General features: G+C 37.5%; 1 non-coding gene and 3 pseudogenes across 1 annotated transcript; all 4 read right to left on the bottom strand.

Moving 5' to 3' along the window:
* Positions 1–35,954: 35,954 nt before the first annotated feature.
* LOC132837718 (5S ribosomal RNA) lies at positions 35,955–36,073 on the bottom strand (annotated as a pseudogene).
* Positions 36,074–36,267: 194 nt separating this feature from the next.
* Positions 36,268–36,386, bottom strand: LOC132837700 (5S ribosomal RNA). The gene has a single exon (XR_009647560.1). It is a non-coding gene; the product is annotated as a 5S ribosomal RNA (ribosomal RNA).
* Positions 36,387–52,139: 15,753 nt separating this feature from the next.
* On the bottom strand, positions 52,140–52,257 carry LOC132837698 (5S ribosomal RNA; annotated as a pseudogene).
* Positions 52,258–52,416: 159 nt separating this feature from the next.
* LOC132837695 (5S ribosomal RNA) lies at positions 52,417–52,535 on the bottom strand (annotated as a pseudogene).
* Positions 52,536–72,089: the final 19,554 nt, after the last annotated feature.

Raw genomic sequence — 72,089 nt, 5'->3', positions numbered from 1 at the left:
ATCGGAACCATTTGCTTGGCTTCAAAAGCTTGGGCTGTGATGCGATAGAATTCTAGCTCCCTTTAAATAATGCCTTTTGCAGCATCATTGTTATTGTTTACTGTCATGTTGTTTAGCTTAAATTAGTGTTTTTTATCACTACAGAGTATTTAGTTTAGCATTTAGCTAAAACTAAAATGCCCCCTTGTTTTTCACTAAGCACAGCACACAATTTGACAGCTTTCATCTCTTACACTCTTCCACTTAGAATGCCATAGTTTTCAAAGAATTCTTTTTTTTTTTTTTTTTTTTTTTTTTTAAGTACTTTGTCACATTTCAGTCTTTTTATTTTTTTAATCAGTAGCTATAAAATACAACAGGGTGGGTGGTGGCCTGGCTCAAGTCACCTTATCCTCAGGTAGATTTGTAGGTTCAATTCACTATTAGGCTTAGTCATGATCGGAACCATTTGCTTGGCTTCAAAAGCTTGGGCTGTGATGCGATAGAATTCTAGCTCCCTTTAAATAATGCCTTTTGCAGCATCATTGTTATTGTTTACTGTCATGTTGTTTAGCTTAAATTAGTGTTTTTTATCACTACGGAGTATTTAGTTTAGCATTTAGTCAAGCAATTTAGTTTAGCATTTAGCTAAAACTAAAATGCCCCCTTGTTTTTCACTAAGCACAGCACACAATTTGACAGCTTTCATCTCTTACACTCTTCCACTTAGAATGCCATAGTTTTCAAAGAATTCTTTTTTTTTTTTTTTTTTTTTTTTTTTTAAGTACCGTATAGTACTTTGTCACATTTCAGTCTTTTTATTTTTTTAATCAGTAGCTATAAAATACAACAGGGTGGGTGGTGGCCTGGCTCAAGTCACCTTATCCTCAGGTAGATTTGTAGGTTCAATTCACTATTAGGCTTAGTCATGATCGGAACCATTTGCTTGGCTTCAAAAGCTTGGGCTGTGATGCGATAGAATTCTAGCTCCCTTTAAATAATGCCTTTTGCAGCATCATTGTTATTGTTTACTGTCATGTTGTTTAGCTTAAATTAGTGTTTTTTATCACTACGGAGTATTTAGTTTAGCATTTAGTCAAGCAATTTAGTTTAGCATTTAGCTAAAACTAAAATGCCCCCTTGTTTTTCACTAAGCACAGCACACAATTTGACAGCTTTCATCTCTTACACTCTTCCACTTAGAATGCCATAGTTTTCAAAGAATTTTTTTTTTTTTTTTTTTAAGTACCGTATAGTACTTTGTCACATTTCAGTCTTTTTATTTTTTTAATCAGTAGCTATAAAATACAACAGGGTGGGTGGTGGCCTGGCTCAAGTCACCTTATCCTCAGGTAGATTTGTAGGTTCAATTCACTATTAGGCTTAGTCATGATCGGAACCATTTGCTTGGCTTCAAAAGCTTGGGCTGTGATGCGATAGAATTCTAGCTCCCTTTAAATAATGCCTTTTGCAGCATCATTGTTATTGTTTACTGTCATGTTGTTTAGCTTAAATTAGTGTTTTTTATCACTACGGAGTATTTAGTTTAGCATTTAGTCAAGCAATTTAGTTTAGCATTTAGCTAAAACTAAAATGCCCCCTTGTTTTTCACTAAGCACAGCACACAATTTGACAGCTTTCATCTCTTACACTCTTCCACTTAGAATGCCATAGTTTTCAAAGAATTCTTTTTTTTTTTTTTTTTTTTTTTTTAAGTACTTTGTCACATTTCAGTCTTTTTATTTTTTTAATCAGTAGCTATAAAATACAACAGGGTGGGTGGTGGCCTGGCTCAAGTCACCTTATCCTCAGGTAGATTTGTAGGTTCAATTCACTATTAGGCTTAGTCATGATCGGAACCATTTGCTTGGCTTCAAAAGCTTGGGCTGTGATGCGATAGAATTCTAGCTCCCTTTAAATAATGCCTTTTGCAGCATCATTGTTATTGTTTACTGTCATGTTGTTTAGCTTAAATTAGTGTTTTTTATCACTACGGAGTATTTAGTTTAGCATTTAGTCAAGCAATTTAGTTTAGCATTTAGCTAAAACTAAAATGCCCCCTTGTTTTTCACTAAGCACAGCACACAATTTGACAGCTTTCATCTCTTACACTCTTCCACTTAGAATGCCATAGTTTTCAAAGAATTCTTTTTTTTTTTTTTTTTTTTTTTAAGTACCGTATAGTACTTTGTCACATTTCAGTCTTTTTATTTTTTTAATCAGTAGCTATAAAATACAACAGGGTGGGTGGTGGCCTGGCTCAAGTCACCTTATCCTCAGGTAGATTTGTAGGTTCAATTCACTATTAGGCTTAGTCATGATCGGAACCATTTGCTTGGCTTCAAAAGCTTGGGCTGTGATGCGATAGAATTCTAGCTCCCTTTAAATAATGCCTTTTGCAGCATCATTGTTATTGTTTACTGTCATGTTGTTTAGCTTAAATTAGTGTTTTTTATCACTACGGAGTATTTAGTTTAGCATTTAGTCAAGCAATTTAGTTTAGCATTTAGCTAAAACTAAAATGCCCCCTTGTTTTTCACTAAGCACAGCACACAATTTGACAGCTTTCATCTCTTACACTCTTCCACTTAGAATGCCATAGTTTTCAAAGAATTCTTTTTTTTTTTTTTTTTTTTTTTTTTAAGTACTTTGTCACATTTCAGTCTTTTTATTTTTTTAATCAGTAGCTATAAAATACAACAGGGTGGGTGGTGGCCTGGCTCAAGTCACCTTATCCTCAGGTAGATTTGTAGGTTCAATTCATTATTAGGCTTAGTCATGATCGGAACCATTTGCTTGGCTTCAAAAGCTTGGGCTGTGATGCGATAGAATTCTAGCTCCCTTTAAATAATGCCTTTTGCAGCATCATTGTTATTGTTTACTGTCATGTTGTTTAGCTTAAATTAGTGTTTTTTATCACTACGGAGTATTTAGTTTAGCATTAGTCAGCATTTAGCTAAAACTAAAATGCCCCCTTGTTTTTCACTAAGCACAGCACACAATTTGACAGCTTTCATCTCTTACACTCTTCCACTTAGAATGCCATAGTTTTCAAAGAATTCTTTTTTTTTTTTTTTTTTTTTTTTTTAAGTACTTTGTCACATTTCAGTCTTTTTATTTTTTTAATCAGTAGCTATAAAATACAACAGGGTGGGTGGTGGCCTGGCTCAAGTCACCTTATCCTCAGGTAGATTTGTAGGTTCAATTCACTATTAGGCTTAGTCATGATCGGAACCATTTGCTTGGCTTCAAAAGCTTGGGCTGTGATGCGATAGAATTCTAGCTCCCTTTAAATAATGCCTTTTGCAGCATCATTGTTATTGTTTACTGTCATGTTGTTTAGCTTAAATTAGTGTTTTTTATCACTACGGAGTATTTAGTTTAGCATTTAGTCAAGCAATTTAGTTTAGCATTTAGCTAAAACTAAAATGCCCCCTTGTTTTTCACTAAGCACAGCACACAATTTGACAGCTTTCATCTCTTACACTCTTCCACTTAGAATGCCATAGTTTTCAAAGAATTCTTTTTTTTTTTTTTTTTTTTTTTTAAGTACCGTATAGTACTTTGTCACATTTCAGTCTTTTTATTTTTTTAATCAGTAGCTATAAAATACAACAGGGTGGGTGGTGGCCTGGCTCAAGTCACCTTATCCTCAGGTAGATTTGTAGGTTCAATTCATTATTAGGCTTAGTCATGATCGGAACCATTTGCTTGGCTTCAAAAGCTTGGGCTGTGATGCGATAGAATTCTAGCTCCCTTTAAATAATGCCTTTTGCAGCATCATTGTTATTGTTTACTGTCATGTTGTTTAGCTTAAATTAGTGTTTTTTATCACTACGGAGTATTTAGTTTAGCATTTAGTCAAGCAATTTAGTTTAGCATTTAGCTAAAACTAAAATGCCCCCTTGTTTTTCACTAAGCACAGCACACAATTTGACAGCTTTCATCTCTTACACTCTTCCACTTAGAATGCCATAGTTTTCAAAGAATTCTTTTTTTTTTTTTTTTTTTTTTTTTTAAGTACTTTGTCACATTTCAGTCTTTTTATTTTTTTAATCAGTAGCTATAAAATACAACAGGGTGGGTGGTGGCCTGGCTCAAGTCACCTTATCCTCAGGTAGATTTGTAGGTTCAATTCATTATTAGGCTTAGTCATGATCGGAACCATTTGCTTGGCTTCAAAAGCTTGGGCTGTGATGCGATAGAATTCTAGCTCCCTTTAAATAATGCCTTTTGCAGCATCATTGTTATTGTTTACTGTCATGTTGTTTAGCTTAAATTAGTGTTTTTTATCACTACGGAGTATTTAGTTTAGCATTTAGTCAAGCATTTAGCTAAAACTAAAATGCCCCCTTGTTTTTCACTAAGCACAGCACACAATTTGACAGCTTTCATCTCTTACACTCTTCCACTTAGAATGCCATAGTTTTCAAAGAATTCTTTTTTTTTTTTTTTTTTTTTTTTAAGTACCGTATAGTACTTTGTCACATTTCAGTCTTTTTATTTTTTTAATCAGTAGCTATAAAATACAACAGGGTGGGTGGTGGCCTGGCTCAAGTCACCTTACCCTCAGGTAGATTTGTAGGTTCAATTCACTATTAGGCTTAGTCATGATCGGAACCATTTGCTTGGCTTCAAAAGCTTGGGCTGTGATGCGATAGAATTCTAGCTCCCTTTAAATAATGCCTTTTGCAGCATCATTGTTATTGTTTACTGTCATGTTGTTTAGCTTAAAGTAGTGTTTTTTATCACTACGGAGTATTTAGTTTAGCATTTAGTCAAGCAATTTAGCTAAAACTAAAATGCCCCCTTGTTTTTCACTAAGCACAGCACACAATTTGACAGCTTTCATCTCTTACACTCTTCCACTTAGAATGCCATAGTTTTCAAAGAATTTTTTTTTTTTTTTTGTTTTTTTTTTTAAGTACCGTATAGTACTTTGTCACATTTATGTTTTTTAATTTTTTTAATATTTAGATATAAAATAAAACAGGATGGTTGGTGGCCTGGCTCAAGTCACCTTATCCTCAGGTAGATTTGTAGGTTCAATTCACTATTAGGCTTAGATATGATCGGAACCATTTGCTTGGCTTCAAAAGCTTGGGCTGTGATGCGATAGAATTCTAGCTCCCTTTAAATAATGCCTTTTGCAGCATCATTGTTATTGTTTACTGTCATGTTGTTTAGCTTAAAGTAGTGTTTTTTATCACTACGGAGTATTTAGTTTAGCATTTAGTCAAGCAATTTAGCTAAAACTAAAATGCCCCCTTGTTTTTCACTAAGCACAGCACACAATTTGACAGCTTTCATCTCTTACACTCTTCCACTTAGAATGCCATAGTTTTCAAAGAATTTTTTTTTTTTTGTTTGTTTTTTAAGTACCGTATAGTACTTTGTCACATTTCTGTGTTTTCATTTTTTTAATCTGTAGCTATAAAATACAACAGGGTGGGTGGTGGCCTGGCTCAAGTCACCTTACCCTCAGGTAGATTTGTAGGTTCAATTCACTATTAGGCTTAGATATGATCGGAACCATTTGCTTGGCTTCAAAAGCTTGGGCTGTGATGCGATAGAATTCTAGCTCCCTTTAAATAATGCCTTTTGCAGCATCATTGTTATTGTTTACTGTCATGTTGTTTAGCTTAAAGTAGTGTTTTTTATCACTACGGAGTATTTAGTTTAGCATTTAGTCAAGCATTCAGCTAAAACTAAAATGCCCCCTTGTTTTTCACTAAGCACAGCACACAATTTGACAGCTTTCATCTCTTACACTCTTCCACTTAGAATGCCATAGTTTTCAAAGAATTCTTTTTTTTTTTTTTTTTTTTTTTTTAAGTACCGTATAGTACATTGTCACATTTCAGTCTTTTTATTTTTTTAATCAGTAGCTATAAAATACAACAGGGTGGGTGGTGGCCTGGCTCAAGTCACCTTACCCTCAGGTAGATTTGTAGGTTCAATTCACTATTAGGCTTAGTCATGATTGGAACCATTTGCTTGGCTTCAAAAGCTTTGGCTGTGATGCGATAGAATTCTAGCTCCCTTTAAATAATGCCTTTTGCAGCATCATTGTTATTGTTTACTGTCATGTTTTTTAGCTTAAATTAGTGTTTTTTATCACTACGGAGTATTTAGTTTAGCATTTAGTTTAGCATTCAGCTAAAACTAAAATGCCCCCTTGATTTTCACTAAGCACAGCACACAATTTGACAGCTTTCATCTCTTACACTCTTCCACTTAGAATGCCATAGTTTTCAAAGAATTTTTTTTTTTTTTTTTTTAAGTACCGTATAGTACTTTGTCACATTTCAGTCTTTTTATTTTTTTAATCAGTAGCTATAAAATACAACACGATGGGTGGTGGCCTGGCTCAAGTCACCTTACCCTCAGGTAGATTTGTAGGTTCAATTCACTATTAGGCTTAGATATGATCGGAACCATTTGCTTGGCTTCAAAAGCTTGGGCTGTGATGCGATAGAATTCTAGCTCCCTTTAAATAATGCCTTTTGCAGCATCATTGTTATTGTTTACTGTCATGTTGTTTAGCTTAAAGTAGTGTTTTTTATCACTACGGAGTATTTAGTTTAGCATTTAGTCAAGCAATTTAGCTAAAACTAAAATGCCCCCTTGTTTTTCACTAAGCACAGCACACAATTTGACAGCTTTCATCTCTTACACTCTTCCACTTAGAATGCCATAGTTTTCAAAGAATTCTTTTTTTTTTTTTTTTTTTTTTTTTTTAAGTACCGTATAGTACTTTGTCACATTTCAGTGTTTTTATTTTTTTAATCAGTAGCTATAAAATACAACAGGGTGGGTGGTGGCCTGGCTCAAGTCACCTTATCCTCAGGTAGATTTGTAGGTTCAATTCACTATTAGGCTTAGTCATGATCGGAACCATTTGCTTGGCTTCAAAAGCTTGGGCTGTGATGCGATAGAATTCTAGCTCCCTTTAAATAATGCCTTTTGCAGCATCATTGTTATTGTTTACTGTCATGTTGTTTAGCTTAAATTAGTGTTTTTTATCACTACGGAGTATTTAGTTTAGCATTTAGTCAAGCATTTAGCTAAAACTAAAATGCCCCCTTGTTTTTCACTAAGCACAGCACACAATTTGACAGCTTTCATCTCTTACACTCTTCCACTTAGAATGCCATAGTTTTCAAAGAATTTTTTTTTTTTTTTTTGTTTTTTTTTTTTAAGTACCGTATAGTACTTTGTCACATTTCTGTGTTTTCATTTTTTTAATCTGTAGCTATAAAATACAACAGGATGGGTGGTGGCCTGGCTCAAGTCACCTTACCCTCGGGTAGATTTGTAGGTTCAATTCACTATTAGGCTTAGATATGATCGGAACCATTTGCTTGGCTTCAAAAGCTTGGGCTGTGATGCGATAGAATTCTAGCTCCCTTTAAATAATGCCTTTTGCAGCATCATTGTTATTGTTTACTGTCATGTTGTTTAGCTTAAAGTAGTGTTTTTTATCACTACGGAGTATTTAGTTTAGCATTTAGTCAAGCAATTTAGCTAAAACTAAAATGCCCCCTTGTTTTTCACTAAGCACAGCACACAATTTGACAGCTTTCATCTCTTACACTCTTCCACTTAGAATGCCATAGTTTTCAAAGAATTTTTTTTTTTTTTTGTTTTTTTTTTTAAGTACCGTATAGTACTTTGTCACATTTCTGTGTTTTCATTTTTTTTAATCTGTAGCTATAAAATACAACAGGATGGGTGGTGGCCTGGCTCAAGTCACCTTACCCTCAGGTAGATTTGTAGGTTCAATTCACTATTAGGCTTAGTCATGATCGGAACCATTTGCTTGGCTTCAAAAGCTTGGGCTGTGATGCGATAGAATTCTAGCTCCCTTTAAATAATGCCTTTTGCAGCATCATTGTTATTGTTTACTGTCATGTTGTTTAGCTTAAAGTAGTGTTTTTTATCACTACGGAGTATTTAGTTTAGCATTTAGTCAAGCATTCAGCTAAAACTAAAATGCCCCCTTGTTTTTCACTAAGCACAGCACACAATTTGACAGCTTTCATCTCTTACACTCTTCCACTTAGAATGCCATAGTTTTCAAAGAATTTTTTTTTTTTTTTTTGTTTTTTTTTTTTAAGTACCGTATAGTACTTTGTCACATTTCTGTGTTTTCATTTTTTTAATCTGTAGCTATAAAATACAACAGGATGGGTGGTGGCCTGGCTCAAGTCACCTTACCCTCGGGTAGATTTGTAGGTTCAATTCACTATTAGGCTTAGATATGATCGGAACCATTTGCTTGGCTTCAAAAGCTTGGGCTGTGATGCGATAGAATTCTAGCTCCCTTTAAATAATGCCTTTTGCAGCATCATTGTTATTGTTTACTGTCATGTTGTTTAGCTTAAAGTAGTGTTTTTTATCACTACGGAGTATTTAGTTTAGCATTTAGTCAAGCAATTTAGCTAAAACTAAAATGCCCCCTTGTTTTTCACTAAGCACAGCACACAATTTGACAGCTTTCATCTCTTACACTCTTCCACTTAGAATGCCATAGTTTTCAAAGAATTTTTTTTTTTTTTTTTGTTTTTTTTTTTTAAGTACCGTATAGTACTTTGTCACATTTCTGTGTTTTCATTTTTTTTAATCTGTAGCTATAAAATACAACAGGATGGGTGGTGGCCTGGCTCAAGTCACCTTACCCTCGGGTAGATTTGTAGGTTCAATTCACTATTAGGCTTAGATATGATCGGAACCATTTGCTTGGCTTCAAAAGCTTGGGCTGTGATGCGATAGAATTCTAGCTCCCTTTAAATAATGCCTTTTGCAGCATCATTGTTATTGTTTACTGTCATGTTGTTTAGCTTAAAGTAGTGTTTTTTATCACTACGGAGTATTTAGTTTAGCATTTAGTCAAGCAATTTAGCTAAAACTAAAATGCCCCCTTGTTTTTCACTAAGCACAGCACACAATTTGACAGCTTTCATCTCTTACACTCTTCCACTTAGAATGCCATAGTTTTCAAAGAATTTTTTTTTTTTTTTTTGTTTTTTTTTTTTAAGTACCGTATAGTACTTTGTCACATTTCTGTGTTTTCATTTTTTTTAATCTGTAGCTATAAAATACAACAGGATGGGTGGTGGCCTGGCTCAAGTCACCTTACCCTCGGGTAGATTTGTAGGTTCAATTCACTATTAGGCTTAGATATGATCGGAACCATTTGCTTGGCTTCAAAAGCTTGGGCTGTGATGCGATAGAATTCTAGCTCCCTTTAAATAATGCCTTTTGCAGCATCATTGTTATTGTTTACTGTCATGTTGTTTAGCTTAAAGTAGTGTTTTTTATCACTACGGAGTATTTAGTTTAGCATTTAGTCAAGCAATTTAGCTAAAACTAAAATGCCCCCTTGTTTTTCACTAAGCACAGCACACAATTTGACAGCTTTCATCTCTTACACTCTTCCACTTAGAATGCCATAGTTTTCAAAGAATTTTTTTTTTTTTTTTTGTTTTTTTTTTTTAAGTACCGTATAGTACTTTGTCACATTTCTGTGTTTTCATTTTTTTTAATCTGTAGCTATAAAATACAACAGGATGGGTGGTGGCCTGGCTCAAGTCACCTTACCCTCGGGTAGATTTGTAGGTTCAATTCACTATTAGGCTTAGATATGATCGGAACCATTTGCTTGGCTTCAAAAGCTTGGGCTGTGATGCGATAGAATTCTAGCTCCCTTTAAATAATGCCTTTTGCAGCATCATTGTTATTGTTTACTGTCATGTTGTTTAGCTTAAAGTAGTGTTTTTTATCACTACGGAGTATTTAGTTTAGCATTTAGTCAAGCAATTTAGCTAAAACTAAAATGCCCCCTTGTTTTTCACTAAGCACAGCACACAATTTGACAGCTTTCATCTCTTACACTCTTCCACTTAGAATGCCATAGTTTTCAAAGAATTTTTTTTTTTTTTTGTTTTTTTTTTTAAGTACCGTATAGTACTTTGTCACATTTCTGTGTTTTCATTTTTTTTAATCTGTAGCTATAAAATACAACAGGATGGGTGGTGGCCTGGCTCAAGTCACCTTACCCTCGGGTAGATTTGTAGGTTCAATTCACTATTAGGCTTAGATATGATCGGAACCATTTGCTTGGCTTCAAAAGCTTGGGCTGTGATGCGATAGAATTCTAGCTCCCTTTAAATAATGCCTTTTGCAGCATCATTGTTATTGTTTACTGTCATGTTGTTTAGCTTAAAGTAGTGTTTTTTATCACTACGGAGTATTTAGTTTAGCATTTAGTCAAGCAATTTAGCTAAAACTAAAATGCCCCCTTGTTTTTCACTAAGCACAGCACACAATTTGACAGCTTTCATCTCTTACACTCTTCCACTTAGAATGCCATAGTTTTCAAAGAATTTTTTTTTTTTTTTTTTTTTTTTTTTAAGTACCGTATAGTACTTTGTCACATTTCTGTGTTTTCATTTTTTTTAATCTGTAGCTATAAAATACAACAGGATGGGTGGTGGCCTGGCTCAAGTCACCTTACCCTCGGTAGATTTGTAGGTTCAATTCACTATTAGGCTTAGATATGATCGGAACCATTTGCTTGGCTTCAAAAGCTTGGGCTGTGATGCGATAGAATTCTAGCTCCCTTTAAATAATGCCTTTTGCAGCATCATTGTTATTGTTTACTGTCATGTTGTTTAGCTTAAAGTAGTGTTTTTTATCACTACGGAGTATTTAGTTTAGCATTTAGTCAAGCAATTTAGCTAAAACTAAAATGCCCCCTTGTTTTTCACTAAGCACAGCACACAATTTGACAGCTTTCATCTCTTACACTCTTCCACTTAGAATGCCATAGTTTTCAAAGAATTTTTTTTTTTTTTTTGTTTTTTTTTTTAAGTACCGTATAGTACTTTGTCACATTTCTGTGTTTTCATTTTTTTTAATCTGTAGCTATAAAATACAACAGGATGGGTGGTGGCCTGGCTCAAGTCACCTTACCCTCGGGTAGATTTGTAGGTTCAATTCACTATTAGGCTTAGATATGATCGGAACCATTTGCTTGGCTTCAAAAGCTTGGGCTGTGATGCGATAGAATTCTAGCTCCCTTTAAATAATGCCTTTTGCAGCATCATTGTTATTGTTTACTGTCATGTTGTTTAGCTTAAAGTAGTGTTTTTTATCACTACGGAGTATTTAGTTTAGCATTTAGTCAAGCAATTTAGCTAAAACTAAAATGCCCCCTTGTTTTTCACTAAGCACAGCACACAATTTGACAGCTTTCATCTCTTACACTCTTCCACTTAGAATGCCATAGTTTTCAAAGAATTTTTTTTTTTTTTTTTGTTTTTTTTTTTTAAGTACCGTATAGTACTTTGTCACATTTCTGTGTTTTCATTTTTTTAATCTGTAGCTATAAAATACAACAGGATGGGTGGTGGCCTGGCTCAAGTCACCTTACCCTCGGGTAGATTTGTAGGTTCAATTCACTATTAGGCTTAGATATGATCGGAACCATTTGCTTGGCTTCAAAAGCTTGGGCTGTGATGCGATAGAATTCTAGCTCCCTTTAAATAATGCCTTTTGCAGCATCATTGTTATTGTTTACTGTCATGTTGTTTAGCTTAAAGTAGTGTTTTTTATCACTACGGAGTATTTAGTTTAGCATTTAGTCAAGCATTCATCTAAAACTAAAATGCCCCCTTGTTTTTCACTAAGCACAGCACACAATTTGACAGCTTTCATCTCTTACACTCTTCCACTTAGAATGCCATAGTTTTCAAAGAATTTTTTTTTTTTTTTTTTTTTTTTTAAGTACCGTATAGTACTTTGTCACATTTCTGTGTTTTCATTTTTTTTAATCTGTAGCTATAAAATACAACAGGATGGGTGGTGGCCTGGCTCAAGTCACCTTACCCTCGGGTAGATTTGTAGGTTCAATTCACTATTAGGCTTAGATATGATCGGAACCATTTGCTTGGCTTCAAAAGCTTGGGCTGTGATGCGATAGAATTCTAGCTCCCTTTAAATAATGCCTTTTGCAGCATCATTGTTATTGTTTACTGTCATGTTGTTTAGCTTAAAGTAGTGTTTTTTATCACTACGGAGTATTTAGTTTAGCATTTAGTCAAGCATTTAGCTAAAACTAAAATGCCCCCTTGTTTTTCACTAAGCACAGCACACAATTTGACAGCTTTCATCTCTTACACTCTTCCACTTAGAATGCCATAGTTTTCAAAGAATTTTTTTTTTTTTTTTTGTTTTTTTTTTTTAAGTACCGTATAGTACTTTGTCACATTTAAGTGTTTTTATTTTTTTAATAAGTAGATATAAAATAAAAAAGGGTGGGTGGTGGCCTGGCCCAAGTCACCTTACCCTCAGGTAGATTTGTAGGTTCAATTCACTATTAGGCTTAGATATGATCGGAACCATTTGCTTGGCTTCAAAAGCTTGGGCTGTGATGCGATAGAATTCTAGCTCCCTTTAAATAATGCCTTTTGCAGCATCATTGTTATTGTTTACTGTCATGTTGTTTAGCTTAAAGTAGTGTTTTTTATCACTACGGAGTATTTAGTTTAGCATTTAGTCAAGCAATTTAGCTAAAACTAAAATGCCCCCTTGTTTTTCACTAAGCACAGCACACAATTTGACAGCTTTCATCTCTTACACTCTTCCACTTAGAATGCCATAGTTTTCAAAGAATTTTTTTTTTTTTTTTTGTTTTTTTTTTTTAAGTACCGTATAGTACTTTGTCACATTTCTGTGTTTTCATTTTTTTTAATCTGTAGCTATAAAATACAACAGGATGGGTGGTGGCCTGGCTCAAGTCACCTTACCCTCGGGTAGATTTGTAGGTTCAATTCACTATTAGGCTTAGATATGATCGGAACCATTTGCTTGGCTTCAAAAGCTTGGGCTGTGATGCGATAGAATTCTAGCTCCCTTTAAATAATGCCTTTTGCAGCATCATTGTTATTGTTTACTGTCATGTTGTTTAGCTTAAAGTAGTGTTTTTTATCACTACGGAGTATTTAGTTTAGCATTTAGTCAAGCAATTTAGCTAAAACTAAAATGCCCCCTTGTTTTTCACTAAGCACAGCACACAATTTGACAGCTTTCATCTCTTACACTCTTCCACTTAGAATGCCATAGTTTTCAAAGAATTTTTTTTGTTTTTTTTTTTGTTTTTTTTTTTTAAGTACCGTATAGTACTTTGTCACATTTCTGTGTTTTCATTTTTTTTAATCTGTAGCTATAAAATACAACAGGATGGGTGGTGGCCTGGCTCAAGTCACCTTACCCTCGGGTAGATTTGTAGGTTCAATTCACTATTAGGCTTAGATATGATCGGAACCATTTGCTTGGCTTCAAAAGCTTGGGCTGTGATGCGATAGAATTCTAGCTCCCTTTAAATAATGCCTTTTGCAGCATCATTGTTATTGTTTACTGTCATGTTGTTTAGCTTAAAGTAGTGTTTTTTATCACTACGGAGTATTTAGTTTAGCATTTAGTCAAGCAATTTAGCTAAAACTAAAATGCCCCCTTGTTTTTCACTAAGCACAGCACACAATTTGACAGCTTTCATCTCTTACACTCTTCCACTTAGAATGCCATAGTTTTCAAAGAATTTTTTTTTTTTTTTTTTTTTTTTTTAAGTACCGTATAGTACTTTGTCACATTTCTGTGTTTTCATTTTTTTTAATCTGTAGCTATAAAATACAACAGGATGGGTGGTGGCCTGGCTCAAGTCACCTTACCCTCGGGTAGATTTGTAGGTTCAATTCACTATTAGGCTTAGATATGATCGGAACCATTTGCTTGGCTTCAAAAGCTTGGGCTGTGATGCGATAGAATTCTAGCTCCCTTTAAATAATGCCTTTTGCAGCATCATTGTTATTGTTTACTGTCATGTTGTTTAGCTTAAAGTAGTGTTTTTTATCACTACGGAGTATTTAGTTTAGCATTTAGTCAAGCAGTTAGCTAAAACTAAAATGCCCCCTTGTTTTTCACTAAGCACAGCACACAATTTGACAGCTTTCATCTCTTACACTCTTCCACTTAGAATGCCATAGTTTTCAAAGAATTTTTTTTTTTTTTTGTTTTTTTTTTTAAGTACCGTATAGTACTTTGTCACATTTCTGTGTTTTCATTTTTTTAATCTGTAGCTATAAAATACAACAGGATGGGTGGTGGCCTGGCTCAAGTCACCTTACCCTCGGGTAGATTTGTAGGTTCAATTCACTATTAGGCTTAGATATGATCGGAACCATTTGCTTGGCTTCAAAAGCTTGGGCTGTGATGCGATAGAATTCTAGCTCCCTTTAAATAATGCCTTTTGCAGCATCATTGTTATTGTTTACTGTCATGTTGTTTAGCTTAAAGTAGTGTTTTTTATCACTACGGAGTATTTAGTTTAGCATTTAGTCAAGCATTCAGCTAAAACTAAAATGCCCCCTTGTTTTTCACTAAGCACAGCACACAATTTGACAGCTTTCATCTCTTACACTCTTCCACTTAGAATGCCATAGTTTTCAAAGAATTTTTTTTTTTTTTTTTGTTTTTTTTTTTTAAGTACCGTATAGTACTTTGTCACATTTCTGTGTTTTCATTTTTTTTAATCTGTAGCTATAAAATACAACAGGATGGGTGGTGGCCTGGCTCAAGTCACCTTACCCTCGGGTAGATTTGTAGGTTCAATTCACTATTAGGCTTAGATATGATCGGAACCATTTGCTTGGCTTCAAAAGCTTGGGCTGTGATGCGATAGAATTCTAGCTCCCTTTAAATAATGCCTTTTGCAGCATCATTGTTATTGTTTACTGTCATGTTGTTTAGCTTAAAGTAGTGTTTTTTATCACTACGGAGTATTTAGTTTAGCATTTAGTCAAGCAATTTAGCTAAAACTAAAATGCCCCCTTGTTTTTCACTAAGCACAGCACACAATTTGACAGCTTTCATCTCTTACACTCTTCCACTTAGAATGCCATAGTTTTCAAAGAATTTTTTTTTTTTTTTTGTTTTTTTTTTTAAGTACCGTATAGTACTTTGTCACATTTCTGTGTTTTCATTTTTTTTAATCTGTAGCTATAAAATACAACAGGATGGGTGGTGGCCTGGCTCAAGTCACCTTACCCTCGGGTAGATTTGTAGGTTCAATTCACTATTAGGCTTAGATATGATCGGAACCATTTGCTTGGCTTCAAAAGCTTGGGCTGTGATGCGATAGAATTCTAGCTCCCTTTAAATAATGCCTTTTGCAGCATCATTGTTATTGTTTACTGTCATGTTGTTTAGCTTAAAGTAGTGTTTTTTATCACTACGGAGTATTTAGTTTAGCATTTAGTCAAGCATTTAGCTAAAACTAAAATGCCCCCTTGTTTTTCACTAAGCACAGCACACAATTTGACAGCTTTCATCTCTTACACTCTTCCACTTAGAATGCCATAGTTTTCAAAGAATTTTTTTTTTTTTTTTTGTTTTTTTTTTTTAAGTACCGTATAGTACTTTGTCACATTTCTGTGTTTTCATTTTTTTTAATCTGTAGCTATAAAATACAACAGGATGGGTGGTGGCCTGGCTCAAGTCACCTTACCCTCGGGTAGATTTGTAGGTTCAATTCACTATTAGGCTTAGATATGATCGGAACCATTTGCTTGGCTTCAAAAGCTTGGGCTGTGATGCGATAGAATTCTAGCTCCCTTTAAATAATGCCTTTTGCAGCATCATTGTTATTGTTTACTGTCATGTTGTTTAGCTTAAAGTAGTGTTTTTTATCACTACGGAGTATTTAGTTTAGCATTTAGTCAAGCATTCAGCTAAAACTAAAATGCCCCCTTGTTTTTCACTAAGCACAGCACACAATTTGACAGCTTTCATCTCTTACACTCTTCCACTTAGAATGCCATAGTTTTCAAAGAATTTTTTTTTTTTTTTTTGTTTTTTTTTTTTAAGTACCGTATAGTACTTTGTCACATTTCTGTGTTTTCATTTTTTTTAATCTGTAGCTATAAAATACAACAGGATGGGTGGTGGCCTGGCTCAAGTCACCTTACCCTCGGGTAGATTTGTAGGTTCAATTCACTATTAGGCTTAGATATGATCGGAACCATTTGCTTGGCTTCAAAAGCTTGGGCTGTGATGCGATAGAATTCTAGCTCCCTTTAAATAATGCCTTTTGCAGCATCATTGTTATTGTTTACTGTCATGTTGTTTAGCTTAAAGTAGTGTTTTTTATCACTACGGAGTATTTAGTTTAGCATTTAGTCAAGCAATTTAGCTAAAACTAAAATGCCCCCTTGTTTTTCACTAAGCACAGCACACAATTTGACAGCTTTCATCTCTTACACTCTTCCACTTAGAATGCCATAGTTTTCAAAGAATTTTTTTTTTTTTTTTTGTTTTTTTTTTTTAAGTACCGTATAGTACTTTGTCACATTTCTGTGTTTTCATTTTTTTTAATCTGTAGCTATAAAATACAACAGGATGGGTGGTGGCCTGGCTCAAGTCACCTTACCCTCGGGTAGATTTGTAGGTTCAATTCACTATTAGGCTTAGATATGATCGGAACCATTTGCTTGGCTTCAAAAGCTTGGGCTGTGATGCGATAGAATTCTAGCTCCCTTTAAATAATGCCTTTTGCAGCATCATTGTTATTGTTTACTGTCATGTTGTTTAGCTTAAAGTAGTGTTTTTTATCACTACGGAGTATTTAGTTTAGCATTTAGTCAAGCATTTAGCTAAAACTAAAATGCCCCCTTGTTTTTCACTAAGCACAGCACACAATTTGACAGCTTTCATCTCTTACACTCTTCCACTTAGAATGCCATAGTTTTCAAAGAATTTTTTTTTTTTTTTGTTTTTTTTTTTAAGTACCGTATAGTACTTTGTCACATTTCTGTGTTTTCATTTTTTTAATCTGTAGCTATAAAATACAACAGGATGGGTGGTGGCCTGGCTCAAGTCACCTTACCCTCGGGTAGATTTGTAGGTTCAATTCACTATTAGGCTTAGATATGATCGGAACCATTTGCTTGGCTTCAAAAGCTTGGGCTGTGATGCGATAGAATTCTAGCTCCCTTTAAATAATGCCTTTTGCAGCATCATTGTTATTGTTTACTGTCATGTTGTTTAGCTTAAAGTAGTGTTTTTTATCACTACGGAGTATTTAGTTTAGCATTTAGTCAAGCATTCAGCTAAAACTAAAATGCCCCCTTGTTTTTCACTAAGCACAGCACACAATTTGACAGCTTTCATCTCTTACACTCTTCCACTTAGAATGCCATAGTTTTCAAAGAATTTTTTTTTTTTTTTTTTTTTTTTTAAGTACCGTATAGTACTTTGTCACATTTCTGTGTTTTCATTTTTTTAATCTGTAGCTATAAAATACAACAGGATGGGTGGTGGCCTGGCTCAAGTCACCTTACCCTCGGGTAGATTTGTAGGTTCAATTCACTATTAGGCTTAGATATGATCGGAACCATTTGCTTGGCTTCAAAAGCTTGGGCTGTGATGCGATAGAATTCTAGCTCCCTTTAAATAATGCCTTTTGCAGCATCATTGTTATTGTTTACTGTCATGTTGTTTAGCTTAAAGTAGTGTTTTTTATCACTACGGAGTATTTAGTTTAGCATTTAGTCAAGCAATTTAGCTAAAACTAAAATGCCCCCTTGTTTTTCACTAAGCACAGCACACAATTTGACAGCTTTCATCTCTTACACTCTTCCACTTAGAATGCCATAGTTTTCAAAGAATTTTTTTTTTTTTTTTTGTTTTTTTTTTTTAAGTACCGTATAGTACTTTGTCACATTTCTGTGTTTTCATTTTTTTTAATCTGTAGCTATAAAATACAACAGGATGGGTGGTGGCCTGGCTCAAGTCACCTTACCCTCGGGTAGATTTGTAGGTTCAATTCACTATTAGGCTTAGATATGATCGGAACCATTTGCTTGGCTTCAAAAGCTTGGGCTGTGATGCGATAGAATTCTAGCTCCCTTTAAATAATGCCTTTTGCAGCATCATTGTTATTGTTTACTGTCATGTTGTTTAGCTTAAAGTAGTGTTTTTTATCACTACGGAGTATTTAGTTTAGCATTTAGTCAAGCAGTTTAGCTAAAACTAAAATGCCCCCTTGTTTTTCACTAAGCACAGCACACAATTTGACAGCTTTCATCTCTTACACTCTTCCACTTAGAATGCCATAGTTTTCAAAGAATTTTTTTTTTTTTTTTTGTTTTTTTTTTTTAAGTACCGTATAGTACTTTGTCACATTTCTGTGTTTTCATTTTTTTTAATCTGTAGCTATAAAATACAACAGGATGGGTGGTGGCCTGGCTCAAGTCACCTTACCCTCGGGTAGATTTGTAGGTTCAATTCACTATTAGGCTTAGATATGATCGGAACCATTTGCTTGGCTTCAAAAGCTTGGGCTGTGATGCGATAGAATTCTAGCTCCCTTTAAATAATGCCTTTTGCAGCATCATTGTTATTGTTTACTGTCATGTTGTTTAGCTTAAAGTAGTGTTTTTTATCACTACGGAGTATTTAGTTTAGCATTTAGTCAAGCAGTTTAGCTAAAACTAAAATGCCCCCTTGTTTTTCACTAAGCACAGCACACAATTTGACAGCTTTCATCTCTTACACTCTTCCACTTAGAATGCCATAGTTTTCAAAGAATTTTTTTTTTTTTGTTTTTTTTTTTTAAGTACCGTATAGTACTTTGTCACATTTCTGTGTTTTCATTTTTTTTAATCTGTAGCTATAAAATACAACAGGATGGGTGGTGGCCTGGCTCAAGTCACCTTACCCTCGGGTAGATTTGTAGGTTCAATTCACTATTAGGCTTAGATATGATCGGAACCATTTGCTTGGCTTCAAAAGCTTGGGCTGTGATGCGATAGAATTCTAGCTCCCTTTAAATAATGCCTTTTGCAGCATCATTGTTATTGTTTACTGTCATGTTGTTTAGCTTAAAGTAGTGTTTTTTATCACTACGGAGTATTTAGTTTAGCATTTAGTCAAGCAGTTTAGCTAAAACTAAAATGCCCCCTTGTTTTTCACTAAGCACAGCACACAATTTGACAGCTTTCATCTCTTACACTCTTCCACTTAGAATGCCATAGTTTTCAAAGAATTTTTTTTTTTTTTTTTTTTTTTTTTTAAGTACCGTATAGTACTTTGTCACATTTCTGTGTTTTCATTTTTTTTAATCTGTAGCTATAAAATACAACAGGATGGGTGGTGGCCTGGCTCAAGTCACCTTACCCTCGGGTAGATTTGTAGGTTCAATTCACTATTAGGCTTAGATATGATCGGAACCATTTGCTTGGCTTCAAAAGCTTGGGCTGTGATGCGATAGAATTCTAGCTCCCTTTAAATAATGCCTTTTGCAGCATCATTGTTATTGTTTACTGTCATGTTGTTTAGCTTAAAGTAGTGTTTTTTATCACTACGGAGTATTTAGTTTAGCATTTAGTCAAGCATTCAGCTAAAACTAAAATGCCCCCTTGTTTTTCACTAAGCACAGCACACAATTTGACAGCTTTCATCTCTTACACTCTTCCACTTAGAATGCCATAGTTTTCAAAGAATTTTTTTTTTTTTTTTTGTTTTTTTTTTTTAAGTACCGTATAGTACTTTGTCACATTTCTGTGTTTTCATTTTTTTTAATCTGTAGCTATAAAATACAACAGGATGGGTGGTGGCCTGGCTCAAGTCACCTTACCCTCGGGTAGATTTGTAGGTTCAATTCACTATTAGGCTTAGATATGATCGGAACCATTTGCTTGGCTTCAAAAGCTTGGGCTGTGATGCGATAGAATTCTAGCTCCCTTTAAATAATGCCTTTTGCAGCATCATTGTTATTGTTTACTGTCATGTTGTTTAGCTTAAAGTAGTGTTTTTTATCACTACGGAGTATTTAGTTTAGCATTTAGTCAAGCAGTTTAGCTAAAACTAAAATGCCCCCTTGTTTTTCACTAAGCACAGCACACAATTTGACAGCTTTCATCTCTTACACTCTTCCACTTAGAATGCCATAGTTTTCAAAGAATATTTTTTTTTTTTTTTTTTTTTTTTTTTAAGTACCGTATAGTACTTTGTCACATTTCTGTGTTTTCATTTTTTTTAATCTGTAGCTATAAAATACAACAGGATGGGTGGTGGCCTGGCTCAAGTCACCTTACCCTCGGGTAGATTTGTAGGTTCAATTCACTATTAGGCTTAGATATGATCGGAACCATTTGCTTGGCTTCAAAAGCTTGGGCTGTGATGCGATAGAATTCTAGCTCCCTTTAAATAATGCCTTTTGCAGCATCATTGTTATTGTTTACTGTCATGTTGTTTAGCTTAAAGTAGTGTTTTTTATCACTACGGAGTATTTAGTTTAGCATTTAGTCAAGCAGTTTAGCTAAAACTAAAATGCCCCCTTGTTTTTCACTAAGCACAGCACACAATTTGACAGCTTTCATCTCTTACACTCTTCCACTTAGAATGCCATAGTTTTCAAAGAATTTTTTTTTTTTTTTTTGTTTTTTTTTTTTAAGTACCGTATAGTACTTTGTCACATTTCTGTGTTTTCATTTTTTTTAATCTGTAGCTATAAAATACAACAGGATGGGTGGTGGCCTGGCTCAAGTCACCTTACCCTCGGGTAGATTTGTAGGTTCAATTCACTATTAGGCTTAGATATGATCGGAACCATTTGCTTGGCTTCAAAAGCTTGGGCTGTGATGCGATAGAATTCTAGCTCCCTTTAAATAATGCCTTTTGCAGCATCATTGTTATTGTTTACTGTCATGTTGTTTAGCTTAAAGTAGTGTTTTTTATCACTACGGAGTATTTAGTTTAGCATTTAGTCAAGCAGTTTAGCTAAAACTAAAATGCCCCCTTGTTTTTCACTAAGCACAGCACACAATTTGACAGCTTTCATCTCTTACACTCTTCCACTTAGAATGCCATAGTTTTCAAAGAATTTTTTTTTTTTTTTTTTTTTTTTTTTAAGTACCGTATAGTACTTTGTCACATTTCTGTGTTTTCATTTTTTTTAATCTGTAGCTATAAAATACAACAGGATGGGTGGTGGCCTGGCTCAAGTCACCTTACCCTCGGGTAGATTTGTAGGTTCAATTCACTATTAGGCTTAGATATGATCGGAACCATTTGCTTGGCTTCAAAAGCTTGGGCTGTGATGCGATAGAATTCTAGCTCCCTTTAAATAATGCCTTTTGCAGCATCATTGTTATTGTTTACTGTCATGTTGTTTAGCTTAAAGTAGTGTTTTTTATCACTACGGAGTATTTAGTTTAGCATTTAGTCAAGCAGTTTAGCTAAAACTAAAATGCCCCCTTGTTTTTCACTAAGCACAGCACACAATTTGACAGCTTTCATCTCTTACACTCTTCCACTTAGAATGCCATAGTTTTCAAAGAATTTTTTTTTTTTTTTTTTTTTTTTTTTAAGTACCGTATAGTACTTTGTCACATTTCTGTGTTTTCATTTTTTTTAATCTGTAGCTATAAAATACAACAGGATGGGTGGTGGCCTGGCTCAAGTCACCTTACCCTCGGGTAGATTTGTAGGTTCAATTCACTATTAGGCTTAGATATGATCGGAACCATTTGCTTGGCTTCAAAAGCTTGGGCTGTGATGCGATAGAATTCTAGCTCCCTTTAAATAATGCCTTTTGCAGCATCATTGTTATTGTTTACTGTCATGTTGTTTAGCTTAAAGTAGTGTTTTTTATCACTACGGAGTATTTAGTTTAGCATTTAGTCAAGCAGTTTAGCTAAAACTAAAATGCCCCCTTGTTTTTCACTAAGCACAGCACACAATTTGACAGCTTTCATCTCTTACACTCTTCCACTTAGAATGCCATAGTTTTCAAAGAATTTTTTTTTTTTTGTTTTTTTTTTTTAAGTACCGTATAGTACTTTGTCACATTTCTGTGTTTTCATTTTTTTTAATCTGTAGCTATAAAATACAACAGGATGGGTGGTGGCCTGGCTCAAGTCACCTTACCCTCGGGTAGATTTGTAGGTTCAATTCACTATTAGGCTTAGATATGATCGGAACCATTTGCTTGGCTTCAAAAGCTTGGGCTGTGATGCGATAGAATTCTAGCTCCCTTTAAATAATGCCTTTTGCAGCATCATTGTTATTGTTTACTGTCATGTTGTTTAGCTTAAAGTAGTGTTTTTTATCACTACGGAGTATTTAGTTTAGCATTTAGTCAAGCAGTTTAGCTAAAACTAAAATGCCCCCTTGTTTTTCACTAAGCACAGCACACAATTTGACAGCTTTCATCTCTTACACTCTTCCACTTAGAATGCCATAGTTTTCAAAGAATTTTTTTTTTTTTGTTTTTTTTTTTTAAGTACCGTATAGTACTTTGTCACATTTCTGTGTTTTCATTTTTTTTAATCTGTAGCTATAAAATACAACAGGATGGGTGGTGGCCTGGCTCAAGTCACCTTACCCTCGGGTAGATTTGTAGGTTCAATTCACTATTAGGCTTAGATATGATCGGAACCATTTGCTTGGCTTCAAAAGCTTGGGCTGTGATGCGATAGAATTCTAGCTCCCTTTAAATAATGCCTTTTGCAGCATCATTGTTATTGTTTACTGTCATGTTGTTTAGCTTAAAGTAGTGTTTTTTATCACTACGGAGTATTTAGTTTAGCATTTAGTCAAGCAGTTTAGCTAAAACTAAAATGCCCCCTTGTTTTTCACTAAGCACAGCACACAATTTGACAGCTTTCATCTCTTACACTCTTCCACTTAGAATGCCATAGTTTTCAAAGAATTTTTTTTTTTTTTTTTTTTTTTTTAAGTACCGTATAGTACTTTGTCACATTTCTGTGTTTTCATTTTTTTTAATCTGTAGCTATAAAATACAACAGGATGGGTGGTGGCCTGGCTCAAGTCACCTTACCCTCGGGTAGATTTGTAGGTTCAATTCACTATTAGGCTTAGATATGATCGGAACCATTTGCTTGGCTTCAAAAGCTTGGGCTGTGATGCGATAGAATTCTAGCTCCCTTTAAATAATGCCTTTTGCAGCATCATTGTTATTGTTTACTGTCATGTTGTTTAGCTTAAAGTAGTGTTTTTTATCACTACGGAGTATTTAGTTTAGCATTTAGTCAAGCAGTTTAGCTAAAACTAAAATGCCCCCTTGTTTTTCACTAAGCACAGCACACAATTTGACAGCTTTCATCTCTTACACTCTTCCACTTAGAATGCCATAGTTTTCAAAGAATTTTTTTTTTTTTTTTTTTTTTTTTAAGTACCGTATAGTACTTTGTCACATTTCTGTGTTTTCATTTTTTTTAATCTGTAGCTATAAAATACAACAGGATGGGTGGTGGCCTGGCTCAAGTCACCTTACCCTCGGGTAGATTTGTAGGTTCAATTCACTATTAGGCTTAGATATGATCGGAACCATTTGCTTGGCTTCAAAAGCTTGGGCTGTGATGCGATAGAATTCTAGCTCCCTTTAAATAATGCCTTTTGCAGCATCATTGTTATTGTTTACTGTCATGTTGTTTAGCTTAAAGTAGTGTTTTTTATCACTACGGAGTATTTAGTTTAGCATTTAGTCAAGCAGTTTAGCTAAAACTAAAATGCCCCCTTGTTTTTCACTAAGCACAGCACACAATTTGACAGCTTTCATCTCTTACACTCTTCCACTTAGAATGCCATAGTTTTCAAAGAATTTTTTTTTTTTTTTTTTTTTTTTTAAGTACCGTATAGTACTTTGTCACATTTCTGTGTTTTCATTTTTTTTAATCTGTAGCTATAAAATACAACAGGATGGGTGGTGGCCTGGCTCAAGTCACCTTACCCTCGGGTAGATTTGTAGGTTCAATTCACTATTAGGCTTAGATATGATCGGAACCATTTGCTTGGCTTCAAAAGCTTGGGCTGTGATGCGATAGAATTCTAGCTCCCTTTAAATAATGCCTTTTGCAGCATCATTGTTATTGTTTACTGTCATGTTGTTTAGCTTAAAGTAGTGTTTTTTATCACTACGGAGTATTTAGTTTAGCATTTAGTCAAGCAGTTTAGCTAAAACTAAAATGCCCCCTTGTTTTTCACTAAGCACAGCACACAATTTGACAGCTTTCATCTCTTACACTCTTCCACTTAGAATGCCATAGTTTTCAAAGAATTTTTTTTTTTTTTTTTTTTTTTTTAAGTACCGTATAGTACTTTGTCACATTTCTGTGTTTTCATTTTTTTTAATCTGTAGCTATAAAATACAACAGGATGGGTGGTGGCCTGGCTCAAGTCACCTTACCCTCGGGTAGATTTGTAGGTTCAATTCACTATTAGGCTTAGATATGATCGGAACCATTTGCTTGGCTTCAAAAGCTTGGGCTGTGATGCGATAGAATTCTAGCTCCCTTTAAATAATGCCTTTTGCAGCATCATTGTTATTGTTTACTGTCATGTTGTTTAGCTTAAAGTAGTGTTTTTTATCACTACGGAGTATTTAGTTTAGCATTTAGTCAAGCAGTTTAGCTAAAACTAAAATGCCCCCTTGTTTTTCACTAAGCACAGCACACAATTTGACAGCTTTCATCTCTTACACTCTTCCACTTAGAATGCCATAGTTTTCAAAGAATTTTTTTTTTTTTGTTTTTTTTTTTTAAGTACCGTATAGTACTTTGTCACATTTCTGTGTTTTCATTTTTTTTAATCTGTAGCTATAAAATACAACAGGATGGGTGGTGGCCTGGCTCAAGTCACCTTACCCTCGGGTAGATTTGTAGGTTCAATTCACTATTAGGCTTAGATATGATCGGAACCATTTGCTTGGCTTCAAAAGCTTGGGCTGTGATGCGATAGAATTCTAGCTCCCTTTAAATAATGCCTTTTGCAGCATCATTGTTATTGTTTACTGTCATGTTGTTTAGCTTAAAGTAGTGTTTTTTATCACTACGGAGTATTTAGTTTAGCATTTAGTCAAGCAGTTTAGCTAAAACTAAAATGCCCCCTTGTTTTTCACTAAGCACAGCACACAATTTGACAGCTTTCATCTCTTACACTCTTCCACTTAGAATGCCATAGTTTTCAAAGAATTTTTTTTTTTTTGTTTTTTTTTTTTAAGTACCGTATAGTACTTTGTCACATTTCTGTGTTTTCATTTTTTTTAATCTGTAGCTATAAAATACAACAGGATGGGTGGTGGCCTGGCTCAAGTCACCTTACCCTCGGGTAGATTTGTAGGTTCAATTCACTATTAGGCTTAGATATGATCGGAACCATTTGCTTGGCTTCAAAAGCTTGGGCTGTGATGCGATAGAATTCTAGCTCCCTTTAAATAATGCCTTTTGCAGCATCATTGTTATTGTTTACTGTCATGTTGTTTAGCTTAAAGTAGTGTTTTTTATCACTACGGAGTATTTAGTTTAGCATTTAGTCAAGCAGTTTAGCTAAAACTAAAATGCCCCCTTGTTTTTCACTAAGCACAGCACACAATTTGACAGCTTTCATCTCTTACACTCTTCCACTTAGAATGCCATAGTTTTCAAAGAATTTTTTTTTTTTTTTTTTTTTTTTTTTAAGTACCGTATAGTACTTTGTCACATTTCTGTGTTTTCATTTTTTTTAATCTGTAGCTATAAAATACAACAGGATGGGTGGTGGCCTGGCTCAAGTCACCTTACCCTCGGGTAGATTTGTAGGTTCAATTCACTATTAGGCTTAGATATGATCGGAACCATTTGCTTGGCTTCAAAAGCTTGGGCTGTGATGCGATAGAATTCTAGCTCCCTTTAAATAATGCCTTTTGCAGCATCATTGTTATTGTTTACTGTCATGTTGTTTAGCTTAAAGTAGTGTTTTTTATCACTACGGAGTATTTAGTTTAGCATTTAGTCAAGCAGTTTAGCTAAAACTAAAATGCCCCCTTGTTTTTCACTAAGCACAGCACACAATTTGACAGCTTTCATCTCTTACACTCTTCCACTTAGAATGCCATAGTTTTCAAAGAATTTTTTTTTTTTTTTTTTTTTTTTTAAGTACCGTATAGTACTTTGTCACATTTCTGTGTTTTCATTTTTTTTAATCTGTAGCTATAAAATACAACAGGATGGGTGGTGGCCTGGCTCAAGTCACCTTACCCTCGGGTAGATTTGTAGGTTCAATTCACTATTAGGCTTAGATATGATCGGAACCATTTGCTTGGCTTCAAAAGCTTGGGCTGTGATGCGATAGAATTCTAGCTCCCTTTAAATAATGCCTTTTGCAGCATCATTGTTATTGTTTACTGTCATGTTGTTTAGCTTAAAGTAGTGTTTTTTATCACTACGGAGTATTTAGTTTAGCATTTAGTCAAGCAGTTTAGCTAAAACTAAAATGCCCCCTTGTTTTTCACTAAGCACAGCACACAATTTGACAGCTTTCATCTCTTACACTCTTCCACTTAGAATGCCATAGTTTTCAAAGAATTTTTTTTTTTTTGTTTTTTTTTTTTAAGTACCGTATAGTACTTTGTCACATTTCTGTGTTTTCATTTTTTTTAATCTGTAGCTATAAAATACAACAGGATGGGTGGTGGCCTGGCTCAAGTCACCTTACCCTCGGGTAGATTTGTAGGTTCAATTCACTATTAGGCTTAGATATGATCGGAACCATTTGCTTGGCTTCAAAAGCTTGGGCTGTGATGCGATAGAATTCTAGCTCCCTTTAAATAATGCCTTTTGCAGCATCATTGTTATTGTTTACTGTCATGTTGTTTAGCTTAAAGTAGTGTTTTTTATCACTACGGAGTATTTAGTTTAGCATTTAGTCAAGCAGTTTAGCTAAAACTAAAATGCCCCCTTGTTTTTCACTAAGCACAGCACACAATTTGACAGCTTTCATCTCTTACACTCTTCCACTTAGAATGCCATAGTTTTCAAAGAATTTTTTTTTTTTTTTTTGTTTTTTTTTTTTAAGTACCGTATAGTACTTTGTCACATTTCTGTGTTTTCATTTTTTTTAATCTGTAGCTATAAAATACAACAGGATGGGTGGTGGCCTGGCTCAAGTCACCTTACCCTCGGGTAGATTTGTAGGTTCAATTCACTATTAGGCTTAGATATGATCGGAACCATTTGCTTGGCTTCAAAAGCTTGGGCTGTGATGCGATAGAATTCTAGCTCCCTTTAAATAATGCCTTTTGCAGCATCATTGTTATTGTTTACTGTCATGTTGTTTAGCTTAAAGTAGTGTTTTTTATCACTACGGAGTATTTAGTTTAGCATTTAGTCAAGCAGTTTAGCTAAAACTAAAATGCCCCCTTGTTTTTCACTAAGCACAGCACACAATTTGACAGCTTTCATCTCTTACACTCTTCCACTTAGAATGCCATAGTTTTCAAAGAATTTTTTTTTTTTTGTTTTTTTTTTTTAAGTACCGTATAGTACTTTGTCACATTTCTGTGTTTTCATTTTTTTTAATCTGTAGCTATAAAATACAACAGGATGGGTGGTGGCCTGGCTCAAGTCACCTTACCCTCGGGTAGATTTGTAGGTTCAATTCACTATTAGGCTTAGATATGATCGGAACCATTTGCTTGGCTTCAAAAGCTTGGGCTGTGATGCGATAGAATTCTAGCTCCCTTTAAATAATGCCTTTTGCAGCATCATTGTTATTGTTTACTGTCATGTTGTTTAGCTTAAAGTAGTGTTTTTTATCACTACGGAGTATTTAGTTTAGCATTTAGTCAAGCAGTTTAGCTAAAACTAAAATGCCCCCTTGTTTTTCACTAAGCACAGCACACAATTTGACAGCTTTCATCTCTTACACTCTTCCACTTAGAATGCCATAGTTTTCAAAGAATTTTTTTTTTTTTGTTTTTTTTTTTTAAGTACCGTATAGTACTTTGTCACATTTCTGTGTTTTCATTTTTTTTAATCTGTAGCTATAAAATACAACAGGATGGGTGGTGGCCTGGCTCAAGTCACCTTACCCTCGGGTAGATTTGTAGGTTCAATTCACTATTAGGCTTAGATATGATCGGAACCATTTGCTTGGCTTCAAAAGCTTGGGCTGTGATGCGATAGAATTCTAGCTCCCTTTAAATAATGCCTTTTGCAGCATCATTGTTATTGTTTACTGTCATGTTGTTTAGCTTAAAGTAGTGTTTTTTATCACTACGGAGTATTTAGTTTAGCATTTAGTCAAGCAGTTTAGCTAAAACTAAAATGCCCCCTTGTTTTTCACTAAGCACAGCACACAATTTGACAGCTTTCATCTCTTACACTCTTCCACTTAGAATGCCATAGTTTTCAAAGAATTTTTTTTTTTTTTTTTTTTTTTTTAAGTACCGTATAGTACTTTGTCACATTTCTGTGTTTTCATTTTTTTTAATCTGTAGCTATAAAATACAACAGGATGGGTGGTGGCCTGGCTCAAGTCACCTTACCCTCGGGTAGATTTGTAGGTTCAATTCACTATTAGGCTTAGATATGATCGGAACCATTTGCTTGGCTTCAAAAGCTTGGGCTGTGATGCGATAGAATTCTAGCTCCCTTTAAATAATGCCTTTTGCAGCATCATTGTTATTGTTTACTGTCATGTTGTTTAGCTTAAAGTAGTGTTTTTTATCACTACGGAGTATTTAGTTTAGCATTTAGTCAAGCAGTTTAGCTAAAACTAAAATGCCCCCTTGTTTTTCACTAAGCACAGCACACAATTTGACAGCTTTCATCTCTTACACTCTTCCACTTAGAATGCCATAGTTTTCAAAGAATTTTTTTTTTTTTTTTTTTTTTTTTAAGTACCGTATAGTACTTTGTCACATTTCTGTGTTTTCATTTTTTTTAATCTGTAGCTATAAAATACAACAGGATGGGTGGTGGCCTGGCTCAAGTCACCTTACCCTCGGGTAGATTTGTAGGTTCAATTCACTATTAGGCTTAGATATGATCGGAACCATTTGCTTGGCTTCAAAAGCTTGGGCTGTGATGCGATAGAATTCTAGCTCCCTTTAAATAATGCCTTTTGCAGCATCATTGTTATTGTTTACTGTCATGTTGTTTAGCTTAAAGTAGTGTTTTTTATCACTACGGAGTATTTAGTTTAGCATTTAGTCAAGCAGTTTAGCTAAAACTAAAATGCCCCCTTGTTTTTCACTAAGCACAGCACACAATTTGACAGCTTTCATCTCTTACACTCTTCCACTTAGAATGCCATAGTTTTCAAAGAATTTTTTTTTTTTTTTTTTTTTTTTTTTAAGTACCGTATAGTACTTTGTCACATTTCTGTGTTTTCATTTTTTTTAATCTGTAGCTATAAAATACAACAGGATGGGTGGTGGCCTGGCTCAAGTCACCTTACCCTCGGGTAGATTTGTAGGTTCAATTCACTATTAGGCTTAGATATGATCGGAACCATTTGCTTGGCTTCAAAAGCTTGGGCTGTGATGCGATAGAATTCTAGCTCCCTTTAAATAATGCCTTTTGCAGCATCATTGTTATTGTTTACTGTCATGTTGTTTAGCTTAAAGTAGTGTTTTTTATCACTACGGAGTATTTAGTTTAGCATTTAGTCAAGCAGTTTAGCTAAAACTAAAATGCCCCCTTGTTTTTCACTAAGCACAGCACACAATTTGACAGCTTTCATCTCTTACACTCTTCCACTTAGAATGCCATAGTTTTCAAAGAATTTTTTTTTTTTTTTTTGTTTTTTTTTTTTAAGTACCGTATAGTACTTTGTCACATTTCTGTGTTTTCATTTTTTTTAATCTGTAGCTATAAAATACAACAGGATGGGTGGTGGCCTGGCTCAAGTCACCTTACCCTCGGGTAGATTTGTAGGTTCAATTCACTATTAGGCTTAGATATGATCGGAACCATTTGCTTGGCTTCAAAAGCTTGGGCTGTGATGCGATAGAATTCTAGCTCCCTTTAAATAATGCCTTTTGCAGCATCATTGTTATTGTTTACTGTCATGTTGTTTAGCTTAAAGTAGTGTTTTTTATCACTACGGAGTATTTAGTTTAGCATTTAGTCAAGCAGTTTAGCTAAAACTAAAATGCCCCCTTGTTTTTCACTAAGCACAGCACACAATTTGACAGCTTTCATCTCTTACACTCTTCCACTTAGAATGCCATAGTTTTCAAAGAATTTTTTTTTTTTTTTTTTTTTTTTTTTAAGTACCGTATAGTACTTTGTCACATTTCTGTGTTTTCATTTTTTTTAATCTGTAGCTATAAAATACAACAGGATGGGTGGTGGCCTGGCTCAAGTCACCTTACCCTCGGGTAGATTTGTAGGTTCAATTCACTATTAGGCTTAGATATGATCGGAACCATTTGCTTGGCTTCAAAAGCTTGGGCTGTGATGCGATAGAATTCTAGCTCCCTTTAAATAATGCCTTTTGCAGCATCATTGTTATTGTTTACTGTCATGTTGTTTAGCTTAAAGTAGTGTTTTTTATCACTACGGAGTATTTAGTTTAGCATTTAGTCAAGCAGTTTAGCTAAAACTAAAATGCCCCCTTGTTTTTCACTAAGCACAGCACACAATTTGACAGCTTTCATCTCTTACACTCTTCCACTTAGAATGCCATAGTTTTCAAAGAATTTTTTTTTTTTTTTTTTTTTTTTTTTAAGTACCGTATAGTACTTTGTCACATTTCTGTGTTTTCATTTTTTTTAATCTGTAGCTATAAAATACAACAGGATGGGTGGTGGCCTGGCTCAAGTCACCTTACCCTCGGGTAGATTTGTAGGTTCAATTCACTATTAGGCTTAGATATGATCGGAACCATTTGCTTGGCTTCAAAAGCTTGGGCTGTGATGCGATAGAATTCTAGCTCCCTTTAAATAATGCCTTTTGCAGCATCATTGTTATTGTTTACTGTCATGTTGTTTAGCTTAAAGTAGTGTTTTTTATCACTACGGAGTATTTAGTTTAGCATTTAGTCAAGCAGTTTAGCTAAAACTAAAATGCCCCCTTGTTTTTCACTAAGCACAGCACACAATTTGACAGCTTTCATCTCTTACACTCTTCCACTTAGAATGCCATAGTTTTCAAAGAATATTTTTTTTTTTTTTTTTTTTTTTTTTTAAGTACCGTATAGTACTTTGTCACATTTCTGTGTTTTCATTTTTTTTAATCTGTAGCTATAAAATACAACAGGATGGGTGGTGGCCTGGCTCAAGTCACCTTACCCTCGGGTAGATTTGTAGGTTCAATTCACTATTAGGCTTAGATATGATCGGAACCATTTGCTTGGCTTCAAAAGCTTGGGCTGTGATGCGATAGAATTCTAGCTCCCTTTAAATAATGCCTTTTGCAGCATCATTGTTATTGTTTACTGTCATGTTGTTTAGCTTAAAGTAGTGTTTTTTATCACTACGGAGTATTTAGTTTAGCATTTAGTCAAGCAGTTTAGCTAAAACTAAAATGCCCCCTTGTTTTTCACTAAGCACAGCACACAATTTGACAGCTTTCATCTCTTACACTCTTCCACTTAGAATGCCATAGTTTTCAAAGAATTTTTTTTTTTTTTTTTTTTTTTTTTTAAGTACCGTATAGTACTTTGTCACATTTCTGTGTTTTCATTTTTTTTAATCTGTAGCTATAAAATACAACAGGATGGGTGGTGGCCTGGCTCAAGTCACCTTACCCTCGGGTAGATTTGTAGGTTCAATTCACTATTAGGCTTAGATATGATCGGAACCATTTGCTTGGCTTCAAAAGCTTGGGCTGTGATGCGATAGAATTCTAGCTCCCTTTAAATAATGCCTTTTGCAGCATCATTGTTATTGTTTACTGTCATGTTGTTTAGCTTAAAGTAGTGTTTTTTATCACTACGGAGTATTTAGTTTAGCATTTAGTCAAGCAGTTTAGCTAAAACTAAAATGCCCCCTTGTTTTTCACTAAGCACAGCACACAATTTGACAGCTTTCATCTCTTACACTCTTCCACTTAGAATGCCATAGTTTTCAAAGAATTTTTTTTTTTTTTGTTTTTTTTTTTTAAGTACCGTATAGTACTTTGTCACATTTCTGTGTTTTCATTTTTTTTAATCTGTAGCTATAAAATACAACAGGATGGGTGGTGGCCTGGCTCAAGTCACCTTACCCTCGGGTAGATTTGTAGGTTCAATTCACTATTAGGCTTAGATATGATCGGAACCATTTGCTTGGCTTCAAAAGCTTGGGCTGTGATGCGATAGAATTCTAGCTCCCTTTAAATAATGCCTTTTGCAGCATCATTGTTATTGTTTACTGTCATGTTGTTTAGCTTAAAGTAGTGTTTTTTATCACTACGGAGTATTTAGTTTAGCATTTAGTCAAGCAGTTTAGCTAAAACTAAAATGCCCCCTTGTTTTTCACTAAGCACAGCACACAATTTGACAGCTTTCATCTCTTACACTCTTCCACTTAGAATGCCATAGTTTTCAAAGAATTTTTTTTTTTTTTTTTGTTTTTTTTTTTTAAGTACCGTATAGTACTTTGTCACATTTCTGTGTTTTCATTTTTTTTAATCTGTAGCTATAAAATACAACAGGATGGGTGGTGGCCTGGCTCAAGTCACCTTACCCTCGGGTAGATTTGTAGGTTCAATTCACTATTAGGCTTAGATATGATCGGAACCATTTGCTTGGCTTCAAAAGCTTGGGCTGTGATGCGATAGAATTCTAGCTCCCTTTAAATAATGCCTTTTGCAGCATCATTGTTATTGTTTACTGTCATGTTGTTTAGCTTAAAGTAGTGTTTTTTATCACTACGGAGTATTTAGTTTAGCATTTAGTCAAGCAGTTTAGCTAAAACTAAAATGCCCCCTTGTTTTTCACTAAGCACAGCACACAATTTGACAGCTTTCATCTCTTACACTCTTCCACTTAGAATGCCATAGTTTTCAAAGAATTTTTTTTTTTTTTTTTTTTTTTTTTTAAGTACCGTATAGTACTTTGTCACATTTCTGTGTTTTCATTTTTTTTAATCTGTAGCTATAAAATACAACAGGATGGGTGGTGGCCTGGCTCAAGTCACCTTACCCTCGGGTAGATTTGTAGGTTCAATTCACTATTAGGCTTAGATATGATCGGAACCATTTGCTTGGCTTCAAAAGCTTGGGCTGTGATGCGATAGAATTCTAGCTCCCTTTAAATAATGCCTTTTGCAGCATCATTGTTATTGTTTACTGTCATGTTGTTTAGCTTAAAGTAGTGTTTTTTATCACTACGGAGTATTTAGTTTAGCATTTAGTCAAGCAGTTTAGCTAAAACTAAAATGCCCCCTTGTTTTTCACTAAGCACAGCACACAATTTGACAGCTTTCATCTCTTACACTCTTCCACTTAGAATGCCATAGTTTTCAAAGAATTTTTTTTTTTTTTTTTTTTTTTTTAAGTACCGTATAGTACTTTGTCACATTTCTGTGTTTTCATTTTTTTTAATCTGTAGCTATAAAATACAACAAGATGGGTGGTGGCCTGGCTCAAGTCACCTTACCCTCGGGTAGATTTGTAGGTTCAATTCACTATTAGGCTTAGATATGATCGGAACCATTTGCTTGGCTTCAAAAGCTTGGGCTGTGATGCGATAGAATTCTAGCTCCCTTTAAATAATGCCTTTTGCAGCATCATTGTTATTGTTTACTGTCATGTTGTTTAGCTTAAAGTAGTGTTTTTTATCACTACGGAGTATTTAGTTTAGCATTTAGTCAAGCAGTTTAGCTAAAACTAAAATGCCCCCTTGTTTTTCACTAAGCACAGCACACAATTTGACAGCTTTCATCTCTTACACTCTTCCACTTAGAATGCCATAGTTTTCAAAGAATTATTTTTTTTTTTTTTTTTTTTTAAGTACCGTATAGTACTTTGTCACATTTCTGTGTTTTCATTTTTTTTAATCTGTAGCTATAAAATACAACAGGATGGGTGGTGGCCTGGCTCAAGTCACCTTACCCTCGGGTAGATTTGTAGGTTCAATTCACTATTAGGCTTAGATATGATCGGAACCATTTGCTTGGCTTCAAAAGCTTGGGCTGTGATGCGATAGAATTCTAGCTCCCTTTAAATAATGCCTTTTGCAGCATCATTGTTATTGTTTACTGTCATGTTGTTTAGCTTAAAGTAGTGTTTTTTATCACTACGGAGTATTTAGTTTAGCATTTAGTCAAGCAGTTTAGCTAAAACTAAAATGCCCCCTTGTTTTTCACTAAGCACAGCACACAATTTGACAGCTTTCATCTCTTACACTCTTCCACTTAGAATGCCATAGTTTTCAAAGAATTTTTTTTTTTTTTTTTTTTTTTTAAGTACCGTATAGTACTTTGTCACATTTCTGTGTTTTCATTTTTTTTAATCTGTAGCTATAAAATACAACAGGATGGGTGGTGGCCTGGCTCAAGTCACCTTACCCTCGGGTAGATTTGTAGGTTCAATTCACTATTAGGCTTAGATATGATCGGAACCATTTGCTTGGCTTCAAAAGCTTGGGCTGTGATGCGATAGAATTCTAGCTCCCTTTAAATAATGCCTTTTGCAGCATCATTGTTATTGTTTACTGTCATGTTGTTTAGCTTAAAGTAGTGTTTTTTATCACTACGGAGTATTTAGTTTAGCATTTAGTCAAGCAGTTTAGCTAAAACTAAAATGCCCCCTTGTTTTTCACTAAGCACAGCACACAATTTGACAGCTTTCATCTCTTACACTCTTCCACTTAGAATGCCATAGTTTTCAAAGAATTTTTTTTTTTTTTAAGTACCGTATAGTACTTTGTCACATTTCTGTGTTTTCATTTTTTTTAATCTGTAGCTATAAAATACAACAAGATGGGTGGTGGCCTGGCTCAAGTCACCTTACCCTCGGGTAGATTTGTAGGTTCAATTCACTATTAGGCTTAGATATGATCGGAACCATTTGCTTGGCTTCAAAAGCTTGGGCTGTGATGCGATAGAATTCTAGCTCCCTTTAAATAATGCCTTTTGCAGCATCATTGTTATTGTTTACTGTCATGTTGTTTAGCTTAAAGTAGTGTTTTTTATCACTACGGAGTATTTAGTTTAGCATTTAGTCAAGCAGTTTAGCTAAAACTAAAATGCCCCCTTGTTTTTCACTAAGCACAGCACACAATTTGACAGCTTTCATCTCTTACACTCTTCCACTTAGAATGCCATAGTTTTCAAAGAATTTTTTTTTTTTTTAAGTACCGTATAGTACTTTGTCACATTTCTGTGTTTTCATTTTTTTTAATCTGTAGCTATAAAATACAACAAGATGGGTGGTGGCCTGGCTCAAGTCACCTTACCCTCGGGTAGATTTGTAGGTTCAATTCACTATTAGGCTTAGATATGATCGGAACCATTTGCTTGGCTTCAAAAGCTTGGGCTGTGATGCGATAGAATTCTAGCTCCCTTTAAATAATGCCTTTTGCAGCATCATTGTTATTGTTTACTGTCATGTTGTTTAGCTTAAAGTAGTGTTTTTTATCACTACGGAGTATTTAGTTTAGCATTTAGTCAAGCAATTTAGCTAAAACTAAAATGCCCCCTTGTTTTTCACTAAGCACAGCACACAATTTGACAGCTTTCATCTCTTACACTCTTCCACTTAGAATGCCATAGTTTTCAAAGAATTCTTTTTTTTTTTTTTTAAGTACCGTATAGTACTTTGTCACATTTCAGTGTTTTCATTTTTTTAATCTTTAGCTATAAAATACAACAGGGTGGTTGGTGGTCTGGCTCAAGTCACCTTACCCTCAGGTAGATTTGTAGGTTCACTATTAGTAATTCGTAATTCACTATTAGGCTTAGATATGATCGGAACCATTTGCTTGGCTTCAAAGGTTTGGGCTGTAATGCGATATAAAAAAAAAAATAAAAAAAAAATAAATGAAACAAACAATTTATTAATGGGCTCCATTCCAACTTTCCTTTTGCTTACGGCCATTCCACTCTGAGTACGCCTGATCTTGTCATTATCGAAAATGTCTGAATATTAAGATGTTGTTGTTAGAGAATTCAAATAGTAAAGTAAATGAATGCCTATGTTAAAAGCTTACAGCACCTGGTATTCCCAGGCAGTCGCCTATCCAAGTACTAACCAGGCCCTACTCTGCTTAGTTTCCGAGATTAGATGAGATCGAAGTTTCTCAGAGTGGAATGGCCATAAGCGAATGGAAAGTTGGATTGGAACCCATTTATAAATTGTTAGTTTTTTCTTTTCTTTTCTTTTCTTTTCTTTTCTTTTCTTTTTTTCTTTTCTTTTTATTTTTGTTTTCTATCGAAACATTAGCGAAAGGGCCTGACTATTAAGATGTTGTTGTTAGAGAATTCAAATAATAAAGTAAATGAATGCCTATGTCAAAAGCTTACAGCACCTGGTATTCTCAGGCAGTCGCCTATCCAAGTACTAACCAGGCCCGACTCTGCTTAGCTTCCGAGATCAGACGAGATCGGGCGTCCTCAGAGTGGAATGGCCATAAGCAAATGGAACGTTGGTAGAAAACCCATTTATAAATTGTTTGTTTTTCCCTTTTCTTTTTTTCTTTTCTTTTTTTTGTTGTTTTCTATCGAAACATTAGCGAAAAGGTCTGAATATTAAGATTTTGTTAGAGAATTCAAATAGTAAAGTAAATGAATGATTATGTCAAAAGCTTACACACCTGCTATTCCCAAAGCATGGGAAAGACTACGTGAGTGCTATGCTGCGCCAGAAATCATTGAAAGGTCATTATTTCAGCGATTGGACAGTTTTCCTAAGATTTCAGTTAAAGGCCACATCAAATTACGTGAACTAGGGGATTTGCTTATGGAAATCCAAGGTGCTAAAGAGGATGGTTATCTCACAGGTCTGTCATACCTTGACACTTCACGTGGAATCGCACCGATTGTAGATAAGCTCCCATATTGGCTTCAAGACAAGTGGATGACCTTTGGGTCATGCTACAAAGAACAAAATTATGGGCGCTTTCCTCCCTTTGAGTATTTCTGCAACTTTGTGTGCTGTGAAGCAAGGAAGCGAAATGACCCTAGCTTTATGCATCAAAGCAGTGCTACCACGACTGCAAAACCAGACAGATCCATTGTGAAGAGTTTCCAAACCAACAAAGCCATCACAGTTCACAAAACAGATATGCGTGCAGCAGGTGATGAACCTAACAACATCTGTCCATTACACAATAAACCACACCCCTTGAAGAAATGCAGGACATTCAGAAACAAACTCTTAGACGAAAGAAAGGCCTTTCTCAAAGAGCAAAGTATATGTTTCAAATGCTGTTCTTCAGTTTCTCACCTCACCAACGAATGCAAGTCTTGCGTAAAGTGCTTAAACTGAATGCGGTAGCACCAATCACGATGCGGCCATGCACCCTGGCCCATCACCGCAGGTAGTCAAGGCTCCTTCACCGTCACAAGAGAATGGTGGGGAGGAGGAAGATCACTCTAACAAGGCTGTTGTCAATATAAGCTGTACAGAAGTTTGTTGTCCAGGTCAGTGGAGCCGCTTATGCTCAAAAATGCCTTGTAAAGCTGTTCCCAAAAGGTTCCAAGGACATAGCCATCAAAGCCTATGTAATTCTGGACGACCAGAGCAATCGTTCATTAGCCTAAATAGCCATTAGCATAATTCTTCGAGGAGTTTAATGTGGAGAGTGAACAATTCTCATATCATCTCAGAACCTGCTCTGGCATAATCGAAACATCTGAAGGATTCCAGATTGAGTCCCTGGACGGAAAGGTTCTTATCTCTCTTCCTCCACTTATTGAGTGTCATGAGATCATGAACAATCGCTCCGAGATTCCTACGCCAAGTGCAGTTCTTTCCCAGCCTCATCTCCGTCACATAGCCAAGCACATCCCTGAACTAGAACCGAAAGCAGAAATACTTTTGCTATTGGGGAGAGATGTGATAAGGGCACACAAGGTCAGGCAGCAGGTCAACGGACCAAACAACGCCCCTTTTGCCCAACGACTGGACCTGGGCTGGGTAGTAATAGGAGAAGTGTGCCTGGGTAATGCACATAGGCCAACGATCAACACATTCAAGACCAGCGTGCTGGAAAGCGGCTGATATTCAATTTTTCAACCCTGTACAAGCTTTATGCGGATCAGGGAGACACAGCAAAGTGGTAGCGCATCGACCAAATCAACTGAGAAGACACTTGGAGAGACAGTGTTCAGCAGAACTGAGAACGACAACAAACCTGCTCCATCTGTTGAGGACATAGCCTTTCTAAAAATAATGGACACAAATGTCTATAGAAGCGATGATAACAGCTGGGTAGCTTCCCTACCGTTTAGATAACCAGGCAAGCCGTTGCCAAACAATAAGGAGCAAGTTGTTAATCGTTTAACAAATCTGCAACAAACTCTGAAAAGAAAACCTGAGATGCAGTATGTGGAATTCATGGAAAGGATCTTTACCAATGGACATGCTGAGGTAGCACCATCACTGAAAGAAGGGGATGAATGCTGGTACCTTCCTACATTCGGGGTCTATCATCCCCAAAAACCCAATCAGATCAGGGTGGTCATTCCAGTGCTCGATACTCCGGTATCTCTCTCAATGATGTGCTCCTCACAGGGCCTGACCTCAATAACTCCCTTGTCGGCGTCCTGCTACGCTTTCGGAAAGAGAAGGTTGCAATCCTAGCGGACATTCAGCAGATGTTCCATTGTTTCTTGGTGCATGAAGACCATCATAACTTTCTCCGATTTCTATGGCACAAGGACAATGATGTGAACAAGGAAATTATTGAGTATCGAATGAAGGTCCATGTCTTTGGTAATCGACCATCTCCTGCTGTGGCCATCTATGGGCTGCGAAGAGCCATCAGAGAAGGTGCACAGGAGCATGGCGCCGATACAGTCAAGTTCGTGGAAAGACATTTCTGTGTTGATGATGGTTTGGTATCTGTACCATCTGAAGCTGAGGCAATTAACTTGCTTCAAGTAATCAAGGACCTAGACCTGAGTGGAGAAACTTCACCCACACAATGGAGTTTAGGTCTGCTATGGGAGATCAAGACCGACACATTCACTTACTCTTCATCAACCATTACCAAACCATTCACCCGGCGTGGTGTCCTCTCCACTGTCAACAGTGTTTTCGATCCTTTGGGTCTACTGACACCTGTCACGATCCAGGGAAGAGCCCTTCTCAGAGAACTTACCTCTGTACAGCCAGATTGGGACACACCTCTCTCTGAGGACAAATTAAGCAAATGGCAAGCCTGGAGAGATTCTCTCCAAGACCTAGATCAGCTTCATGTTCCACGTACATACACAGCAACCTCACTAGTTGAAGCAGTGCACACAGAATTGTGTGTATACTCAGATGCATCTCCCAAGGCCATAGGTGCTGTGGCATATCTGAAAGCGCTTCAGAAAGATGGGTAAGTAGAAGTAGGATTTGTCATGGGCAAGGCAAAATTAGCACCCCTGTCTGAACCTACAATCCCAAGGCTTGAGCTTTGTGCTGCTGTCTTAGCAGTAGAGATGGCAGATTTCATTAAGGACGAGCTGGGTCTGGAGCTAAACGACGTAAAGTTCTTTACCGATAGCAAAGTGGTGCTCGGCTACATTTATAATGAGTCGAAACGATTCTATGTGTATGTCCACAACAGAGTTCAATGCATCCATCAGTCCTCAAGACCTGAGCAGTGGCACTATGTACGCACAGAAGAAAACCCTGCAGGTCATGCATCACGATCTTTACCTGCACGATGCTTGGCACAGAGTTCATGGTTTACTGGTCCCTCCTTCCTGCGGGAGCCACCACCAAAAAAGACACAAACAACTGAGATATTTGAACTATTTGATCCCGAAAACGACTCAGAAATACACTCGCAAATACGAACATGTGTTACTAACCTGAAAGAACCAGAGTTTACCTCTAACCGATTCCAGCAGTTCTCCACCTTCACCTACCTAGTAAGAGGAATATCATTTCTAATTCACATGGCAAAATCCTATAATCACACAAACCAACACAGCAAATGCAAAGGTTGGCACAGATGTGACTTACACCGTACTCCAGACGAAAGTAACCAAGCAAGGAATGTTATCATTAAAGCAACACAAAAGGCTGCATTTGCAAAAGAACTGACGGCCCTCCAAGCTAACCAAGCAGTACCCAAAAGTAGTCACCTAAGGAAACTTTGTCCGATCTTGGAAGACAACTTAATTCGTGTTGGAGGACTACTAAAGTACTCTGAGCTTGCAATTGCAGAAATGAAACCAATAATTCTCCCCAAAGATTATTCTCCCCGACGTATCCCTACTGCTCATTCGACACCACCATGAGCAAGTGAAACATCAAGGCCGTCACCTGACAGAAGGAGCTATCAGGGCAGCAGGACTTTGGATCCTGGGAGGCAAGTCACTAATTAATTCAGTACTTCACAAATGCATTACCTGTCACAAGCTGTGGAAAGCTGGAAGAACAACACATGTCACCACCTGACAAAACCTGCCACCTGAACCTGCCACAAAACCTGCCACCTGAACGTCTAAAGGTCTGCCCTCCCTTTACATATGTGGGGCTCCACGTATTTGGACCCTGGTCTGTTACAAGCAGATGCACCAGAGGAGGACAGGCAGAGAGCAAGCGGTGGGCCATCATGTTCTGCTGCATGAGTTCAAGAGCAGTGCACATCGAGGCCATTGAAACAATGGACACGTCAAGTTGCATAAATGCTATCAGGCGCTTCTTTGCACTCAGAGGTCCTGCGAAACAGTTCCGTTCCGATAGCGGTACCAATTTCATTGGAACGTGCAAGGAGCTTGGAATGGACAAAATGGTGCAGAAGTACCTCAGCGAGCAAGGATGCAGCTGGGAATTCAAGCCACCTCACAGTTCTCACATGGGAGGCTCGTGGGAGCGCCTGATCGGCATCACCAGAAGAATCCTAGATTCAATGTTTCTGCAGCTGAAAACCCGCTTAACCCACAAATTTCTTTGCACACTAATGGCAGAAGTTACTGCTATCATTAATGCACGACCACTCCTACCTGTGTCTGCAGACCCAGAACAACCATTCATACTTTCACCATCAATGCTCACACAGAAGACAGGAGTTCCGCCTCCTCCTGGAGACTTCACGGACAAGGACCTGTACACAAAACAATGGAGACAAGTTCAGGCTCTTGCAAATCAGTTCTGGACCCGCTGGAGTCAAGAATACTTACCTTGCTTACAACACAGGCCAAAGTGGACGGTACCTCGCAGAAACCTTCAAGTGGGAGATCTGGTTCTGCTCAGGGACAAGCAGACAGCTCGCAACTGTTGGCCCATGGCCAGAATCTCAGCCATATTTCCCGGAAAGGATGGCCATGTAAGAAAGGTTGAAGTCACCACGACTGACCAAGGCAATATAAAAACCTTTCTAAGGCCAATTGCAGAGGTCGTCCTTCTTCTACCGAAAGACTGATCTAGAGACTAAGGTTTAGCACTCTTACAAGTTCATAGTGACCTTACATAGGTCAGGCAGGGAGTGTGTTGTCCTGTAAGGACTTTAATGTTTAAATATTTGTTTTAAATATTTTTGATAAATATTCTTATATAAAAAAAATGTAAAGTTTATAATTCCTTTTTTATCTACTTAATTTGTAAAAATATATTGTTTGTTTTTATGCGATAAGTCAGTTCCTGTTTCGCTACTTCCTGTTTCGTCACTTCCTGTTAGCGCTCAATTCTCCAGAATGCTATGAAACCGGCATGGTGTGCTCTCTATAGTATCCGTCGCATCCATTAAAAGCATCATAGAGGCAATGCCGTAAGTTAATTAATATGATCTTACACACGTTAAAGAACATATATTGGAGATTATTTGTGCTAAAAGGGCAATGTTTTAGGAGCTGCTAAAAATAATTGTCATCATCGTGTTTAAGCTCTAGAGATGCTAATAGCAAATAATAGTTTGTGTTTGTTAATTTATAATGCAATGTTAGCCAAGACTCTGAATATTGCTGTTTTGTCTTACTACAGTTTTCACCGTACAATGTTAATGAGAGAGTGACAGTAAATGATCAATCTTACTACGACTTCACTCTGTCTTCATTGACCACGGTTTAACTTGGTGTTTAGTCAGCATTCCAACACGCTGCACGAGAACACTACAGTCGCCTATCCAAGTACTAACCAGGCCCGACTCTGCTTAGCTTCTGAGATCAGACGAGATCGGGCGTTCTCAGAGTGGAATGGCTGTAAGCAAAACGAAAGTTGGAATGGAACCCATTTATAAATTGTTTGTTTTATTCTTTTCTTATTTTATTTATTATTTTTGTTGTTGTTGTTTTCTATCGAAACATTAGTGAAAGGGTCTGAATATTAAGATTTTGTTGTTAGAGAATTCAAATAGTAAAGTAAATGAATGCCTATGTCAAAAGCTTATAGCACCTGGTATACCCCGGCAGTCGCCTATCCAAGTACTAACCAGGCCCGACTCTGCTTAGCTTCCGAGATCAGATGAGATCGGGCGTCTTTTTTTTTTCTTATTAAGAAATTTTAAACAACAAAATACAATACAATTAAAAATATAATAAAAACTTAAAATTATTCTATACAATCATATTTACATCACACCTCACACATTTTCCATACACCGTACATTTACGTACATACTTTAGAATTCTCCTTCACTCCCCGGCAGCTTCCACGTTAGTTCTTTTAAAACACAACAAACTTGTGGTGTAAAAACATGATAAAAGGCATCCAACATTTTTTCAGATTTAAAATACACATACAGTATAGACTTTCAATATACATTTCTGATTTCCTTTTAAACACATTCCAACCCTCCAACACAATTTTTTCCTTTTTAGCCACAATCCTTCTCTCCCATATTGCACTTTTCATCAACATTACCCACAGATTTATGGACTTCTTGTTTTGACACTTCTTTTCCCAACCAAACATAACCACTCTGTTCCATTCCATTACATTTTCATCCCACTCCCCTGTCAAATATTTAATCACACATTTGCATTTGCTTAAAAAATCCTTCTTTACAATATAAAAACGTATGTAAAATCCCTTCTTCCTTTTCTTGACACACTTTACAAATAGCATTTTGTTCCATCCCAATTTTATTTAAAATAGACTCAGTAAAAACCACTTTATGTCTTATAAAATACTCCAAACATTCCAACTTTGTCTCCAAACATTTTCCCCTCATGTTTCTCCATATACACTCTTCTTTTAAATCTTTGAATTTTTCCACCCAGTGCTTGTTTACAATCGGTTCTTTAAAAACACCATCTCTAAAAACACAATAAAACATTTTTACAGTACATTCTTTAAAATCACACAGTTTTTTCCCCCAGTTTCACGTAAATGTTTTTTTCTTTTTGCTCTTCTTCCATACACTCTATTCTTTCAATCCACACTTTTGGTATTGCATTTTTAATGATTTCATATTTCTTTGTTATTTATTGTTTACTGTACTCTTCTTTTGCTACTTCCATTGCATCTACAATAACTTGTGTTGGTAAAAAAACCTTCTTTAAACTCATACAAAACATCTCTCACTCTCGTTATGCCCACTTCCATCCACTTCTTAAAAAATATTTCTTTCCCTTGTTTTAAAATGTTATTTAAGAACAGAGGTTGATTTAAAATGTTTTCTCTCCCATGTGGATCATACTCAATTTTCAAAACTTTCCCCAAGCACTAAAAATTTCTCTATAAAACACAGGTAACCCTTCCGTCATCCAATTTTTTTTCATCCATAAAATTCCATCCTCCATGTTAAAATCCCCACATTTGTTTAAAAAGTAATTCATTGTTTTCTTCCACTCAGTTTTGTGCTCTTCATTAAGGTAGTTCTTCACAATTTTCACTCTCATAGCATGTTTTCGTTGTTCCATATCCATTAACCCCAAGCCCCCCTTTTCCACCGCCCCTAAAACGTGTTATATGCAATTCTTGCAGGTTTCCCCTCCCATAAAAAAAACCAATAAAACATTTCTTCAACCTCTGTTCTGTCCATAAAGGCATTTCAGAAACCATTAAGACATTCAATATTAAAACTTTCCCCTTTAAATTTAAAGTTCTTAATTTCCAAAAATTCAGCCTTTCTTTCACTTCCTTGAAATGAAAACAATCCGTTAAAACCATAGCTTTACCAAATTTCATATATACCGTTTTATCCTCATTAACTTTACTTCCAGACCCTCTACAATATTCTTTTACAACATTCATTGCTTCCTTAACACTTGCTTTGTCTTTTACAATTAACGTCGTATCATCAGCATACTGAAAAACTTTCCCCTCTGACTTATTTTCTTCAATTTCAATCCCTATTATTCCTTCCTTTTCTCTAATTGCCAATCCTAAGAGTTCGGATACAAGTGAGTACAGTAATGCAGAGAGCGGACAACCCTGTCTTATTGAACGTGTTATTTTAAAACAATCTGTTAAAAACCCATTACATTTCATTCTTGTTAGTGCACCCTTATATAAAATCTCAATCCATTTAATAAAATTCTCTCCAAACCCAAAACTCCTTACAAGCTCAAATAAATACCCATGCTCAACCCTATCAAAAGCCTTTTCGAAATCATATTACGTATCCCTCTTCATTTTTTCTTTTCATGTATCAAATTGTGTCTCTTATACTCATTATGTCGGCTATATCTCTTCCTTTTACTCCATACGCTTGATTTGTTTTAATTATACTGGGCATTAATTCTTTTAATCTGTTTGCTAAAACCTTTGCTAAAATCTTAAGATCTGTGTTTTACATCGTGATCGGTCGGTAGTTTTTTAAATCTACTTTCTCTCCTTTCCTTTTATATATCAGTCTCATCAACCCCATCCTTGTTCTTTCATTAATTTCTCTCTTTTCAAAAATGTCTTTAAAAACCTCATTTAAAATCTTTATTAACACTTCTTTAAAACATACATAAAATTCAGTTCCCAAACCATCTATTCCTGGACTTTTCTTTTTATTCAGTTGATTTATTGCTCTTTCAATCTCTTCTTCTTTGATTTCCTGGTCACAGTCTTTTCTATCTTCTTCACTTACTTTTGCTTTTATCTGATTCAACAATTTATTTTTTTCCTCCTCTTCCACACCCCTTGCACTAAACAGATCCTCATAAAAACATTTTATTTCTTCTAAAATCTTTTTATTTCCTTCTATAATTTCCCCATTTTTCCCCTCTTATTTCATTTATCATTTCAGCTTTCCCTCTCTTTTTTCCAAATCAAAAAAGAACTTCTCCCTCCACTACATATTTTGCTTTGCTTCTTAGCCTCGCCCCCTCATATTCTTTTTCTTCCATTTCTTTCAGTTTCCCAATTTCCTTTATCTTTTGTATGTCCTTATTTTCTTTATTTAATTCCTTTTTCCAAACTTTCCTTCATTTCTCTTTCTTTGTATCTTTTGCGTTTCTGTGTTAAACTACAATATTTGATAGAGAACTTTGTTGTGAAAAATCCTTGAACCTTAGGAGAATACACATTACATTATAATATTATTATAATTATTATTATTACATATATATATATTATTATTATTATTATTATTATTAAGACGTGGTGTAATGATTAATTGAAGATAATATATATATATATATGGGATATATATATATATACAGGGAGTGCAGAATTATTAGGGAAGTTGTATTTTTGAGGATTAATTTTATTATTGAACAACAACCATGTTCTCAATGAACCCAAAAAACTCATTAATAGCAAAGCTGAATATTTTTGGAAGTAGTTTTTAGTTTGTTTGTAGTTTTAGCTATTTTAGGAGGATATCTGTGTGTGCAGGTGACTATTACTGTGCATAATTATTAGGCAACTTAACAAAAAACAAATATATACCCATTTCAATTATTTATTTTCACCAGTGAAACCAATATTACATCTCAACATTCACTAATATACATTTCTGACATTCAAAAACAAAACAAAAACAAATCAGTGACCAATATAGCCACCTTTCTTTGCAAGGACACTCAAAAGCCTGCCATCCATGGATTCTGTCAGTGTTTTGATCTGTTCACCGTCAACATTGCGTGCAGCAGCAACCACAGCCTCCCAGACACTCTTCAGAGAGGTGTACTGTTTTCCCTCCTTGTAAATCTCACATTTGATGATGGACCACAGGTTCTCTATGGGGTTCAGATCAGGTGAACAAGGAGGCCATGTCATTAGTTTTTCTTCTTTTAGACCCTTTCTTGCCAGCCACGCTGTGGAGTACTTGGACGCGTGTGATGGAGCATTGTCCTGCATGAAAATCATGTTTTTCTTGAAGGATGCAGACTTCTTCCTGTACCACTGCTTGAAGAAGGTGTCTTCCAGAAACTGGCAGTAGGACTGGGAGTTGAGCTTGACCCCATCCTCAACCCGAAAAGGCCCCACAAGCTCATCTTTGATGATACCAGCCCAAACCAGTACTCCACCTCCACCTTGCTGGCGTCTCAGTCGGACTGGAGCTCTCTGCCCTTTACCGATCCAGCCACGAGCCCATCCATCTGGCCCATCAAGACTCACTCTCATTTCATCAGTCCATAAAACCTTAGAAAAATCAGTCTTCAGATATTTCTTGGCCCAGTCTTGACGTTTCAGCTTGTGTGTCTTGTTCAGTGGTGGTCGTTTTTCAGCCTTTCTTACCTTGGCCATGTCTCTGAGTATTGCACACCTTGTGCTTTTGGGCACTCCAGTGATGTTGCAGCTCTGAAATATGGCAAAACTGGTGGCAAGTGGCATCTTGGCAGCTGCACGCTTGACTTTTCTCAGTTCATGGGCAGTTATTTTGCGCCTTGGTTTTTCCACACGCTTCTTGCGACCCTGTTGACTATTTTGAATGAAACGCTTGATTGTTCGATGATCACGCTTCAGAAGCTTGGCAATTTTAAGAGTGCTGCATCCCTCTGCAAGATATCTCACTATTTTTGACTTTTCGGAGCCTGTCAAGTCCTTCTTTTGACCCATTTTGCCAAAGGAAAGGAAGTTGCCTAATAATTATGCACACCTGATATAGGGTGTAGATGTCATTAGACCACACCCCTTCTCATTACAGAGATGCACATCACCTAATATGCTTAATTGGTTGTAGGCTTTCGAGCCTATACAGCTTGGAGTAAGACAACATGCATAAAGAGGATGATGTGGTCAAAATACTCATTTGCCTAATAATTCTGCACTCCCTGTATATAAGAACCACATTGGAGTCAGAGGGAATGGTTATAGGTTTATTGGTTATTATAAACATTCTCAGTAATCGGAGGGTGAAGTAGGGGAATAGTCTGGGGATCCAGGGCCATAATCAGAGGGAGAAGAAGGAATGTAATCTGGGGTTCCAGGGCCGGAATCAGAGGGAGGAGATGCCAAGGCAGGACTGAGAGGACGGATATAGGCATGAGGCACTGGAGGAGGAGGAGAAGCGGGAGTCCCGAGCTCAGGGTTGCAAAGCTCAACATGAGGACAGCCATCAGTTTGGGTTCTCTGATCCACGAGGTTAGGCAGAGGGGTTTTGAGTCGAGGACGTGCTAGTAAGAGGCCCTCTCACAATATGGAACAGCAGATGAGGATGCTCGGGGAGGTCAGGAGAACAGAGCTGTTCCAGACACGTAACGAGCTCATGGGTGATATGAAGTAGCTGGAAGCGGCGATAGCTTTCCATGACATCAGCGGCCATTGGCCTTAGGGGAGAGAGACGGACGAGGATGGTGAGGTGAGGACATGATGGGGCAACCAGAATGAGCTGGCTGACGCGAGGGATCTGAAGGGAGATAAGAGGAGTTAGAGGAGATAGAGGAACGGGAGCTTGAGATAAGTGTAAACAAGCCCAGCCTGACCAAGGACAGGCTGAGATCATAGCATGAGATCATAGTATGAGATCATATCAAAATTCAAGCAGTTAACAGATTAGAGGAGTCAGCAAAGAACTCCATTGTTTTTGTACACAAGTAACATTATAGTAGCAATAGCTTAATAATAATGACAACAGTATAGCAGTAAGAGTTTAGCAGGAGTTTAGCAATAGTGACAATATAAGATGACAAATAGATAAGAGCTTTCTTGTATGAGAAATAATTTAGATAAGAGCTTTCTTTTAACATAATAACTTTTGACATAAATCAGACTCATAGAGTGACTTATAATTATTAAAAATCATGTGTAGTAGAAAATAGCAAAGGAGAAACTTACCCATTGTAGTTGAATGAAGGATTAAATCTTCCGGACGTCTGGCACGGAAAAACTGAGAGGCAAATGTAACTTTGACCAGGGAGTGAAGCTCTTTTTTGAGCACACTTTTTAGTAACAAAAATTGTTGTTTAGGCATAATTGTTATGGCGAATGAAGAAGACCCAGGGTCACAGGCCTGGGCTCCCGGGCCTGGGTCCCGGGGAACTAAGGGGAGGAAAATCCATAAATGGGCATATGGGCAAAAGGTGAAGGAAAAAACAAGGGGACTGCAAGGAACAGGACGTTACAAAAACATATGAGATGATTCCGGTAAATAAGATGACATAATGAAAAGGTGATATGAAAACCGGTCTGTGAGGGGGGGGACCGATAAGGAGGCGCGTGGAAAAATCCTGTAACTCTGCAGGTCCGTCCGGAGGGTTTTTGTTTTTTGCATGCCGATGCTCTTCATGAAGATGCTTTTTCTTTTTGGGTTTTTTGGGATTTCTTTTGTTACTTTCAAATTGGCAATTTCTCTTAGAGAATTGTTGGCTGATTGACCACAATAAAAGAAGTTTGCTCATTCTCATCCAGGTCTGAGGAGTTTTCCCATTGGTTTAATTCGTATTAATGTTAGTGCTATCAGTAAATTAAGTTTAAGTAACAATTATATAGTATAAAAGCATTATAAAGTATATCAGTATAATTCACCCTGATATGTGCCGACTTGGAGACGGGCTCTAAGTTCCGACAACTTCTTGATTAAAAACTTTACATTCTCCCACCATATTCTCTTATCCTCTTCATACATTCCATTTTCCTTTTCTTTTTCTATAATTTCTTTAACCTTTGCAACATAATCTTCATTCTTTAAAATCTGTGTATTTAAAATCCATACTCCTGGTCCTCTTTGCATTTGACTCCAGTCCAACTTAAAAAATAAAAACATGACCACTAAAACTTTATATTTTCTTCATATTTAATCTTTTCTATAAAATTTTCCACATTTCTTGTACATAAAACAAAGTCAATTCTGGTTTGGCACACAAACTGCCCCACTATTTGTCTCCTTGAAAATTCTTTTTTTCTTTTCATTTCTTTCCCTCCACACATCTATTATATTATTTTCCTCCATTAGTGCTTTTAAATCTTTTCTTCCCGTATCAGTTTTAAAAACCATTCCTTCAGTCATATATTGTTTACTAAAAACCGTGTTAAAATCCCCCATCATTATTATTTCTTTATACTTCTTCAAAACATTAAAAAACACTTTCTTTTCATTCTCCTCCACTGGTGCATGTACATTTACTAAAATCAAATCTCTTCCTTCATATATAGTCTCTACAACTATACATTTCCCAACCTTGTCCTTGTACACAATTTTGCTTACTTTAAAAACATCATCCTTCATTAAAAAAGCCACTCCTCTCCCCAACCTCCCATCTCCATTATTATATAAAATACCTCCATCCCATCTCTTTTTAAAATCAGTTATCACATTTTCTATCCAGTTTGTTTCTTGTAGTGCAATAATATGTTCCCTTTTACATTTTTCTTTCCTTTTTCAAATTTTCCAATGTCCATCAGTCCCCTTGCATTAAACGTAACACAACTTAAAGCCATTAAAAGAAAGATAAATAAATACTTAAACATTATTCACTGTATTCTCCCTCCAAACCCCTTAACACATCATATCTGCTAATCTTTCCCATGATCTTTTTTCTTGCACCTTCCAAATTAGGTTTTACCTTCAATGCTCTTCTTCTTATTTGTCTTCTCCCCTCCCTGTCTTTGTCCTTCTTTACTCCTTCTTCACTGTTCATTCCTTCTTTTTGGTCCTTACGTCCTTGTCCAAATCTCTCCCCGCCCTCTAAAAAAGTACTGTATAAAAACTGTCCGATATCTCCAATTCTGTCGATTGAGTGTCCTGCTCCATTGCTTGTTCATTATTATTCATATTGTCTTTTTCTCTTTCTCCTTCCTCAGGGTTCCCACTCTTTTTCAGAGATCATTTTCCAGGACTTTTCCAGGACATTTCAAATTTAGCAAAAAAAGACAAAGCTCACAGATTCACGGCCTAAAGTAATATGTTCTTCTCTCCAGAAGTCTTAAAATCAACGTACACTTTATGGCTATTACTTAACTATACTTTTAAAGACAATTTGTCATGTGAATGAAATTTCAACATTTATAAAATAAAAAGACCGCACATATTAATACCCTTTCCTTTCTCAGGCCAATCCCGTCATGCATGCTTTAGTTTGCTGTGCATTCCCCTTGCACATGATATTCAGATTAACAAGGTTAATATAACCTGCTTACCCGTCACTATTTGTTGAAAACATTCAAGCACTTCAAAAATTCCTAGAACCTGAAACCGCCAACACAAGACAGCGTCATCCGTCACAGCGAGATTAAAAAGCATAACAAAAAACCCGTCAAAACTCAGCGTCCCTGAACAGAGCGCTTCCTGTTACTAACGTTAATTGTTTCGACCAGTTGTACACTGTTCTTTAAATGATCAAGAACATTTAAAAATAATAATTTTCCAATACAACAAGATTTTTTCCAGGACAATTTATGTTTTCGCTCATTTTCCATGTGTTTTCCAGGACTGAAACATTGGTCATTAATTTTCCAGGATTTCCAGGTTTTCCAGGATGCGTGGGAACCCTGCTTCCTCTATGATAGTGGTTGCTCCTTCTGTTTCTTTTTCTTGTAATCTTTCTTCCTCTTGTCCATCATCCGTTTGTCTATCCTCCTCGTTGTTTCTTTCATGTATTTGTCCGTTCACCTGTTCCACCCCACCTCTTTCCTCCTCTTCCATCCAACACTCACATTTATTTAAAAACTTTTGCCACTCCGGGCACTTAACTGTATCACAGTTCCGTGCAAAGTGTCCCCTTTCCTCACACTTATAGCACTTAAAATCAGGGCAATCCTTCATCAGGTGATCAGGGTTCATGCACAGCCGACAAGTCTTCACCTGGTGGCTGTGCATCACCCGGAAATATTGTGGTCCTTCAGCCGTTTCTAGCTTCGTGCTGTATGGCAGGGAAAACTCCCTCTCTTGGGAACCTTACTTGCACAAACCTCGTCCCATCCTCTACATTAATGCCTGGATACAGCCTCCTTTTAATCTTTGAGATGGGGCAAACCCCCAACCTTCCAATTTATCCAAAACATCTTTATCTTCCAGGTAAACGGGCAAATGCATGAAAGAAAAAACAAAGTCTCTATTCTGCAGTTTTTTTACTTCACAATCCATTCCTTTTATTAACAGTCCACCCATAAGTTCGTTACACATTTCTTCCTTTTCCATAGTGAGTTCATATTCCTTCCATTGTCTCGGTCTTAGCGCTAAAATTTTTCCATGTCCACATTGTTCTGTTACAGCCTTAATAATGTCTACCGCTCTCACCTCAGTCACATTTTCCAAATTCACAATCACTGTAGCTTCCTTTAAATATTTTTGTTCAACAAACTTGTCTCTTACTTCTTGTTCTTTTTCATCTCTAGCTCGTCGTCGTTTATCCAGTCCATTGTCGTTTGCCGTGCGTGTTCCTCCTACCAATCCAGTGTCATTTTCCGTGCGTGTTCCGCCTGTCAATCCAGTGTTGTTTGCCGTGCGTGTTCCTCCTACCAATCCAGTGTCGTTTGCCGTGCATGTTCCTCCTGCTAGTCCATTGTTATTTGCCCGTTAATCCATCCATTTTTGAAAATAAAAATAAAAAACGGTAACCACCCTCCAGCCAGCAAAAAAAAAAAAAAAAACACGAAAAAAAACAAAAAACTTCACTAAAAAGCAAAACTACAAAACAAACCAAATTATTCCCAGGCAGTCGCCTATCCAAGTACGAACCAGGCCCAACTCTGCTTAGCTTCCAAGATCAGACAATATCGGGCCTTCTCAGAGTGGAATGGCCGTAAGCAAAAGGAACTTTGGAATGGAACCCGTTTATAAATTGTTTGTTTTATTCTTTTCTTTTCTTTTTTTTTTTTGTTGTTTTCTATCGAAACATTAGCGAAAGGGTCTGAATATTATGTTGTTGTTAGAGAATTCAAATAGTAAAGTAAATGGACGCCTATGTCAAAAGTTTACAGCACCTGGTATTCCCAGGCAGTCGCCTATCCAAGTACCAACAGGGCAGACTCTGCTTAGCTTCCGAGATCAGACGAGATCAGGCGTTCTCAGAGTGGATTGGCCGTAAGTAAAAGGAAATTTGGAATGGAACCCATTTAGAAATTGTTTGTTTTTTTCTTTTCTTTTTTTTTATTCGTTGTTTTCTATCGAAACATTAGCGAAAGGGTCTGCATATTAAGATGTTGTTAGAGAATTCAAATAGTAAAGTAAATGAGTGCCTATGTCAAAAGCTTACAGCACCTGGTATTCCCAGGCAGTTGCCTGTCCAAGTACTAACCAGGCCTGACTCTGCTTAGTGTCCGAGATCAGACGAGATCGGGCATTCTCAGATTGGAATGGCCGTAAGCGAGGGGAAATTTGGAATGAAACCCATTTATAAATTGTTTGTTTTTTCTTTTTCTGTTGTTTTTTGTTGTTTTCTATCAAAACATTAGCTACAGGGTATGAATATTAAGATGTTGTTAGAGAATTCAAATAGTAAAGTAAATGAATGCCTATGTCAAAAGCTTACAGCACCTGGTATTCCCAGGCAGTCGCCTATCCAAGTACTAACCAGGGCCGACTCTGCTTAGCTTCCGAGATCAGACAAGATCGGGCATTCTTCATTCATTCATCTTCTACCGCTTATCCGAACTACCTCGGGTCACAGGGAGCCTGTGCCTATCTCAGGCGTCATCGGGCATCAAGGCAGGATACACCCTGGACGGAGTGCCAACCCATCGCAGGGCACACACACACTCTCATTCACTCACGCAATCACACACTAGGGACAATTTTCCAGAGATGCCAATCAACCTACCATGCATGTCTTTTGACCGGGGGAGGAAACCGGAGTACCCAGAGGAAACCCCCGAGGCACGGGGAGAACATGCAAACTCCACACACACAAGGTGTAGGCGGGAATCGAACCCCGACCCTGGAGGTGTGAGGCGAACGTGCTAACCACTAAGCCACCGTGGATCGGGCATTCTTTCTTTCTTTCTTTTTTTATTTTTTTTTTTTATTTTTTTAGACCAGTAACATAATATTTGTAGTAAGCTCAATGTTTTTGTTTAAAATCAAGTAAATCAAATATTTTTTACCAGTAATACTATTTAATGTTACAGTGCATGGCAGCAGTATGTGCACTCTTAAACACTGCTCTAGTAGTTCTCCCTCATAATAACACACTACACCCCTAAGCTTGCCCTGACTGGCCCTGAGTTGGACCTCCCACTTTACATCACGCTCCCTCTGAGCCTCTAGCACTGCTCGATTCACTGTATGTGAAGATACACAGAAAACCTGCACCATCACTGTCTTAAACTTCATTACATGACAATATGATTGACGAGTTAGTGTTGATTCATGTCATAAATCCTTTAACTGCAATAAAATCTGTACTCTTTTGTTAGTAGTGTTGCAGATTTACAGACCAGTCTTGGTGAGGCTGTATCCATGATTTCAGAACAGTATGATGTCATCTTGTGCTGTCTCAAAACCATCAAAACCAAAATAAATTCTTCTTTAAATTACACACTAAAGAGCATTTGAAGGTGACTTTATCTTGAACTTTATCGTGTACTCAAGTCCTCCATTTGATCAGTCATGACCAGTCTGCCTTAGATTTCCATTTAATCTGATTTTTAAAGCAGAGAACGTAGGCAGTGCTGGTTTGCAGGATGTCAGCAAGAGTGAAAGAGAATAAATAGCAACCCTTGTTCATCAGATACCACAGAACGGAAAGACATTGAGATAAACTCAGATACAACACTAATAGTTTACCTCCTTCACCTTTCAGGTATGTTTTAATATTCTACTGAATTCTTAAGTTATTTCCCACCACTTAATGGGGAAAGTTTTACAGAGCATAACGTGGGATTACATTTCTGACATTTAGCAGACACTCTTATCCACACTTTCAATTTATACAACTGAGCAATTGAGGCCTTGCTCAGGGGCCTAGCAGTGGAAGCTTGGTGGACCTGAGAGTTGAACTCAATCAGTAATCCAACGCTTTAACCACTAGGCTACCACATCCCTAAAAATATTAAAATATATAAAGGTAAACAAGGTTTTAATAAAAATCACTTTCAATAATTAAGAAACAAATATAATGAATTAAATAAATTAATTTAATGACAGTCACTATAACTCGTGAAAAATTGTAATGTATAAAATATTTAAATGTTGTCATGGTTCAGTGGAAAATTCTTGCTGAGTTTAAGCCTGACGTAAGGAAAGCATTTTCCACTGACTGACCTGTGAGTCTTAATGATCTTAATAAATAGTCTTAACAATCATAAATTAGGAGCTGTGAACATCTGAACACTTCACACAGAACACAGAGGAGAGTTAAGATGAACTTTCTTATTCACTGATGTATTTCCAGTCTTTACTTTAATAAATAATTCATTATCAGTTTATCATTTATGATGTTTTATTTGTTGTATCCCTCATGTTTATAATAAAAATAAATAAATCCTGTACCCAGTCCTGAACATCTGTCCTGAACATCTGTGATATTTGGAAATACAAATTTAAATATTAATACAATACAGTAAATTCATACTGAACTGTAATAATGTTAATATTAAATACTTAAATGTTAAATGTGCTACATGATGTGCAGTGTGCAGGTAACGCATTGTATTTTATTTATAAATAATTCTAAAATTTATTAAAATGATAATTAATCATTAAAACCATTACTTCTTGTATAAAAACTTCTTCACGTCCCATGTCATGTAGCACAAATTTATGTCATGACATTCCTGTCTTGTCATTGCCTGTTTCTCTCATGTATCATGATCTCACTTGTTTTCAGTTTCCTTACTGATTTATGTATATATTTAAACCCTTCTGTATGCTTTCTCGCTGGTTGTGATGTTACTAAACCTCATGTTCTGTGTTTAAATTCGGTTATAATCATACATAGTGATGTGGTACTTACAGTTATTAGTTTTACTGATGTCTTAGTGAGTTTATCTACACATCAGTAATGGAGCAGCATCTCTTCACAGGTGAAAGAAGAGTGTGTGTGTGTGTGAGAGAGAGAGAGAGAGAGCGAGAGCGAGCACTTGTAAGTTATTTGTGAGCTGCTTTGAGTGTCTGAAGTCACACAATGAAATTAAGGAAAATTATGGGACGAGGTAATTAATATATTGGGGAAAAAACTGAACTAATAATGCATAAAATGTTTAAAATTTATCCACAGGATTCGTTCCTCTCGTCCTGTCTGTCCCTCGTCAGTATTACTTGATCCAGCTGGGGAAAACCTGGAGTGATGCTCAGTAGTGTTAATTTCGTCAGACGAGATGAGACGAAATATGTTCGTCAACAACCTTTTTTTCATGACTAAGACGAGACGATGACAAGACTGCATCACTGTCCAAAAACGCTAAGACTAAATTAACATGCATTATTGTTGACGAAAAAAGACGAGACGAAAATGTTTTGTATAAAATAAAATCTAAGATAAAATCTCTCTTCATTTTCGTCTACAATTGTCTCTGCTTTTTTCACCAGCTGTTACGCCTTTAAAATATTCACAACGAGTTCGCGGCTTCGCGCTGTTGCTCAAGTTACAGGTCCGCGAAGCGGATCCCGTTTATTATATTGCTACCTACCAAATAAATCGATAATTTGACTCAAAATTATGATTTAAAAAGAAGTTTATTGATTTAAAACAATTGTATTGTTTCCGCTAAAGAAAATAGTGCGCTCCGTCTATACGGTTAGAATCCTGTTTTTCATGGCAACGGTGTGTTATAGTTCGCAGCGGTCTGTTATCAAGAAATAAAATAGTGTGTGCGTAGAAAGAAATCGTCCACACGCCGCTCAAAATAAATAAATAAATAAATAAAAACTCCTGAGCGCAAGTCCACCCCTGGTCAAGGCAGGCTTTTTGTGTTAAATTATATTTCCTGTAGCTGCAATAAAGTAAAAAATGTGATGTGCGTAAGTTTGAGTGTATGCACTGTTTAAACGAGTGTTCTCAACTTCTCACTGATACTTTTGTGATTCGCGGAGTTTTGACAAGTTTTATAGCCTTGATATTGTTTCTTATTCAAAAATGGTGACAGAAAAAACTCAGCACCCCCAACCTGAAACCTCTTCCCTGTCACAATCACATCACAATCAAAATGAATAATTAGGCTTAAAAACAAATGTATATGTAAGGGAATCAAGTTTAACAATTACATGTAATATTGCTCCAAATATCATCAATAATGGTGTGTGCAATACCATGTATAACTTCCATTAAGTCGGTAATATATATGTGTGTGTATATATATAATGTATATACACCTACAGTTTTGATCTTAGGCTTTTCATTAAGTTATTTATTTCCACTATAACACTTGTGGTCAAGCTTTTTAACATGTGGTCAAGCTTTTTGACTAAAACTAGACTAAAATTAAAAGACTTTTAGTCGACTAAAACTTGACTAAGATACCTTGAGTTTTCTTTTGACTAAAACTAGACTAAAATGACGAGACTTTTAGTCGACTAAAGCTAAGACTAACAAAAAAGTTATGTGAATGACTAAATATGACTAAAACTAACAAGGACATTTGGCACAAGACCAAGACTAAGTCTAAATTAAAAATAAGGTGACGAAATTAACACTAATGCTCAGGCTTACTGCAAAGCCACACACACTGACCTGTAATGACAACATGGTCCGACTTCAGAATCAAACACAGAGACAACAATTTAGTTCCAGTGCTTGGATTGGACTCTACAATCCCATCAACAGCTGGTGCTGGTGCATGGGAAATGAGCCACTGGGAGCTTCATGGTGGAAACTAGGTGAACCAAACCTATGTATGGAGTATGGTGCGATTGCATCCCAAAGGGGTTGGGTGGATTTCAGCTGCACTAAATTACTCCCCTCTGTCTGTTTTGATGGTAAGAATCTACATGTTGTTCATTTTCCTATTTGTCAGTAGAGAATGTTTTGTAATAAAAATACTGAACAGTGTATTTTTTAATATACTCATTGGAATGAACTGGGAAAAATATTTAACAGAATTTCTTATAGCACATTTCAGACGCTGGAGAAATGTTCAGTCTACCCAAGTTATCTTTGTGTCATGTTATTGCTGTTCTGTCATTAACTTTTAAGAAATTGCTTTTTCGGGTGTTAATGTTGTAATCTGTGTATTTTTTAATTTTGATACTTCCATGAACCTATATTTTTATTATGTTTTTTTTTTTTTCCACAGACAGTTATAATGGAAAACAGAGGTACATTTACATTTCTACTAATATGACATGGCTTGAAGCTCAGGCTTACTGTAGACAGCATCACACAGACTTGGCCAGCTCGAGAAATACAACTGAAAACTCAGTTATAAAGGGACTGATCTCTGGCTACAATTGGTTTGGTCTGTTCAGAGACTCCTGGAAGTGGACAGACCAAACCAATTTCTCTACCATTAGGTGGATGACTAGAAAACCTGATAATGCTCTGAAGAATGAAAACTGTGGTTATATAAATAACAGTCAGGCTGCTGATGCTCTGTGCTCAGACATAATGCCTTTCTTCTGTTACTCAGGTGAGTTAATGTTTTATTCAGTCTTATATTTAGCTATTTAATTAAACTAATTGTGTGTTATTGTTTGTGTTCCTGCATTTAGAAATCAAGGTACAACAAGCACTAAAAGTGAAGGTCCTATCCAAAGAGGATGTGAATGATCCTGCAGTGATGTCGGCCATCTTGGAACAAGTAGGTCTCATCCTCCACAAGACTTATGTCCCAGTATTCATCAAACTCTGACACATATAAACTGTATTGTAATTAGATTCTGACTGTTGTATATAGTTTCTGTATCATTTCCTACAGGTGAGTCTCTATCCTGCATTATTTAGTAATAAAAGTCTTATTCTGTTCTTCAGATCAACCAGAAACTGAAGGATCATTCGGGGACAGAAAACATCACAGTGAAATGGCGTAAACAACCAGATGGAGTTGTGTTTCACAAGCTGAAAGAAGATAAAAATACTACAGTAGTAAATAATAAGTGTGACCTCTAAATCTATGTTACTTCCAAGTTACCTTTAGATCAATGCTAATTTTGGATTAACTGTTTAGCTGTTATATGTACTATATTAGCATAATACATATATGTTAAATCTATTTCTATAACTAGTAGTCAATAAGGAATGTATATTAAATTAGTTTTATGTCACTCTGGATATGGGTGTTTGCCAAATGCCATAAATGTAAAGGTAAATATAATATATACAAGTCAGGCTCTCGTTCACCATATTGTGAAGTATTGTGTGTTCCAAGCCTTCTTTATTGTCGATATTGCCTCATTGTGTATTGACCTGTTTTACTAGTCATGGTTTTTGGTTTCTGTTTAGCATTTATTTGCCACACTGCTTGTTTGCCAATGTTTAGAATTTTTTTCATGTTTGAATTGTCTGCTTGTGATTCCTTTAATAAACCACATATTAATTTAAATACACCTTCTAAAGTGGATTATTTTCACAGATGAACAAAGCCAAAAATGGACCAGCTCCCTCAGACCTCAAAGCCCTTATCAGTCAGTCCTTGCACTGGGGGTCTGAAAAACTTTCTTCCATGTTTGTTGTATATGTGGACAAAAAAAAAAATTTGGACAGTGTGTATTCCATGATAGAGACTTAAAAGCATTTGTGTATTTCACTCTGGATAAAAGAATCTGCCAAATGTCATAAATGTAAACAAACAGTAAAGAATTAATGTTGTATGTTTATTTTTTATGCATAGAAATTTGAAAAATAGCAATATTAATAAATAGATAAATTAATTGTCAAAGTATCACACAAAGATACAAATAAAACAATGATTTGATAATGATATGAAAAGAACTGCTCACATACAAGATGTTTTCTAATGTCTGCTGTCTTTTTGTCAGTATTTAATATTAACTAACTCTGAATCTCTGCAAAAGCTCATATCCCTTAGTGTACAGCGCTACAGTAATTACAACTGATTTTAGAATATCCAAAAACAACAAGCAGGGAAAAAGGTCTAGTTCAAGTATTTCAGAACTGCTCAAAACAGGTTCTGAAGCAGCCACCTCTGCTCTTCAGGACTGCTTTGAGTGCACTGACTGGAACATCTTGAGGGAGGCTGCAACCAACGGCAAGTCCATCAACTTGGAGGAGTACATGTCATCAGTGACCAGCTACATCGGAAAGTGCATTGATGACGTGACCGTCTCCAAGATCATCGGTAGAGATTGTCAAGAGCACCAAATCTTTTGGTGTTCATCTAGCGGAGAACTTCACCTGGTCACTCAACACCAGCTCCATCACCAAGAAAGCCCAGCAGTGTCTCTACTTCCTACAAAGGCTGAGAAAGACACATCTCCCTCCCCCCATCCTGACCATGTTCTACAGATGGACTCTGGAGAATGAGAGCATTCTGAGCAGCTCCATCACTGTCTGGTTTGGGAACTGTACCATCTCGGATCGTAAGACCCTGCAGCAGATAGTGAGGAAAGCTGAGAAGATCATTGGAGTCTCTCTTCCTTCTATCATGGACACTTCCACCACACGCTGCATCCGCAAAGCCAACAGCATTGTGGATGACCCCACACACCCCTCACACACACTCTTCACCCTCCTGCCATCTGGAAAAAGTTACTGAAGCATTCGGACCCTCACGACCAGACTGCGTAACAGTTTCTTCCCACAAGCCATCAGACTTCTCAATAGCTGAACTCAAATACTGAGCACAACATACACACACATCATCTGTATGGACTGCACAGACCTACACCACATACACACACTTCTAATATACATCTATCAACCTGTTCACATGCTGCTTACATTCATCAAACTGTTTACATGCTGGTTTGCACACTTTTTTACTTTTTTTGCTCTTTGCACACATTGTCTAATCATTTCTGTTGTTTTGCATATACTGTAAAATATTTGTCGTTTGCTGTTTTTGTACAAATCCTTTACATTATCTCAGGGACCTGCTGCTAAGAAACTGTGTTCACTCTAGTATTACTGCACGCAATATTGTCTGAACATGCAGAATTGTCATGCACATGAAACAGGTTAGATCCAAATGCTGGTTTATTAGTCAATATCCAAAACAGGCAAGGGTCAAACATCAGGCAAACAACATCAAAGGAAATCCAAAGACAGTAGTCAATAATCCAGGCGTAGGTCAGGTAGCAAACATTCATAAACACAATAAACAAGCAGGGTCAAAACAAGGCAATAGACAGAACAGAATAATACACTCAGAATGCAGACAGTGCTAACAATACTTCACTCCATCAGAGAGTTCTGAGTGAGCTTAAGTAGACCAGGTGATTACAAACAGGAAACAGGTGTGCTGAGTTGGTGGTGCAATGGATTGTGGGAAATAGAGTCCTGATGATAAAGTGCAGCAAATCCTCTGCAGGCCAGCAGAGGGAGCCATAATGGCTCTCATAACAAGTATTTACACTGGTCGGTGCTGTTTCTGTTTTTTTCTTTTTTGTATTGTCTTGTAACTTTTCATCTGCAGTGTCTTTTGTTCTGCTCTGTCTTGTGTCTTGTCCTGCACTGTTTCACCAGGTTGCACAGTTGCACTTTATGTGGCTAGGACTACTTACTAAGTCCTTAGCCTGGTATTTGTTTTATGTAGCACCACAATCATGGAGAAACATTGTCTCATTTCACTATGTACTGCAACAGCTATATATGGTTGAAATGACAATAAAAGCTTCTTGACTTGACTTGAAAAGAGTTTGTCTTCACCTGTGTGTTTGGACACCAAGGGGAAGTTCATTCCATGACTTCGGTGCCAGTAGACCCACCTCTTACCCTGAGAGATGGTGGGACCAGTCAAGCAGTGCTGGTAGCTCTGAGGGTGCGAGTTGCAGTTGCAGAATTATCTGATTTTCTTTCCTCTGATATTTTTGTCATTGAAATATCACTGCTACTATTAGTGTGAGGAAATGCTGATTTAGCAGAACATCTTAGACTAGAATAGAATACCACACAGTTTAGAATACTACCAGCATGAACCCAGCAAAACATTATGGGCCTGAAACAAAAAAATATAATGTAGTTCCTGATTTATTTTCATGTCAAAAAATAGGACACCCTATAAAAGCCTGTTTGTTTTTACATAGTTAAACATATGGGCATTTTATCTACATTTTACTGAGAAGTGTAATAGAAAATGTTGTGAATAACAAAAATATCAAACTGTTTACAGTTGCACACTAAGCTGAAGAGACAAGAACATTGCAGGCTGCAGGTGTGTGGAAAGACGGAGACTAACGGAGTGACCGTTGAACTGCTTGTGCAAAGACAAGATTAGAGGAAGTCACGCACAGTGGAAGACACACACATAGCTCCATGTATAAATGGAGAACTGCCTTACATCCAAGTAACTCACTCTGTTCAGACTTAGGTCGGCACAGACTGACTTCACACTTGCAAGTGTATTCAATAAAGAAGTTTGATATTCCACGGGACTCTGCTGCATTCTTCTCTGCAATTTAGGAAAAGTTCACTTGAATTATTATCTTTGATTAATAGAATAGAATTTCCTCCACAGAAGGGAACGAAACGCTGCATCAGGGCTAATGCTATGGGAACATTTCTTTGAGGAAATTGTGTCTGAAGCTCTGTGTGCACATGCCAATTTAATGGCTTGGAAAGGACACATGACAACATGATTATGCACCAGCAAGTCCATATAAGGGCATCTATGTCAAATTACTCTGGCTTCTATTTGCCTGAAGGATTTTTTTTTTCTTTTTTCTTTATTTAACCAGGTGAGTCAATTGAGAACCAGTTCTCATTTACAATGACAACCTGACCAAGAGGCAGCATAAAAACTAATACTAAATTTTTAAAGGAAGAGAGTGATATAAATGAACTAAGCTTAAGAGTCAGCTGCAGACGATTCCAATCATATGCAGCAGACAACTGAAAAGAGCATCGACCAAAGGACGTATGGACGTTTTGGAATTTAGAAATAAAAAAATCGGCTAGAGCACAGATTACGACCTGTATTATAAACATTAAGAAGGGACTGTAAATACGAGATAGTTTTACCAATAAGAGTTTTATAAATGAACAGAAACCAATGAGTTTGTCCCAGAATGAAGAGTAGACCAATTCAATAAAGAATACAGGGGGTAATGGTGAGTTTTAAATGAAGCTCCAGTCACAAAGCGGATTGCAGCGTGATAAATAACATCCAGTTTATGAAGGAGAGTTTTTGAAGCAGACCTATAAACTAAATGACCGTACTCCAAAATTGGAAATACTGTCATAACCAAAAGCTGTTTAGAAGAATGGGTAAAAGAAGATTTATTATGATAAAGAAAACCAATACGAGATTTAACCTTTCTGACCAGTACATGTGAGTTTCAAATGACAACTTGCTATCAAGCCAGATACCAAGGTATTTGTAGCATTCAACATAATCAAGTTCAGAACCATCCAAAGATAAATCAATGTATAAATGATAGTGTCATCAATGTATAAATGAATGAGAGAATCACCTGCAGCAAGAGCAATATCATTAATATAAATATTAAAAAGTGTAGGCCTTCATATACTTCCTTGTGGGAACCCTTTAAATAGTGGCAGGGGATCTAACCAGAACCCCTCCACCCTTACTGATTGTGAACAACCAGAGCAGTAACTCGAACCAAGCCAGACAGCTCTCAGAGAATCCAATATCTCTTAGCCTATCCAGAAATATTTCATGGTCCACAGAGTCAAAAGCCTTTGCCAGATCAACAAATGCAGCTACACAGTACTCCTTTTTTGTCAATCGCACATAAGATGTCATTGAAAACCTTAAGTGTAGCAGTGATAGGAAAGCAAGATGGCGCCGAGCATGGCAGCCTCTGAGGAAACTTTGCAGTTTTTCGTTTATTTTACTTGTTATTCTGCTGTTCTGCGTGTTGGATGTTGTTTGCATAACTGCTTATGACAGTCGCATGCTTCTAAATATAGGTTCCTATGTCGCGAAATGTAAACTGGACTTTGAGTTCTTGAACGATGGCGATTTGGGGAAAAAAAAGGGGGAAGAGAGGTGGCGTCCTTGTCAGACTCGGACATTGACCCCTCCGACCTCCTCTCCCAACCATTTTGCTGGCTAATGTTCAGTCACTGGACAACAAACTCTGTGAACTGCGGGCATGCATCTCATATCAGCGAGAAACAAGGGACTGCTGCATTATTTGCCTCACAGAAACCTGGATGTCTGCGGAGGTTCCAGACTCGAGCCATCGAGCTCACGGGGTTCTCCATGCACCGCTCGGACAGGACGAAAGTGCTCACAGGAAAAAGAAGAGGTGGGGGCGTTTGTTTCTTTATCAACAACTCGTGGTGTGATGAAAGGAACCTACACTCTATTAAATCCTTCTGCTCCCCTGATCTGGAATTTCATATGCTTCTGTGTCGACCATTCTGGCTACCAAGGGAATTTACCAAGGCTGTTTACATTCCTCCTCAAGCCATTGCTGTTTACATTCATCCTTGTTACAGGGGCACTTTAACTAAGCCAACTTCAGAACAATAGCTCCAAAATATTTCCAACACATCACCATCAACACGCGTGGTGACCGTGTACTGGACCACTGCTACTCTCCCTTCCGGGATGCCCACAAATCCCTCCCCCGCCCACCTTTCGGGAAATCGGATTACTCGTCAATTCTACTGCCTGCTTATAGGCAAAAACTGAAACGGGAAGCACCCACCCTCAGGACAATCCAGTGCTGGTCGGACCAATCAGACGCTATACTAAAGGACTGTTTTGATCACGTGGACTGGGACATGTTCCAGGCAGCGTCTGATGATGAAATAGAGGCATACTCAGATTCTGTAATGTGTTTCATCAGGAAGTGTATAGAAGATGGTGTGCCGACAAAATTAATCCGCATGTATCCCAACCAAAAACCATGGATTAATAGCGATGTTCGAGCGGCCTTGTCAGCGCAGACATCTGCTTTTAAATCCGGGAATCCTGATGATCGCCAACAAGCCAGCTACGATCTCAGGAAAACCATCAAAGCCGCAAAAAGAAAATATAAAAATAAAGATGAAGAACATTTCAACACCAACGATGCGAGAAGCATGTGGCAGGGCATCAATAACATCACAGATTTTAAAGAGAACAAACCAGCTACTGTGAACATTGCCACCTCTCTACCGGATGAGCTAAATAACTTGTATGCTCGTTTTGAGGCTCACAACCCCGCCCACACAGAGAGCGCTCCCGCGGCTGCTGCAGAAGATGTGAGTGCACTCTCCGTCTCTCTCCGGATGTAACCTGATCCTTCCGATGGTTAAACATCCGCAAGGCTGCGGGTCCTTATGGCATCCCAGGCCGTGTGCTCCAAGCATGCGCATCCCAACTAGCTGGTGTTTTCACAGACATTTTCAACCTCTCCCTCCGTCAGTCTGTGGTTCCATCATGCTTCAAAAAATCCACCATCGTGCCCATACCAAAGAAAAATAAAATCACATACCTAAATGACTGGAGGTCAGTTGCTCTCACACCCATCTTCAGCAAGTTTTTTGAGAGACTCATCAGAGATTACATCTGCTTTATATTATATATAAAAAATATATAATATATATAAAAAATATATATTTTCGTACTGCATTAAGTTGATGAGAAAATAAATACCACCCCACTCTTAACTTTAATCCAGTCTCTGTGCCTGTTCTTCCGTGTCCCATCTCTCTAAGAGCCCTACAATATATATACATTAAATTAGGAAAGCAGAGAAAGTAAATAGTTCCTTCCTTTAAGGGGCTGTAGGGGCGTTTGGGCAGAGGTCCAGGCTCCAAAACTAGGCATCAGGAGGGGGGCGGGAGGATAAAGGTAAAGCAGCCCTCTCCAGAAGCGTAGCGAAGGCTTAGCCGGAAATGTGGAGTCCTGGGTCAGCTGGATGTGTCTGTAAGAGTATATGAGAAAGACAAAAAGCATTAGTCCCGTTTGGTATGCCCCCCTTTCCCCTCTCCAGGTGCTGAGCCTTGCTTCCAGCGGCGCTCCTGATTGGCCTGTGATTTTCGGCGGGAGTTTTGGCCACTCTCCCCACGGCGCTGGTCACGGTGCTGAAGTTCGGGAGCTTGTGCTTAGCAACTTGTATGTTGTCAGCCCTCGCCTCGCCTTCCCGGAGAAGTTCAACGGGGATCCCGGGACATGTAAGGGATTTCTTATGCCATGCTCGCTCTTCGTAGCACAACAGCCTGCTATATATCCGACCGAGGCCAGCCGCGTCGCCTTTGTGTGCACGCTCCTCACCGGCAAGGCACTGGATTGGGTCACCGCGATAAGGAAAGAAGACGGAGCCGCTTTCCCGACCTACAAGCACTTCCTCGCACAAATCCGTGCGGTCTTCGATCACTCTGCCACCGGTGAGAGCGAGGAGGAGCGTCTAATGAAAATCTCGCAGGGCGATCACACCGCCGCTGAGTATGCCCTGGCATTCCGCACCCTCACCGCAGCAGCAGGCTGGGAGGAACGGCCGCTGAAGCTGCTATACCGGAAGGGCTTGAACCTGGAACTGCAAGCGGCTCTCGCCTGCCGGGATGAAGGGAAAAACCTGGCCTCTCTATTTGAATCGACAACCTGATGCGCACCCGATGACCCGCGCGCCGTTCGCTCCGCTGTTCACACACCTCACGGCCAAGGAATGAGAAAGGCAATTCTGCTGGCGCCTCTGCTTGTACTGCGGAGAATCCGGCCACAGGCTGTCAGCTTGTCCCGTCTGACCTCCTAACAAGCGTGACACTCTGGTGAGTCGAAACCTCTCCTTTCCTCAATCGCAGAACGGTGCCCAGATTAATGTATACCTCGAGGTGCGAGGAACAAAGATTAGCCTGGCCACGCTCATCAACTCAGGTGCAGCCGGGAACTTTTTGTCTGAAGAGTTTGTATGGACCCATGACATGCCGGTAACCCATTGTGCACCCCCTGTGGCCGTGGAGGATATTGACGGCCAGCTGCTCGGAGAAGGGCGCATCACGCGTATGACAAGGGACCTCAGCCTACAAGTAGGGGCCCATCATCACGAGCAGATCCGCTTCCACATCATCCACTCTCCCCGACATGCCCTCATTCTAGGCCTACCATGGCTCAAACTCCACAACCCAGTCATCTCCTGGCCTGAGCTATGAATTCTGAGCTGGGGCAGCACATGCACCCAGCACCACCAGCACACAGAGAGGCCACTCCAGCTTTACACCACAATGACCGACCTACCTGGGCTCCCGAGTGAGTACCAGGACCTCGCAGAAGCATTCAGCAAAGCCAAAGCAACCAAACTGCCACCACATCGCGCCTGTGACTGCGCCATGGGACTCCTGCTGGGTGCCACACCACCCAGAGGGAGAATCTTCCCTCTGTCACAACCAGATTCGGTGGCCATGAACAAGTACATCAAGGAGGAATTGAAGCAGGGGTTCATCCGTCCCTCACTGTCCCCGGTCGTCGGGCTTCTTCTTCGTGAAAAAGAAAGACGGGGGCCTACGGCCATGTATCGACTACAAAGCCTTAAATGACCTCACGGTGAAGTTCCGGTACCTTCTCCCGCTTGTGCCATCAGCCCTGGAACAACTCCGCCGAGCTCGGTACTTCACCAAGCTAGATCTCCGTAGCGCCTACAACCTCATCCGCATTAGAGAGGGAGACGAGTGGAAAACCGCCTTCTCGACCCAGTCTGGCCACTATGAGTATTTGGTCATGCCGTTTGGCCTTTCTAACAGTCCGGCGGTGTTCCAGTCATTCATCAACGACGTGTTCCGTGACATGCTAGACCATTAGGTGATCGTCTATATCGACGACATCCTTATCTTCTCTGAAAACCTGAAGGAGCACGTTCAGCACATGAGGGCGGTGCTGGAACGGCTGATCCAGCACCACCTATACGCCAAAACAGAAAAGTGCGAGTTTCACAGAACTTCGACGGCGTTCCTGGGCTACGTCATTTCATCCGAGGGGGTGGCCATGGACGACACGAAGGTACAGGCGGTACTACAATGGCCACGACCACAGACCATCAAGGAACTGCAATGCTTCCTGGGGTTCGCAAACTTTTACCGTTGCTTCATTCAGCACTATCGCCGCACCGCTCACGTCCATGACCAAGAAAGCCCCAGCCCGTCTCACCTGGTCACAGGAGGCACTTACGGCGTTCCAACACCTGAAGGAGAGCTTCACCTAGGCACCCATCCTTCACCACCCCGATTCGAACCGACCATTTATAGTGGAGGTGGACACCTCCAACACAGGAGTACTTCTCCCGCAAGTTATCTCCCACCGTGAGCTGTTAGCCATGAAAGCAGCATTTGAGGAGTGGAGGCACTGGCTGGAGGGCGCGCGACACCCATTCACAGTCTTGACCGACCACAGAAACCTGGAGTATCTCCGTGCAGCCAAGCGCATGAACCCCCGGCAGGCGATGTTCTTCATGCACTTTCAGTTCTCCGTGACCTACCGTCCAGGAAGCAAGAATGCTAAAGCTGATGCTCTGTCACATGTGCACCGAGAAGTAGACCAGGACACACTGCCTGAACCCATCATCACCGAGACCTGTATCCTCACTCCGATCCAGTGGGACGTCCTGACAGAGATCTCTCGGGCCAACGCGAGAACCTGCGCACCACTCTCCTAGAGCACCTACATGCCAGCCCTAGCTCCAGCCACCCCGGCATGACAGGGACAATCCACCTGGCCCAAAACCAGTTCTGGGGGCCGTCGTTGTCCACGGACGTACGGGATTTTGTGCGGAGCTGCGGGGTCTGCAACACTTGGAAGGTCCCCCACCAACTTCCCGCGGGACTGCTGCAGTCTCTACTGATTCCACAACGGCCCTGGTCTCACATCGCTCTGGATTTCATCACCGACCTGCCCCAGTCAAATAATTGCACTGTCATTCTCACCATTACCGACCGATTCTCGAAAGCCTGCCTCCTGGTCGCGCTACCCAAGCTTCCTACCGCATTTGAGACAGCAGAGATGCTGTGCGATTCTGTCTTCCGTTACTACGGACTGCCCGAAGACATTGTTTCGGACCAAGGTCCCCAGTTCACTTCTCGAGTCTGGTCCACTTTCGGGGTATCACCCACAGGCGAACGGACAAACGGAACGGTTAAACCAGGAGATCATCCGCTTCCTCCGCTCATACTGCCAAAACAATCAGTATTTACACAGTATCACAGTATTTACACTGGTCGGTCAGCGCTGTTTCTGTTCACTGTTTATTGTCTTTTGTGTACTGTATTTTTTGTACTTTTTGTATTGTCTTGTAACTTTTTGTCCTGCACTGTCTTTTGTCCTGCACTGTCTTGTCTGTCTTGTTTTTCTTGTTCTGCACTGTTTGCACCAGGTTGCACAGTTGCACTTTATGTGGCTAAAACTACTTACAAGTCCTTAGCCCTGTCTTTGTTTTATGTAGCACCATGATCCTGGAGAAACGTTGTCTCATTTCTCTCTGTACTGCAACAGCTATATATGGTTGAAATGACAATAAAGCTTCTTGACTTGACTTGACTTGAGAGCCGACCAGACATGCTCTTCTCCCAAACCAACAATGCAAAGACAGTGTGGGTCGTCCCCGTGATAAAGCGGGGGCACGGATGCACGCGTCTCTTAAAATGCTTAGATTGTAACATATTATTGTTTTTCTCGCCTAGCTGTCCCTAAGAAATATATATATATTTTTCTCTCTCCCTGCACTAGACAGATAAACAATTGACACACATACACAGAACGCTTCCTGAAGACAAAGAAGATGGAGTAAAGTGATATAGATGCTCTTATATGGACTTACTGGCACGTAATCACTTCGTCACGTTTCCTTTCCGAGCCATTAAATTGGCATGTGTGCACATAGAGCTTCAGGCACAACTTCCTCACAGAAGCGTTCCCATAGCGTCAGCCCTGATGCAGCGTAGAGAAAAAAAGGGAACACCAATTTTATCTCTACACTGGCTACCTGTTAAGTTTAGAATTGATTACAAACTGCTGCTACTTACATACAAGGCTCTTAATGGTTAGCTCCCATGTATCTAACAAGTCTTCTAACACGTTACAATCCTTCACGCTCTCTGAGATCACAAAACTCAGGACTTCTGGTAGTTCCCAGAATATCTAAGTCTACTAAAGGTGGTAGAGCGTTTTCTTATTTAGCTCTCAAACTTTGGAATAGTCTTCCTGATAGTGTTCAGTGCTCAGACACACTTTCCTAGTTTAAATGTAGATTAAAAACTCATCTCTTTAGTCAGGTGTATACATAATAGATCGGATAATATTGTGCACTATTACATCAGACTTGCAAATATTATGAACAGCAGCTATGTTAATCCTCTCCACTGCTTCTCTCTTTCTACCCATCCTAAGGCATCCAGAAATTTGTACCAACTCCAATCGTCTTCCTTGCGATGAAGATTTTGGACCTCCACTGAGATGAGGCCGACTCATCTGAGAATCCTGAGGCATCTAGAGATCTACCAGCTCCAGTTAGACTCTGCTATACTAAAAAGGAGATGTGAACTCCATGTGGTCTTTTACATCAATACAACATTTGTCAGACAGTAAATTTATAATCACACCCTCCAGTGTCACCCATATGAGGATGGGTTCCCTTTTGAATCTGGTTCCTCTCAAAGTTTCAGAGTTTTCCTCCCCACAGTCACCTCAGACTTGCTCATAGGGGATAAATACATACACCTTTAAATATATTTAATATTAATCTTGTATTTTTGTATTATATTAATCTTTATATTATTCTTTGTATTAACCTTTTGTTCTAGGTTTATGTTCTCTAAAGCTGCTTTGAAACAATGTCAATTGTAAAAAGCGCCATACAAATAAACTTGAATTGAACTGAATTGAATTGAATTGAACAATTGTCAGACTGCATATTTTCACTCCTCCTGTGTCACACACATGAGGACGATGTTGAGTCTGGCTCCTCTCAAGGTTCTTCCTCTTCCATCTAAGAAAGTTTTTCCTCACCACAGTCACCTCAGGCTTGCTTATTGGGGATAAATACAAACAAATTTAAATATAAGTCTAATATAAATTTGGATTTTTTTCTTTTATATTAATCATTTTGTATTATGTTTCTTATGTTCTGTAAATCTGCTTTGACACAATGTAAATTGTTAAAAGCGCTATACAAATACATTTAAATTTGAATGCTTCATTTTTTTCATATTGGAGAAGTACAGTGTGATTGAGTGTGTATGAGAGCCTAGTTCCTTCTTGTGCTATTGTGGTTCTCAATCTTGTTCTGTTACCTTGTTTGTGAGTTTTGGATTATCCCTGATATCTTGACCTGTGTCTGTTTGACTGCTTCACTTTAAGTAAAACACCTTTTACTGCACCTGCATCTGTCTTCAACTTCATTACATGACAATATGATGGACTAATTAGTGAAAATTCATGACATAAATCTATTAACTGTATTCTTTTGTCAGAGGTGCTGCAGATTTACAGACCTATCTTGAGGAGTTTAAGACTTTATCTTGAACTTGAACTCCTGACCTCCATTTCATCAGTCATTTCCTGTCATCCTCAGATTTCCATCCAATCTGATTTGTAAAGTAGAGAAAGTAGGCAGTGCTGGTTTGCAGCAAGTCATGAAGAGTAAAAGAGAAAATAGCAATGCTGGGTCATCAGATACCACAGAACTGATCTGAAAGACACTGAGATAAGCTCAGATACAAAACTGATAATTTACCTCCTTCACATTTCAGGTATGTTTTAATATTTTACTGAATTCTTAAGTTATTTCTTAACACTTGATGGGGAAAGTTTTCCAGAGCTTAACATGTGGAATTGCAATATTTAAAAAGGTAACAAACAAGGTATTAACGAAAAAGTTTATTAAATAAGAAATAAACAAATAAAAATTAACTATATATAAAAGAGAGTTACACATGAAAAAACTCTAATGTATAAAATATTTAAAATCCATCATTGTTCAGTGGAACTTTCTTGCTGAGTTTAAGCCTGATGTTAGAAAAACATTTTCCACTGACTGACCTGTGAGTCTTAATAATCTTAATAAAATAGTCTTAATAATCATAAATTAGGAGCTGTGAACATCTGAACACTTCACACAGGACAAATAGGAGAGTGAAGATTGTATTTCCAGTCTTTAGTTAAATAAATAGTTTATTATCAGCTTAACATTTATATTTTATTTGTTGTATTCCTCATGTTTATAAAAGTAATGATGTAATCCATTTTAAAATGTGACTATAAATAAATCCTGTACCCAGTCCTGAACATCTGTGATATTTGGAAATACAAATTTAAATATTAATACAATACAGTAAATTCATACTGAACTGAAATAATGTTAATATTAAATACTTAAATGTTAAATGTGCTACATGATGTGCAGTGTGCAGGTAAAGCATTGTATTTTATTTATAAATAATTATACATGTTTATAAAAATTATGATTAATAATTAAAACCATTACTTCTTGTATAAAACTTCTTCACTTCACTTCACATGTATTGTAGCACAAATTTGTAATAAATCACCAATGTTCTACATTGTTGTTCATTTGTTAATGAAGTCATGTGTGTTTTGTTTTGATTCGTGTCTTGTCTCTGCCCCTGTCTTGTCATTGCCTGTTTCGTTCATGTATCATGACTAAACTCACTTGTTTTCAGTTTCCTTACTAATTTATGTATTTATTTAAACCCTCATGTTCAGCCTGTGTTTTGCTCTGTGTGATCATAGTCTGGTTCAGATCTATCTATTACCTGCTGTTTTGTAACCTGTCTTTTCATTTGCTCTCATTTGGATTTGTTTTCAGCTATAATGAAAGATCTCCTGTACATGTGTGCACACAGCCTGCCTCTGTTCTTCTGACAGTGTCAGAAAAATGGGGGGTGTCTTCGAGATAAAATTCAGACCCAC

This window comes from Tachysurus vachellii, chromosome 21 (genome assembly GCF_030014155.1).
Source record: "Tachysurus vachellii isolate PV-2020 chromosome 21, HZAU_Pvac_v1, whole genome shotgun sequence".
Lineage (NCBI taxonomy): Eukaryota > Metazoa > Chordata > Actinopteri > Siluriformes > Bagridae > Tachysurus > Tachysurus vachellii.
Note: the sequence above shows the minus strand (reverse complement) of the source record. Positions and strands in the feature narration are given on the sequence as shown.